The sequence below is a fragment of the Pinus tabuliformis genome, chromosome 4_1 (genome assembly GCF_031772625.1).
Source record: "Pinus tabuliformis cultivar Carrire ecotype Pingquan chromosome 4_1, CPIR1, whole genome shotgun sequence".
Classification (NCBI taxonomy): Eukaryota; Viridiplantae; Streptophyta; class Pinopsida; order Pinales; family Pinaceae; genus Pinus; species Pinus tabuliformis.
In genome coordinates this window covers 89,009,042-89,081,130 of record NC_142303.1, presented here as the reverse complement: position 1 = coordinate 89,081,130, position 72,089 = coordinate 89,009,042, and the positions used below count along the sequence as shown (strand labels likewise).

The 72,089-nt window shown below is 39.8% G+C and overlaps 1 pseudogene; it reads left to right on the top strand.

The window, feature by feature from the left end:
* The first annotated feature begins 22,863 nt into the window (after positions 1 to 22,863).
* LOC149174328 (uncharacterized) lies at positions 22,864 to 65,806 on the top strand (annotated as a pseudogene).
* The last annotated feature ends 6,283 nt before the right edge of the window (positions 65,807 to 72,089 follow it).

Genomic DNA, 72,089 nt, shown 5'->3' with positions numbered 1-72,089 from the left:
GATCATTACTCAGGAAGTATTTGAGGAGATAACGATTGATTTACCAATATATGCAGATACTCAGTGGTTTATTGAGAAGGGAACAACACTAACATGGAAACAGATCAAAGATAATTTTGCAGAGGAATTTAAGGAAGACTTATAGGATCGAAAGATTTATCTTAGCATCCAATGGCCAGGGTTATACAAGGTTGCATGTAGGTATCCCTCCTTCCCATGTGTGGACATCATCAGTTGGATTGTCTCACATACGGATGAACAAACTATGACATTGAGCAGTGCCAGCGGGAGAAAGCTTTCCACCTTCAGGGCATAAGACTTTCAACAAATGTATCACTTGCCCGAGCTGGTGAAGTGCATGGAATCACTCTTCTATGCCACCCATAGCTATGTGAATACAAGAGACATTGTCAAGCATTGGGTGAAAGAGCCATCAAATTTTAGACAAACATCCACCCATGTTTACAAGACAAATTCCCTCGTGAAGTCTGACTAGTTCTTGATAATATTTTCCTGCAAAATATATGGTTAAGAGAGCACAGAGACCTTCCTTGAAGGGTGGGCAGTCTTACTAGACCAGTTGGTAAGTGATGGGAGGCCATTCAACTGGTCGGATCTGTTGGCTCAACAGTTGAAGTCCCATGTAGCTAAGGCTCAGATTTCATCCAAAAATGAGCAAGAAAGGTTTTACATGTCCACATACTTACTTGATGCAATCCGTGCACAGTAGCGGTTCCCTAACATGAGTTGGACATGGACACCAAAAGATAATTTTGTGAACATCTATTGCAAGTTTCTTTCCAATTACAGTTATCGAGGAGTGATGACAAGGCTAACTGACCACTTTATCATCCCGTTATACAGCTTATATTTGAGCAAGGTCCACCTTGCATGTCTTGAGAAGAAATCGAGGCGATAGTAAACATTGAAAATTGGTATGCATCACTAGGGGGCACCTTCATCAAAGTGTTTGGTGAAGAGAAGCCTCTGCATGTATTACCAAGGTATGTGAGTGACAAATTAATCATGCAAGAAGTTTCATACCACCTCCCTACAGGGTTGTCAGTAGGATTGCATAGGAAGAAGAAAGTGCCATGGCCCGATATTCCTTTCCGGATCATATTATATGAGATTACAAACTTGAAAGACAAAGATTCCAAAGCTAAGGACATGATGAAATTCAAGTTCAGTGGCAAGGAATTTAATCTGTATGATCCCCATGGTATTTTCAAAGAACATTGTACGAGAGTTTACTTTATGTGGATCCACGATACATTTCATTGGCCAGAGGAGGATCCGTGGAGGTACTACTACAATGTATCTAGACTCAATGAGCCAATCAGTATAGCAAGAGCTTGGAAGGCTGCTCTACGGAAAGGGGAAACTCTAGAAGCAACATCAACAACAGCAGAAGGCAACAATACAGTGCAGGACACGAGAAATAGGAAGATTTTGATTATCAAGAGGGAGAGTAAAGACACAAAATGATGGCAGATCCTATTATATAAAAGGAAACTTTGGCAGAGGAAGCAAAGAGGGAGCAATGAATAAAGAGAGTAGAGTGGAAGAAGAGAGAAAAGTAGAGGTTGCAGAAAGAAAAACTAAAGCTGGAGGAGACAAAGAAGAAACTGAATGAAGAACAGGAGTTGAGGAGGAGAGAACGTGAAGAGAAGCGAAAGAAAGAAGAATAAAAAAGGAAAGGCACGATGATATAAGAAATAGTGACAATATAGGTTGATGAGCTGGAACAACTAGCAGTTGAGGAGGAAGGTGAATAGATGCAAGATCGGGAGCTTGCTCAACAGATTGATAAATTGATCAAAGTGACAGACATGGAGTTGGAACAAGAGCCACAAAATGAAGACACTAACCTAATGTTGAGAGCACCAAAATTTATCCCTCAGTCTCCACCACCTCTAGTACTAGAGCCAACCTCGAATGAGCATGGAGATGTTGTTCTCCTTGATGATGATTCGGTCATGGATGTGTACAACCTATCATTTGATGAGTTCCAAAAGAGGATTGTACAAGTGTGAGGAAGAACTTTCCGGATGATCACGCATCACCTACATTCATCAAGGAAAGGGTGATAGTGTCGGACACTAGGAAGCATCCAACTGCCATTGCCCAAGTGAGCATGGCCTATGGAGGAGAAACAAGGTCAAAAGTTCAATATCTGATGATCGAGAATGAGGAACTACCAAAGAACTTGTAGGCTACCAGGAAGGAGGCAGAACAAATTCGAGCATCATTAGAGAATGCAGTTTCCGCATTGGATGAAATGAGGATAGCAATATTTGCTGAAGTGCCAACACTTGGTGATACCATGCAGAAGATATATGATGGATTTGTCACCCTGCATAAAGAAGTTTTATGTTTGCATGGCCTACATTATCGAAGCAAATATTTTTCTCAAACTCTTAAAATCATACATGTTTTGATCGCCCATGTACAAGAGTGGAAAATGTGGTACAAAGGGGCTCCATTTGACCTAGTGAAGAAGATGAAGCCACAAGCAGAGTTGGAGAAAGAAAAAGTTTGAATGTTTATTCAGAATAAAAATAATATGGCCTCATTCAGCGGCATCACATAGGCGTCATATGTGTGGTTGTACAATATTTTGGATGTCTTGGTTAGAAAACACCATATCCCATCAATTGGTTCCCTCGCCGATGCTAAATCCAAGAACCAAGTCAGGCTAGAGATCGATGAGTACTTGGACCAGCTAAGATAAGAAGCCACCAGGGAAGACTTGGATTTGAATGCACAAAACATGTAGAAGTACATCAATGGTCCTTTCAAGATGAAGACAATGTTTCTCATGCTTCAGAATGAGTTGGACACAGGTTCCAATGGAGGCTAGAGTACACTTCTAGAAAGACATCGTTAAGAAGTTTGGGGACTCTATCACACAGTACCAATCTTGGCACCAATCTGTGACCGAGAAGCAACAAGTGGAGGTTGTTGAGCTGGACTTCTCCCAAACTCTAGAATCAAAGTGTTGTGTCTTGTTAGGCTGTCTCAACCATATTTTTTCTTATATGGGTACATGTGGAATATGTAATATTATTTGTAATTATGTTGTAAGTGAAATTTCAAGTGTTAATATTGGAATATGAAAATTCACCATGTAATGTAATGTGTCATTTAGTGAAGAAGTTTAAGAGTCACAAGGGTAGTGTAAAGGCCACAAAGAGGAGTTGAAGAGTCACCCCTCTTGTTATAAATAGAACCTCATAACTCATGTAACAGGATTTTGGGAGACAAACTTTTTTCTAGGCTTAGGATTAGAAAGAGCTTGGGAGTATTGTGAGAGCTTTGGCTTCTCCATAACGTAGAGAAAGTGTACTTCTTTGGAGCAACATGTGTTCTTAACTGTAATGTTCCACTATTGGGGCTAGTGGTCATCAATGGTGTATGTATGGATGGAAATTTCACTTATAGTAGTAATATCAAAGTCAACACATTTGCATGCATATATTATTAATATAGTAGGACTATTCTTTTTGTATTGGAAATGTATGTTATTTAACTTACGCATATGCTTATGAACTACTTTGTATTAATTTTCACGAATCCTATTGAATGCATGTTGTTGGATTAACTCATCACTTTAACTTGTGGACTATTCTGCATTTAAGCTTGTGATGCCATTTCGCTCATATGTTCCTTTCAAGCTGTGTACTATTACAGGCTTCCAAGGGGCACACTTCATTTTCCCCTCCATGTGTTAGAACCTTCATGTATCGCATTTGACTCTCCACACCGTCACACACTTTCTCTTACCCAATGTTATCATACTTTCCTCTGTGTGTTCTCGTGGTCAAGGCATTGCATTACCACCCATTGTTGAGACACATACTCCAAACAGTGTGAGGTCTAGATGGGACTTCATATTGGGGAGATTGGCTAAATGTTGACAGGTCCTACACTGTCAACTTTTCTAGCGCTAGAAGGAGGGTGAGATGACAAGTTGATCCCTTGAAGTCTATTTTGAATTTTTGCACACATTTATGACTTCTTCCCAAATCATAACCTCGACATGTTTTTCTAACTCTGCACATTTTGAAGTGTCGACAAGCATTTTAAATGACATGTCTAAAATTAAACGCAATGGCGAGGGTGGGGTAACCTTGATTAGGAATGTAGTTTCTTTTCTCGATTTTTGTAACAAGCATGACATCCCGTCTGAGGATATTGCATGTGGGTTGTTTGCTCTCACATTTGAAGGGCATGCAAAACAATGGTGTCACACATTTCCTGCAGCCTCTATACACTCTTTCATTTAGTTTGTTAGTGAATAATGTTGTTCTTTCATTCTTTATGGTCATAAAGCCCTTAATAGGAAAATTTTAAAATTTTGAAAATCACTCGATGGATCTCTTCAATATTTTCATGATCATTTTCTTCATTAATATTTTGAATTTCCTAAAGATGAAGTTGACTGGTAATTCCTAGATGAAAGATTCAATATCTTGTTCAGGTTTCTGAAAATCCACATGATTTACAATATTTTGAACCCCTCCCAACATACTTTATTGTTAGAGCTTCTAAATCTGAGGTGGACAAGGTTGTTGTCCCAAGTGACCCTCCATCCCCTTCTCATCAAACAACTCTAGCTCCCAAGGTTGTGGTGGGAGAAGTTGATAATCCACCTATTGATCTACCTCCATCTCCTCCTACCCCACTTGTTCAAATTTGGACTGTAAATCTGATGGTTATCATGAGATGCTATCTCCTCATCCTTCATCCTTTGATCCATTTGATCATCTAGATTTTGGTTTCTTTTGTTCATCTGTCTCAGATCCTTCTTGTGATCTTCATGAGGATCAAGTTCTGGATGGAGTTGGTGTTGATAAACCAACTTGTGATATAATTTTTAATGAGTATGTGTGGGAATTTGAACAAGAATCTGCAGTGAAGGATGACCTCCTTTCGTCCGCACCTCGTCCGATTTATCCTGACATCTTCCATGATTTTTTTATTTCTATTCAATATTGTGAAAATTCATTTCAAGATGTTTCTAATTCTGGTCATCCAAAGAATACATGGAATGCCAATTTTTCATTTGAATTCAGAGAGGAAAAAAATACCTTCCCTGATCCTCCCACTCTCTCATCTTATCTTTTTGGAAACATGGAGGGTGAGATTTCTCGTTTTTCATCATCCCCTCTGTATGATTCATGAGATCATGAGGATGCATTTGTTTGTCACATTGAAATTTTTGATCATAGTTGTCGTGATCTTTTCATTCATTCATTTGATCACAATTCTGATTCTCCCACTATTGATCTTTCCAAGCCACCGATCTTTGATTATCCATCTTCTGTTGAATTGGAACCTCCCCAAGTTGTCAAGGCAATTCAAACCAAACTGATGATTATGTTAGCTTCTCATATCCTTAAGGTCAGTTCCATTTCTGATTAGGAATGTGTTGAATCTCACCAGGCTCCTCATCACTCCATTGTTTACATTGAAAATCAATCTATAATACAATTTTTGCATCCTCCATCTGTATCACAAGATCCTATCGATCAATTGTTGGAGGAGTTGTACGTAGGAAGCACTGTTGCAAAACAGAAGTTTTCTTCTTTCTTCATGTTTGCCCGTTTCTCAAGTTCGAAAGAGTGTACATGCTTGTCTTCCACTCGTAATGTGTTAGGACACCATGATACATACACAAAATTCCTTTCATGTGCTTTTCAATTTTACCTTTTTTTGTATGCATTCAATCTTTGAACGTGCTCATTTGCATTGTTTTATCTTTCTTATATGTTGGTTTGCTTGCATATATTTCTTGTCAGTCATGCCCTCGCTTTCATGGGCCAACCAATGCGCTGATGGTTGCATTGGAAGTATCACTTTACGTGAGTTGGCCTATGTTTTGCTTAGGTTAGGAGTAGGAGACGTTTTTATTTTCTTATTTGATTCTTGATTTGTTTACTTTGTCCTGCTTCTCTTCTTTGTTTTTTTTGCATGAGACTATGTTTGGCTTCTTAGACAAGCAGGGTGAATTCCAAGAACAACTTGCACAACTATCAACACTTGGTTATTTTTATATTCCCTCTCTTTATGTGAATCTTACATTTCTTCTAGTTGATGAAACCCTGAAGGAAAATACATTCCTTTCGGAGAGAGTCATGGTGAAATCACGATGCTTGCACTTTTAACTAGTACCGCCTACTCTAATCAATTTTCTTTTTTAGTTAATCGTTGCCAACTTAGTCAAGTAGAGTAAGGATATGGGGAAAACCTTAACAAGTATGTCAACAATATTTATAAATATCCTTCTCTTAAGGGACAACCTCTTCTTCTCTCAATAATTCGGGATCCCTCTTTCGCCTCATGAAATAAATAAGAACCTATGCATAGTTCTTTGAAAAATGAAAAAATTGAAAAAATAAATCAAATAAAGGGCGAAAGAAGAGAAAGGTGTCCTACACAAAGAGGTGAAGGAAGTAATTCCACTGGGGCACTATTGAGGCTCAATGGCAGCAGAGCAATGCTTGTGTTCCTGAGGTAACTCTGCCGAGGTACTGCCCAGGCCTGTTGGCCGCATATCAACACTAGAGATGAAACTAAAACTATGACAATCTATTTTACTTGTGCATATATATACCCAACATTCCCAATTGAAAAAACTCAGTTTAGTTTGGCTTGGCTGCTGATTAAGAGAATGGTAGGGACTGCATATTTAACTCAAGCTAAGTGAAGAAGATATGATAATCTAAAAACTAAACAATACTTCCAGAATATTTAGAGTCGCTTTGCACAAGACAAGGTCCGTACAAAGAGCTAGATTTCTACCAGTGTGTCCCCAATGTTGTAGTGACTACAACCACCCTACAAAATTGTTCCTATGCTTCAATTTTGGAGCCTTCCTTTTAAACCATAGCAACTCATATTTCACTGATCCAGGTATCCATGCTTTGACTGAGACTTATCTTTTCATTTTGTCTTGTGTTTTCTTACTTAGTTGATTTTCCAACCCACAAGCTGATCTCCTAAATTGGTCCCGTAGCAGTTCTGGGCTTGCCCTAGAAAACTGCGCAATTCTTGAGGGAAACTAGCCTTGTTGTTGGGAATTGCATAGTGCTAAATAGCAGTGAGCCTTGAGATATGGAAATTCGTAGTCATGAGGTGGCAACTTAGCACTAAGCCCAGAAATTGCACAACCCTCCTTGAGCTCGGAAGCTACGCAATGCACTAAGCCAAAAAGTTTCCCAATTCTTGGAACTGTGTTGTCTTTCCAAACAATGTACATGGAAAGTTTCCCCAAAAAAATAAAAAATAAAAAATAAAAATAATCCCTAAAAAATAGAGATCAATTTTTAGTATCCCAAAGGAGGCACTTGCATTATTTTAGAAACTTCTGCCAATTATCGCTTTTCCTTGATTTTAGGCATGCACGTCATAAACCCTAATTTGTCCAAATCTATTTAATCGATGCTACTAGAGCTCATTTTCACACTCAATATTGGAGCTCTAGATTTCCCAAGGAGATCAAGGAACCTTCAGTGGGGTCATCACCGCTTTTCCGGGTGAGTTTTGCTTTTGTCGTATTTTCCACTTTTTCTATCACTTTTTGTTATTTGGCTTCTGTGAATGCTATTTCACTTGTTTATCTGCATGGCTGCTGGAATTTTAACTTGTTTTAACCTATAGAAGTGTTGTTTCAAGTTATAGGTTTCCTTTTGCAAGTGTCGTATGAGTTTTCCTATTTTTGCATCAACGGTCACTGTTGCGATGACTCTCCTCACATGCTTTGATTTCATTCAGTTTAATCAATTACTTCACTTGTTTCACATGCATGCATCAACACTTAGTTAGATTTTCACTCAAATTCACACTATCTTTCAGATATTCTTGTTTTTCACACTTTCCTTGGGCAGATTTGGGATCCCTTGCTTGGATCTCACATTGCACAGTTTACACTGTGCAATCTAGAGGCTTAAGCCTTTGGCTTGGCCTTTGGAATTATGCAGAGCATAGCCTGGGATGGCTCCAAATGTGAACTACGCAGTTCTAGGAGCCAGTCTTCCAGCTTGGCCATTGAGACTACGCAATGTGAAGTCTCTCCCAGGCTGAACTACACATTGCACATTTCTTGTCATCAAGGTGACACATTGACTTTTGGGACTGTGCAATGCAGAGTTCCCACAGTCAGTCAATCAAACCTGCGAAGAAAAATTGTGCAATCCTTCACATCAAGTGCCCGACTTGCTACTTGAACTTGCCTTGAAGTTGTTTTGGTTTCTAAACTAATATTTGCTTTCCATGAGTACCCTCTCTGTTGCACAGGTACATCAGTTTTTGAGCATCTCTCTAGTAGTCATAGATAACATGGCATTTGTTATCTCTTAGAGGAAGCTCGGTTACAGGAAAACCTATATGGTAACCTCTAACCTCTTTGAGGTTGAAAGTTGGCCCTTCAACCTTTTGATCAGCAAAAATGTCTGTCGTCAACATTAGGGGAGACCACCTGGTCAGGAACTTAAAGCATCTCCTTTTCCATTGAAGATGGTGGTTCCGAATGGTTATGGGTCCAGTTAGCCTGTCATCTAAGACAAACCTAAAACTAATATAATACTAGTATAACCAAAAGTAATATTTAATCTCTTTACACCTATATTACATCATGTTACATTTCCTTTATATCGATCTTTAAGGGTGTAAGTTAAAGGAATATATTGACACAAAGGTTTGATTGAATTAAAGTGCAATGTTCCCAATTTTTGTGAGTGCAAAATTTGCTAAGAATTTTTTCCAATTTTTGGTGATATTAAATAAAAAGGAGAAAATATTATTTTGTGGGAGAAAAGTGGAAATTATTATTTTAATGAAGAATGACGACAAAGTAATATTTTATTAGTGGAAGGTGGGGACCACCAAGGGAGAGGACTAGCAATTATAAATAGAGCTTGGAGGCCTCCATTTGATATCTTTGATCATTTGACAATTCAACATTAGTTCTCTTGAACTTCTTAGCCAAGACAACTGTGTTGTTCAACACAAGGAATTTCTGAGCAGTAATACCACTCTCATTTCAGAGAACTTCGAGTGTCTCCCTAGTGAGGAAATTTGGGGAGCTCAATTTAGAGTTTCCATTGGGCATATTTATAAGTTATTTTAGCTTGGTTGAGTTGAGAAAATTCTTGAGCCCGAAATTCTACATTTCTGGAAATGCACAGGGGTTGGAGGAATAGAGGTTGAGGAGAGATAAAGGTCAAAGGTTGGAGGTATTCCTTAGGAGATAATTTAGCCAAATTTTGGAGAGATTTCCAGTGGTGTATTTGAACTTAATTCAACAGTATTAATTTTGTGGGGCGTTTTTTGGCCAAATTGGGCAATTTGCACTTATTGGGGGTCACCGGGGATTGGTGGATTCAAACAAAACCCTTTTTGGGTTTTTGTGGGTTTATTGAGAGGAGTCTATAGATAATTTTACAGATTTTTTCAGGTGATATTCGAACCTGAAATCCTTATTCTTATAGCAAGGCGAATTGCTAATTAGCTGGGGAATTTGCACCATTTTGTGGGGTTCGACTTTAGCTTGGAGATAGGCCAAACCCTTTCTGGGTTTTTCTAGGTTTTGGGCAAGGAGAACTTTCTTAATTTTATAGAATTTTATGGGCACTCTAGAGTGGGAAAATCAAGGGGCAAAGTCAAGCAACAATGTAGTTTTCGAGCAACAACGGAGTTTTCTAGAGGAGCTTGCTATTATAGTTGTTGAGCTTTCTTGTAGTCATCACCTAGTGCTTGTAGTTTGCCTTGTGCAAGCCTAGGTGCATTTTCTCCAACTCATTTGTACCAAAACACTATTCTTAATAAAATCTTGGCCAATTTGTGGATTTGGAGATATTTCTAGTTTATGTGTATGCATTTTTGAAAAATTCTATGTTACTATCTTTGTAGGACTTTGTTATTATTGTAAAATTTCCATTAGGCCTATTACATAAAGGCTGATCAAACCAGAATTAAATTATTGATTGGCCTCTTTAAGATAGGACTTGATGCAAACTAAGATGTAAATGAAGAACTAATCTAAAACATTAAAAACCTATCTTGAACTAGAATGGGATATCCCTCTCCTAATCTGAGAGAAAGTTCACTGAAATAGGGGGAAATAACTTATAGAATTCATCATGTGATTTTGTATCAATTAAAGTAAGTACTTCACATTAACTAATACAATTGAAAGTAAAATAATCCTGTAAATGAATAATAAATAGTTATAAGTCACCATAGGAATACTTCAATGAATTAAGTTTGATTTCGATCTCATTCTACCCTGAAAGGATAGCTTTAACAAAGTCTCAAGTGCGAAATTTCAAATAAACATAATATTGTTTAGAATAAATATCATAACCAATAATGAAACTTTAACAGTGAGACAATAACCCTGCATTTCAGTAATAGTACATAAGAATGAGAATTAATTAAAACCATGTCAAAATTTTATTACAAGATTTCCAAGAGTAGCCCTAACCCTTAATGAAAGTGTTCAAAATAGTGCAAAGTCCTTTTATAATAAAGCCATAACTTCTCTACAATCTCTACAATAAAACTCTTTACGCTCTACAATAGTGCGAAAGCAAAAATCGAATTATTACAGATGCCCCTGTCTGGATCGCGACCTCCCCACGATTTCATTGAAGAGAAAGGTATTTATACAGAGCTTCAAAGTTAACAAATCCTTCGGTTTATCAACAAATGAGAAATAAAATGTAAATGAATCTGGAGGTTTTGTATTTTGTTTAATCGCAAGCTAAACATAGAAGATCTTGGAAGATTCATTTGGATCGGATTTGAACAAACTTTGAATGAGAGGAAGGGTAATTTCCAACAAATTCTTTGAATAGCCTTTTTAAACAACCTTTGTCTTTCTTTAGCGCTAAAGTGGTTCAACTATTCAGTTAAAACTGGAAGAGGAAGTTATTTTAGAATCGACCTTGGGATTATCCCTGCGATCAAAATACAATAGAGAAGTGAGCTTTTCATTAAAAAAAATCACTCGAATCTTAACAAATCATAAATAAATCCATAGCAACATGAAAACCTTAAAACAATGATTGTTTAGAATTTATAGTAGTGACCAAACAAAAGCGTGACAAGTGGCGTAAATGAGTGGACATCAAAGGTTTTGAAACGGTCGCAACATGACACACTCTGCAAACTTGCGATATAGCGGACACAACATTATATTAAATAGTCATGATAAAGCACATTGAATCCACAACATGTTGACGATTGGAGATTAGGATTTATCATAGTATCATTTCAAAAGTTCCGATATGGGAGAGGATATGATATTTTTATTAGAATAATGTTAATATGCCTATCGGATCTGGATATCATAGCGAATAGCATGTCAGAGGTTGGAGCAGAGGCCTATCGAAGATCAGAGATTGACAAAGTGATATATCGGCATATCGAAGCGGAGGCCTTTAGTGATATAGATGATTGGAGGGAGATATGATATCAGAGTTTTTAAGAGGTGAAACATAAAAAATACTCTGATATGGGATTCTCTGCTATACTAGAGTAGAGGAGGATTACGTGGTATGTGGGTCCTCTGACATTGATTATAAATTATAACGCCTTTATATAATGTCGGAATTTGGTTGTATGATATGTTTGAATTAACACTCTGAAATCTTATAAAAAGTGTTTGCCACATTCTTATGAATCAAGGTTTTGACATCGGGGAATTCTAAAAGGGTTCCTATGATGTCAAAGCTCCAATATCTCTTATATATAATAGCCACTTGTTTAATGATTAAGGCTTATGCACACTTCTTGATATTGGGGGCTATTTTATTCATTAATCTAAATAATTAAGATGTTTAAAACAAAAATTATTTACAAAGTATATTAACAAACAAACTTAATCAAACTTAAGTAAACTATAGAAATAAAAAAAATGTAAATAAAAAGAAAATTAGAGTTGAAATGATGCAATCACACTCAAAGCCTACATGCAATGCAAAATAGGGTCCCCATGTCTATTATGATAGAATAAAATGGGGGTGTTGTGTTTTCACTACAACAAACCTGGAGAGGGATCTCTCCCTAAAACCTAACTAATCTAGGTCATTATAGTAGTAGGTTTTACTTTAAGATCTATGGCCAGATTTGTCTACAGAATGATGAAATTTGGTTGGGCTGTATAAGAAATAAACCATTGGGAATGGAGTCTAGGCTTATGAGATGATGTTACAGATTTAATGAGAAAGACACAAAAAGCAGGGTAACAATAACTCCTTTGACAATTTGAGAAATTTGGAATAAGAGAACTGAAGAAAACAATATTTTGTCTAACTAAACAATAAGTACCAAAGCCTGAGAAATAACAAAAGGAGCATACAGAATCCTAATTTCAGATACTAAGTTTTCCATACATAAATAAGGTTTTTAAAACAAAGAAAAAACGAATAGGGTACAACAACAAAAGAATTTTCTACAAATGCTCATGAAACACTATATATATATTTAATATTTGCTCAAATAATACACTAGAATGCTATCTTTTCAAGTAAAATCCAACCTCTTCTTCATTACACAGTCCCTATCTTTATAGGAAAGATAAGCTAACTAAAAATTAGTTTCTAGCAAAGCTTTAATTACAAAGTCTAAATAATCACAACGTACATCTCAAATACATGCATATAAAACTTTCCAATCCTATATTCATCTAAATATCATGCTATTCTGGAATCATGGCTGGAGATAAGGATCAAAAAGTTGAATTTGGTGATGTGGCATCCAAATCAATAACTGTCCATGAGCTTTTTCCTTGTGAAATCCTGAAAAATAGGGTCCAGTGATCCCTTCAAAAATACAAAACCGTGATAGTTGTGAAAAACTCGAGAGAAATTTTCTAAATGGGTCTGTTGTGGAAAAAAAATCTCTTTCAGGATTGAAAACTTCATTCTCATTTGTCTGGAAAACGTGCCCGAAATAACTGTGTTGTAGAGGAAAACCAGAGTTTTAATTGGCCATTTTTACAAAAGTGCGCTGCTACTCCCGTTGTCAGTGAATTTTCTTTTTCTTTTTTTTTTTATTTTAATAATGATTATTTTGTTGTAGACATGGAATGTGTCAGCGCATGTTGAAAATCCATATATATATTTTTTACGCTGATATTCCTACATAACCCATTGCTTCATAACACTAACACTTCCGTTGTCAACATATTCTTGTTAATAATTTTTCTGTAGCTAATAAATGTTGATAACCCCATTATCAACCTTCTCTTGTTTATTACAAATCAGAGCTAACACTAAAACTGTCAATGCTTTTAAAAAGTAATAACTAAAATTGTGATAACAACATCCAAGAGCTCTGCATCAAAGGAAACCGTTGAGAGAAGTACTAGGAAGTAGTTGAGAATATATCAATTGATTACCAGTATATGCACATAATCGGTTTTTTATTGATAAGGGAACATCATTTACATGGAAATAGATCAAAGACACTTTTTTAGAGGACTTTAAGGCAGACTTACAGGACCAAAAGGTTTATATTAGCATCCAACGGTCAAGGTTATGCAAAGTTGCATGCAGGTATCCCACCTTCCCGTCTACATACATCATCAACTGGATTGTCTCACATATGGATGAACAGACTATGACATTAAGTAGTGGTAGTGGAAGAAATACTTTTAGCAGATTTATCACTTTCCCAAGCTGGTGAACGCATCAAATCACTATTATATGCCACCCATAGATATGTGAATACAAGAGACATTGTCAAGCATTGGGTGAAAGAGTCGTCAAAGTTTAGATAGATACCCACCAATGTTTAAAAGACAAAGTCCCTCATGAAGGCTTACTAGTTCTTAATCATATTTACCTGTAGAATATATGGTCAAGAGAGCACATAGACCTTCCCTGAAGGGTGGGTAGTCTTACTGGACTAGTTGGTAAGTGATGGGAGGCCATTCAACTGTTCAGAATTTGTTGGTTCAACAGTTGAATTCCCATGTAGCTAAGGCTCATAATCCTCCCAAGAATGAGCAAGAAAGGTTTTACATGTCTGCATACGTACTGGATGCAATTTGTGCACAATAGCAGTTCCCCAGCATGAGTTGGACATGGACACCATAAGGGACTATCATAAACATCTATTGTAAGTTTCTTTCCAACTGCAGCTATCGAGGAGTGACGGAAAGGCCAACTGACCACTTTATAATCTCGTTATACAAGCTTATATTTAAGCAAGATTTACCTTGCATGTCCCGAGAAGCAATGGAGGTGATAGTAAACGTTGCAACAGAAGCGTGGTGGGCTAGTCAATACATATTCTCCCATGGATAGCTTGATATTATGGCACTTTCCAGAGAAATTTATTGTTCCTCCATTTGCAACCATCACTTAACACTCTGGTGCTGGATATAGGAATCAATTCAATTCTTTTGCTACCTTACAATGAATAAAATTGTGGGTACTTCCTGAATCAATCAACACTATTACCTTTTTCTTCTTGATTTGTCCTTATATCTTGATGGTTTGAGGAGTGGTAATTCTCGCCAATGAATTACAAGATATGGTCGGATTCATTTCTTATTTATCTAGGATTTGTTCCTAGAGTATATTCTCTTCTTTTGACCTTTCTTGCTCCTTTTCTTCTTCCTCTTTACAATCTATGTAGAATAATTTCTTCCCAGCACATTTATGATGTTTAGTGTCTTTGCTATCACAACTATAACAAAGCCATTTTTCTCTTTTTTCTTCCAATTGTTGTGGTGTCAACCTTATATTTTATGGAATACTAGGGGCAACAACACTTCCATCTTTATAGTTGTGAGTGGTATGCTTCCTGGTTGCCATAATTTTGCTTTCCATTTTTCTTGGTAACCCGATGCCTTCTTTAATGAATCAGGTTCCCAAAGGCGAACATCATTTTGGATATTATCCTTTAAATTCCCTATGAACACATTGATCCTATGCTCCATTGGAATATATTTTACCCTTATGTTCAATTTTTGGAACTCTTCAATGTGCTCCATTATTGAACCCTTTTGTTTGAGACTTATCAATTGGCTAAAAAAAGTGTTGCTTTTTGTATCCTCATAATGTGCTGTCAATTCTTCCATAAAAATTTCCCAAGTGATAATTTGTTAACGAGAGCAAATCCATTGATACCATACAAACTGATTTGGCTCCAAATATAAAGTTTCAATACATACGTTTTGTGTGTTTTACACATTATTGAGATCAAAAAATTGCTCCATCTATAATATCCATGTTGCGGGATCCTTGCCATCAAACTTCCTCATATCAATTTTTGGAATATGGTGGGTCTTCGATACAACATTAGATTCTATGAAATCATGATTAAAATTTATTTTGTTCATGTCATGAGTTTCCTTTACTACCCTTTCACCATTTGTAAGTATTTCTTGTAGAAAATTTGTCAAATTTGTCTTCAAATCTGCGATGTCTGTCTTCAAATCTGCCATGTCTCTCTTCAAATATGTCTTCAAATCTATCTTCAAATCATCCATCTTAACTTCCACGCCATTCATCTTAGTTTCCACACCCTTTCTCTTAGATTCCACGCCATATATCTTAGCTTCTGTTAGCTTTTGTGAGAGTGACATTTGTTGCACTTGGCCTTGTAATTTTGATATATCATGTTGCATTTCTTCCTCTTCTTCATGAGTCATGCTAGAGCTTTCAGGTTGCTTACTAGGTGTTTTCATTTTCTTTCCTTGGGGCATCAGTTACCGATAATAATTCTCTACTATGCCCTTTGAATTCCTTCAAAATAATTTTTCAAACCAAGCTTAAGCAAAAATTAAAAAAAATCTACACACCTTTTTTCACTTTATAGGATCTCGATATTGCCTTTGATGTATCTCTGTAATTTCAGAGCATCCAGTTCTAAAATTGCGACCTACAGTATCCCTCTGTGTCCTCTTTCCAGTTCCACTAGTGTAATCCAAATTGGATTCTCCAAGGAAGAGTTATGCTAAATCTCCCACAGTAACCTGATTATAGACTAGTTCAGTAGAGCGAACTTGTACGACATGCCATGTGTCCTTGTTTTTACCTTTAGCTCTGAAAAATATATACAAGAAACTAAATTCCATCCTCTTTCTCCACCTTCTTACCAAACTTCAATATGATGCACAGGGAGAAAGTTATGACGATTTTCCCTAGGTCACCTGTTTGGAATGTAATTCAGGAGTCTGCAAAAAGACCAACTTCCTCAGATCATATCTCCGCACATATAGTGTGAAAATATATGAAATTTGGATCCAAGGTTAAGTACGATTTCTTCTCAAATGGGTTTTTTTTTCTCTTCTAAAACGTCGCAGAAACAAAGTTATAGCGAAAATGCCACGATGACCTATTTGGAGCAGCGAAACCCTAGAATCCAAGGCTCTGATACCAAATTTTATGAAACCAGCTCACAAAAAGATAGAAAAGATATATCAACGCCTTATAATTCAGCCTCTTTGAGGGGGCAACCTCCTCTACATTACACAAATGAATGATTCTTTGATGATACAAATGAAAATACCTCCTTTCGATATATAGGAGTCTAAGGGGTCATAATATAATTAGAGCTGACATAACAATAATAATGTAAGGGAATAATAATAACAATAGTGCGCTTCTATGGGGCACAATAGTAATAATATGGGCACTAGATGGGTACAACAATATAATAAGGGAGTTGTACTAATACAATAAGGGGTTACAGTAGTAGTATAGGGGCCTAACAATGCCTCACCAGGTGTCACCTTCATCAGAGTGTTTGGCAGAGAGAAGCCTCCAAATGTCTTACCAAGGTATGTCACTGACAAACTGATCATGCAAGAAGTTCATACCACCTCGCTACAAGGTTGTCAGAAGGACTGCATAGGAAGAATAAAGTGCCATGGCTTGCTCTTCCTTTTTAGATAGGGTTATATGAGGTTAATATATTGAAATATGTATATGTCAAAGCTAAGGACATAATGAAATTCGAGTTTGGCACAAAGGAATTTAATTTGTATTATCCCCACGGTATTTTCAAAGACCACTCTAAGAGAGTTTACTTTCCATGGATCCATGGAAAATTTCATTTTCCAGAGAAGGATCCTTGGAGGTACTGCTACAATGCCTCCAAACTCAATGAGTCAGTCAATATAGAAAGAGCTTGTAAGGCTACTCTATAGACAACAACAACTACGAAAGCAACAAAAACAACCTCAAAAGGCAACAATCTAGTGCAGGACAAGGGAAAGAGGAAGATTGTCGATGATCTAGAGGGATAGGAAATCTAAAAAATGATGGCAGATCTATTTCAAAAAAGACAGCTTTGGAAGTGGAAGGAAAGAGGGAGCAATGGACGAAGAGAGAAAAGCAAAGGTTGTAGGAAGAAAAAGTGAAGTTTCAAGTGATAGAGAAGAAGTTGAAGGAAGAATAGGAGTTTATTAGGAGAGAACGATAAGAGAATTAGAAGTAGGAATAAGAACAAAGGAAAGGAATGATGACATAATCAATAGCGTCGATATAGGTGGATGAGCCGGAATAACCAGCAGCTGAGGAGGAAGGTGAACATATGCATGATCAGAAGCTTTCTCAACAGATTGAGAAAATTATCGAAGTGACAGACATGGAGTTGGAATATGAGCCATATATTGAAGACACTAACCTAATTTCGATAGAACCATAGGTCATCCCTTAGTCTCCATCACCTCCAGTTCAAAAAACAAGCTCGAGTGAGAAAGAAGACATTTTTCTCCTTGATGATGATCCAGCCATGGATGTGTACAATATATCATTCAATGGTTCGTAGAAGAGGATTGTATGAGTGTAGAGGAAGCACTTTCTAGATGATCATGCATCACATGCATTCATCAAGGAAAGGGTTATAGTGGCAGACACCAGGAAGCATCCAACTACCATTGCCCAACCCAGCTTGGTCTATGCAGGAGAAACAAAATCAAATTTTCATTATCTGACGATCGAGAATGAGAAATTGGGAAAGAACTTGTAGGCTTATAGGCAAGAGGTAGAACAACTCTGAGCATCAACACATAATGTAATTTCCACATTGGGGGAAATTGGGATAGCGATACTTGTTGAAGTATCAACACTTGGTGATACCATATGGAAGATCTATGATGGATTTGTCACCATGCATAAAGTAGTTGTCCATTTGCATGGCCTCCAATGGCGAAGCAAAGAGTTTGTTCAAACTCTCAAAAACATACATGCTTCCATCACCCATGTACAAGAGTCGACAATGCAGTACAAAGGGGCCCTACTTGACCTAGTGAAGAAGATGAAGCCAAAGGAAAAGATGGAGAAAGTAAAAGTTTGAATGTTGATTCAAAACAATGAGCATCTCACTTCATTCATCAGCAACACACATGCCTCATGTGTGGTTGTATAGTAGTTTGGATGTCTTGGTGAGAAAACACCAGATCCCATCAATCGGTTCCCTCACCAATGCTAAACCCAAGAACCCAATTAGGCTAGAGATTGATGAGTACTTGGACCAGCTAAGACGAGAAGCCACCAGGGAAGACTTGGAGCTGAATGCACACAACATGTAGAAGTACATCGGTGGTCCTATCAAGATCAAGACAATGTTTCTCATGCTTTAGAACGAGTTGGACACAGGTTCCAAGACAATATACCTTGATGCCATGAAGGCTATAGTATGCTTCCAAAAAGACATCGTTAAGAAATTTGGGGACACTATCAAATAGTACCAAGCTTGCAACCAATATTTGACCGAGAAGAAGCAAGTGGAGGTTATTGAGCTGGAATTACCCCAAACTCCATAATCATAGTGTCGTGTCTTGTTAGGTTGTTTCTACCCTATTTTGTCTTATATGGGTACGTGGAAAATGTAATGTTATTTCTAATTATGTTGTAAGTGAAATTCCAAGTGTCAATATTGGAATATGAAAAGTCACCATGTAATGTAATGTGTCATTTAGTGAATAAGTTTGTCATGAGGGTAGTCTGAAGGCCACAAAGGGGAGTTGAAGAGTCATCCCCTCTTATTATAAATAGAACCTGATAACTCATGTAACATGCTTTTGGGAGCCAATCTTTTGGCTAGGCTTAGGCTTAGAAAGAGCTTGAGAGTAATGTGAAGAGCCTTGGCTTCTCCATAGCATAAAGCGAGTATATTTCTTTTGAGGAGAAGGTATTCTTGACTGTATTGTGCCACTATTGGGGCTAGTGGTCTTCAATGGTGTATGTATGGATGGAACTTTCAATTATAATAATAATATCAGATCAAACACGCTTTCATGCATATATTGTTAATATAGTAGGACTATTATTGTTGTATTAGCAATGTATGTTATTTACCTTATGCATATGCTTATGAACTACTTTGTATGCATTTGTACGAATCTTGTTGAATGTGTGTTGTTGGATTAACTCATCATTTTAAGTTGTGGACTATTCTCCATTTTAGCTTGTGATATCATTTCCCTCATGTGTTCCTTTCAAGCTACGTACTATTACAAGCTTCCAAGGGGAACACTTCTTGTTCCCCTCCATGTGTTAGAACCTTTATGGGTCACACACTTTCTCTTACGCAAAGTTATCATACTTTCCTCTACGTATTTTTGCAGTCAAGGCATTACATTATGACCCACTGTTGGGACTCCTACTCCAAACGATGTGAGGTCTAGTTGGGACTTCATATTGGGCAGATCCCCTAAATTTCGTCGAGTCATGCACCGTCAATATTTCTGGAGCTAGAAGGAGGGATAGATGACAAGCTGATCCCTTGAAGTTTGTTTTTAATTTATGCACATATTTCATGACTGCTTCCCAAATCATAACCCTAAAATGTTTTTCTAACTCTACACATTTTGAAGTGCCAGTGAGAATTTTAAATGACTTGTCTAGAATTAATTTCAATGGCGAGGGTGGGATAACCTTGCTTAGGCACGATGTTTCTTTTCTTAGTTTATGTGACAGGCATGACATTCTGTTTGAGGATATTCCTTGTGGGTTGTTTGCCCTTATGTTCAAAGGGTGCACAAAGGAATGGTGTCACACATTTCCCGCGGCCTCTATAAACTATTTCACTCAGTTTGTTATTGAAGCATGTCATGATTTCGTTCTTTATGATCGTAAAATCCCTTAATAGAAAAATTTTAAAATTGAAAAAATCACCTGACGAATCTCTGCAAGATTTTCATAATCGTTTTCTTCACTACTGTTTTGAATTTCTTGAAGATGAAGTTGACTGGAAATTATTGGATGAAATATTTCAATATCTTGTTCATGTTTCTAAAAATCTACATGAGTTAGAATCTTTCGAACCCCTCCCAACATACCTTGGTGTTAGAGCTTCTAAATATGATACAGACAAGGTTTTTATCCCAAGTGACCCTCTATCCCCTTCTCATCAAATAGCTCTAGCTCCATAGTTCAAGGTGGGAGAAGTTAATAATCCACCTGTTTATCTACCTCCATCTCCTTCTACCTCACCTGCTCAGAATTTCTATGCAGATTTGGAATGTAACTCTGATGGTTATCATGAGATGCTATCTCCTCATCCTCTGTCTTTCAGTCTCTTTCATCCTCCAGATTTTGAATTTTTTTTGTTCATTTGTCTCAAATCCTTCTTGTGATGTTCATGAGGATCAAGTTATGAATGGAGGTGGTGTTGAACAACCAGCCTGCAATATCATTTTTGATGAGCCTGTGTGGGAATCTGAACAAGAATCTACGGTGAAGTATGACCTCCTTCCTTCCACACCTCGTTCTCTTTATCCTGTCATATTCCACGGTTCTATTATTTGTGTTCAATCTTCTAAAAATTCATTTCCATATGTTTCTAGTTTCGATCATTCGCAGAATACGTGGAATGCCAGTTTTTCATTTCAATGTGGAGAGGATAAATATACCTTCCCTTATCCTCTCAATCTCTCATCTTATCTTTCCCAAAAAATAGAGGGTCATATTTCACATTTTTCATCATCCCCTCTGTATGATTTGTTAGATCATGAGGATGCCTCTATTTGTCATCTTGAAATTTTTTATCGTGGTTGTTGTGATCTTTTCATTCATTTGATCAATATTCTAATTCTCCCACTATTGATCTTTCTAAGCCACTGATATTTGATGATCCATCTCCTGATGAATTGGAACATCCCCAAGATGTCGCAGCACTTCATCCTGAGCTAATGGTTATATCAGGTTCTCTTAGCCTTGAGGTGAGTTCCACTTCGGATCAGGAATGTTTTGAATCTATCAAGGCTCTTCGTCACTCTATTGTTCACATTGAAAATCAATCTATAATACCGTTTTCACATCCTCCATAAGTATCACACAATCCTATCACTCAATCATTGGAGAAGTCATACGTAGCAAGTACTGTTGCAAAATGGAAGTTTTATTCTTTCTTCATGTTTGACCATTTCTTAAGTTTGAAAGTGTGTACATGCTTGACTTCCACCCATAATGTGTTAGGACACCATTGTACATCTGCACAATGCCTCTCATGTGCTTTCCATTTTTACTTTTCTGTGGATGCATTCAAGTTTCGAACGTTCTAGTTTGCATTGTTTTATCTTTATTATTTGTTAGTTTTCTTGCATATATTTCTTGTTGGTCTTGCTCTCGCCTTCATGGGCCAACCAATGCGTTGATGGTTCCATTGGAAGTATCATTTTATGTGAGTTGGCCTATGTTATTCTTAAGTTAGGAGTAGGAGTATCTTTTCTTTTACTTTTTTGTTTCTTGATTTGTTTACTTTTTCTTGATTATTTCCTTTATTTGTTTGCTTATGCACTTGTAGGTTAGTTTTTATATGAAACCATGTTTGGCTTCTTAGAAAAGTAGGGTGAATTCCAAGAGGAACTTGTACAACTATCAACACTTATTTATCTGTCTATTCCCTCTCTTTATGTGAATCTTGCATTTCTTTTAGTCGATGACATCTTGATGTAAAATGCGTTCCTTTCAAAGAGAGTCACGGTGAAATCATGATGCTTGAACTTTTAACTACTACCACCTACTGTAATCAGTTTTCTTTCTTCATTTAAGCTTTGTCAACTAAACCAAGTAGAGTAAAAAGAGGGGAAAACCTTGACAAGTATGTCATATATATACATATATATATATATATATAGCCTTCTCTGAAGGGACAACCTCTTTTGCTATCAATAAGTAGGGATCCATCTTCCGCCTCATGAAATAAATAAGTTCCTATGCGCAGTTCTTTGAAAAATGAAAAAAATGAAAAAAAATTGAAATAAAGGGAAAAATAAGAGAATTTTTGTTGTGGAGCTTGATTATCTTCTATATTCAAAGGTATTGCCGCATTGGACCCTAGTTCGAAATGGGGCGGCAATGCCTCCCGTAAAATATTCGCTGCAGGGGGGGTCCCCGAAGCTAAGAATAGATGTAAAATTGCCTTGTAAAATGTTGTAATTTCGTAGTCAATCTAGGTCGTTCATTAGGCGGAGATCTGACGGTAGAAGTTATGTTTAATTTATGGTTTCTTGCGCTAGAAGGAAACCGATCGCTATATATGAGAGAATTGTATTACATCTATGCAGATTGGTATTCTGAGTGAGGAAGAGAGAGGAGATTGAGAGCGAAGAGGGAGTTACAGTAGATCTGCTATAGGTTGTATCTTTTTAGTTTGTTGGATAATATAAAAAGAAGGACTAGCTATTTCTCCATGGACGTAGCCCAAACTGGGTGAACCACATATATCTGTGTCTCTCTTGTTTTATGCATTTTCTATGTTTATATTTCTACAATATTTTATGTGTTCCATTGCTTTGTAATATATAATTTTCTAACAACTGGTATTAGAGCCCAAGGTCTATTTGGCTGATAAACTCGCAGGAGAGAAGGGTTCTTGGTTCGAGTGGAAGCAATGGAAAAAGATGGTAGGTTTAGGGTCAAAAAATTCAACGGCCAAAACTACCAGCTATGGAAGATGCATATGGAAGATTATCTATATCAGAGAGATCTGTACCAACCATTGAGTGGAAAGATAAAGAAGCCGATGACTATGACAAACACAAAATGGGATATCCTCGACAAAAAAGCACTTGGAATAATACGGTTGTGCATAGCGGTGTCGATAGCGTTTAATATTTAAAAAGAAACAACAACAGAGGGTTTAATGTCGACATTGGCCAAAATATATGAAAAACCCTCGGCCTCAAATAAGGTATTTCTTATGAAGCATTTATTTAATATGAATATGTTAGAAGGTGGATCTGTTGCTGATCATTTAAATGAATTTAATACAGTTACTAGTCATTTAAGTTTTGTAGGGGTAAATTTTGATGATGAAGTTAGGGCTCTTTTATTTTTGTGCTCATTGCCAGAAATTTGGAATGGTTTAGTTATGGCCATTAGTAACTCTTTCTCTGGATCTAGTACTTTAAAGTTTGATGATGTTGTCAGTGCAATTCTTAGCAAGGAAATGCGACAGAAAAGCTCTGGTGAGACATTAGGTAATGCTTTGACTACAAAGACTAGGGGAAGAAAAATGGAAAGAGGAAAGAGCCCTAGATATCGAAGTAAGTCAAGAAAAGGAAGATCCAAGTCCATATCAGGGATAGTGTGCTAGAAATGCAGGAAGAAAGGACACCTAAGGAAATACTGCAAGTCTCGAAAGCGAAAAGAAGGAGATGTGCAACAAGAAACTAATCATGAAGCAAATGTAACAGGTGATGTGTTGTAAGATGCTTTGATTCTTTCATTAGAAAATATTATTGATGCCTAGGTGGTATATCCAGGGGCCTCATTCCATGCCACACCTGATAGGAAACATTTTTATGATTATGTTCAAGGAGATTTTGGATAGGTTCGATTGTGTGATGATAAACCCTGTAAAATCATTGGAATGGGTACAGTTTTCATAAAACAGAAAAATGGAAATTAGTGGCTATTGAAGGAGGTAAGGCATGTTCCAGATCTGAAGAAAAATTTGATTTCAACAGGGTATTTTGGAGGTGAAGGTTGCGTAAATACTTTCACAGATAAAACCTGGAAGGTCACTAAAGGATCCCTGGTAATAGCGAAAGGAGGAAAGGTTGGTACATTGTATTTATGAAATGGTATTTCTAATTCTGTTAATGCTTTAACCTCTACAGGAGAAGATACGGCATTGTGGCATCATAGGCTTGGGCACATGAGTGAGAAGGGGATGCAGATGCTTCACTCAAGAAATTCGTTGCCAAGTTTGAAGCATGTTGATTTAAAATTCTGTGAGAATTGTGTTTATGGAAAATAGAAGAGAGTCAGATTCCTTAGAGCTGGGAAAGAAAAGAAGAGCGAAAAAATAGAGCTTGTGCATACAGATGTATGGGGACCTGCTCAGGTGTCATCTCTTGGTGGCTCTCGTTATTATGTTACTTTTATTGATGATGCAACCAGAAAAACCTGGATTTATTGTATTTGAAATAAATCTAATGTATTTGATACTTTCAAGAAATGGAAAGCTTTGGTTGAAAATGAGATAGGAAAAAGGTTGAAGTGTCTCATATCAGAAAATGGAGGTGAATATTGCAGCAAATAGTTTGATAGGTATTGTTCAGAGAATGGAATTCGTAGAGAGAAGACAGTTCCAAGAACACCACAAGAAAATGGTGTGTCAGAAAGGATTAACAAGGCAATCATGGAGTGTGCAAGGTGTATGAGATTGCAAGCAATATTGGCTTTACAATTTTGGGCAGATGCTGTAGATACTGTTGTTTATCTAATAAATAGAGGGCCTTCAAGTTCCTTGGATGGTGGTATCCCAGAGGAGGCATGGACAGATAAAAAGTTAAATTACTCTTTTTTAAAGACTTTTGGTTGTGAAGCCTTTGTCCACATTAATAAAGAAAATATAACAAAGCTTGAGGCAAAATAAAAGAAATGTACCTTTATTGGAATGGTGTTAATGATTTTGGTTATCCCTTTTATGATTATGAAAAACACAAAATCATTAGGAGCAGAGACATCATATTCAATGAAAAGGTTTTGTATAAAGATCAGTTGCAGGAAAAGAAACAGGAAAAGGAAAACAGAGAATACGTAGTGCTTGACAAGATCATAGAAAAAGTGATGGTGCCTGAAAATCATAATGATCAACACCCAGAACAACAACCACAACAACAAAAAGCACCTCAAACACCTGAAAGTGGTGTTAGAAGATCTACCAGGATAAGTAGACCCCGTGAACGATACTCTCCTTCATTATATTATGTATTGTTGACTGATTCTGGTGAACCAGAATGTTATGAAGAAGCAGTGCAGGTAGAAACCAGGAAGAAGTGGGAGCAAGCCATGAAAGAAGAGATGGACTCCTTAGCACATAACTAGACTTGGGACTTAATCAAGTTGCCTGCAGGTAAAACAGCATTGCAGAATAAATGGGTTTACAAGTTGAAGGAAGAAGATGGAGGTAGAAAAAGGTATAAAGCTAGAATTGTGGTGAAAGGGTTTGCACAGAAAAAGGGTATAGACTTTGATGAAATATTTTCTCCTGTTGTTAAAATGACTTCAATCAGAACTATTTTAAGTCTAGTAGCAGTTGAATATTTTCATCTTGAGCAGTTAGACGTAAAGACAACATTTCTCCATGGGGATTTGGAGGAAGAGATATACATGCAGCAGCCACAAGGATATGAGGTAAAAGGGAAGGGAAACTAGTGTGTAGGTTGAAGAAGAGCTTGTATGGTTTAAAACAGGCTCCAAGGCAGTGGTATCTAAAATTTGACAGGTTCAGACAGGTTTATGTTTGAACAAGGTTATACTAGATGTCACTTTGATCATTGTGTTTATCTCAAAGGGAAAAATGATGGTAGCTATATTATTGTTATTTTATGTAGATGACATGCTTGTTACAGGTTCTAACATGCAGAAAATAAATGTGCTCAAAAGAAAATTGGTAAACTCATTTGCAATGAAGGATTTGGGTGCTGCAAAACAAATCCTTGGTATGAGAATAACTAGAGACAGGAAGAATCACAAATTAACATTGTCTCAAAGTGAGTACATAGAAAAGGTGTTGAAAAGGTTTAATATGTCGAATGCAAAACCAGTTAGTATACCTTTGGCTAGCCATTTCAAATTAAGTAAGGAGGAGTGTCCCAAGACTCAGGAAGAAATGGCTCATATGTCTAAAGTTCCATATGTATCAGCAGTTGGAAGCTTAATGTATGCAATGGTCTGCATAAGGCCTGATATTGCACATGCAGTGGGAGTTGTAAGCAAGTACATGAACAATCCAGGAAAAGAACATTGGATGGCAGTGAAGTGGATTCTCAGGTATTTGAGAGGCACCACAAATCAAGAATTATGCTTTAGTGGTTCAAACATTGCTCTATAGGGATATGTTGATGCAGATATGGCGAGTGATAGAGATAACAGGAGGAGCACAACAGGGTATGTGTTTACTGTAGGCGGAACAACTATTAGTTGGGTCTCAAAACTGCAAAGTGCTGTTGCACTCTCAACAACAGATGCAGAGTATGTTGTTGCTATAGAGGCTAGTAAAGAAATGATTTGGTTACAAAGGTTTCTGGATGAATTGGGTAAGAAGCGGGAGTTGGGCAGGTGTGACAGCCAGAATGCCATACATCTTGTAAAGAACTTTGCATTTCATTCCAAGACTAAGAATATACAACTCAAGTACTATTTCATACAGTCAGTGTTGGAAGATGGACAATTGAAGCTGGAAAAGATACACACTAGCCAGAATCCTGCAGATATGTTAACAAAAGTTGTAACTAGGGAGAAAATGAGAATCTGCTCAGTTTCAATTAGTCTTCAAGTATGATAAAGAAGATGAGAAATAGCTAGGTCCAAAGTGGAGTCATTGTCCAGCAAATGAAGCAGCGGTGGAGTTGCTATAACCAGTCTCCAAGTGGGAGATTGTTGGGTGTGGAGCATGATTATCTTCTGTATTCAAATGTATCGCCGCATTGGACCCCAGTTCGAAATGGGGCAGCAACGCCGCCCATAAAATATTCGCTGTAGGGGGGTGGCTGCGACCTTTTGGGAGCCCCCCCCCCCCCCTACTGGGGGGATCGGGGGCAGCGCCCCCGAAGCTAAGAATAGATGTAAATTTGCCTTGTAAAATTTTGTAATTTCGTAGTCAATCTGGGCTATTCATCAGGCGGAGATCTGATGGTAGAAGTTATGTTTAATTTAGGGTTTTTTACCTAGAAGGAAGCCCCTCGCAATGTATGAGGGAATTGTATTACGTCTATGTAGATTGGTATATAGAGTGAGGAAGAGGGAGGAGATTAAGAGTGAAGAGGGAGTTACAACAGATTTGTTGTAGGTTGTATCTCTTCATTTTACTGGATAATATAAACAGAAGGACTGGTTGTTTCTTCGTGGACGTAGCCCAAATTGGGTGAACCACGTATATTTGTGTCTCTCTTGTTTTATGCATTTCCTGTGTTTATATTTCTACAATATTTTATGTGTTTCATTGCTCTGTGATATATAAATTTCTAAAAAAGAAAGGATTCCTGCGCAAAGAGGTGAATAAAGTAACTCTCTCAGGGTACTTTCCATGCTCGCTAGTGATGAGCCTTGGTATTGCAACAAGAATGCTGCAACTCCCAAGGTTACCAACTTTAATTATCAACCCAGGGTTCGTACACACTTAAGAGGCATCAAACCTATATGTGTAGTATACAATTTGTCCTTCCTTTGATGTCATGATGTAATGGAGTGCATATAATGAAATCAAATCCTAAACTAATTGTAGAAAATGAAATGCTCGAAATGGAAACCTTAACCTATTGCAAGAAAGAAAATACAAGGAAAGAAACCTATTCTAATTGCATAAAGTAAATCCCATGAAGTAAATGTCAATCATTACATTTCAAATATTTTAGGTCCATTAATAGAGTTCATTGGATGTGGCAATCATCATTGTATTATCCATTTCATAAATATGTCCATTAGCCAAAATCGTTGAAATGTTTTGCATGGGTAAAGAGGCAAGTCCTAAGTGGTCTTTAGTCTTCCCTAATAATTGATTTAGAGTGTAGGGGTCTTGATTCAACCCTAAGGGACAATAACCAAGCTTCTTGAGCAAATTTGGGCAAGTATATACATGTTGGCAGAGTACTACAGGAAACAACAAATTTATTACATGAAACTTTAATTCACCGAATGACTAAGCAAATCAAATCCAAATTGGATGGGACAAATTTTTTTGTTGACTAGGATGTCTTAGGTAACTATTAAAAGTGGAATCACTCAAAAATACCCCTGTTAACCCATGATAAAAAAATAGCAGAAATTATTAGTCTAAAATTTAGAAATTCGAGAACTAGTGAGCTAGTAAATCTATCAAATGCCTAACGTAATCAAGTGCAAATGCAAGGGGGTAATTTTTGTTATTAACTAGAATGTTTTTTTGATCTAAAAAGTGGAATCAAATTGATTGAATCTCGTTAGCATGCTCTAAAAAATAACATAAATTTATTGTTATTTGCCAAAAGGGACTTCCAGAAATCTAGATTTGGGAATAAACAAACTAATCCAGGTATCTCAATGATTACTATGACCTTCCAAAGCTGTTCCAATGATGAAATGATGCTTGTGATCCTATAAAATAACTTACTTCAACCATTTAACCCAATCCTAAAATATGAAATCATTAATATTAAATGCAGAAATAGAAAACAAGAACACGAGATGCATGTGAATAAGAAGTGAAAGGAAGAAAAATAAATAATACAAAAGGGATCTAAGGCTCCTGGGATGGCCAAGCCCAAGGAAACTAAAATTCCTATGAATGATACCAATATCTATAAGTTGAACATGTCACCAATCTTCATTATTTCCATCAATACGATAACATCCTTGCAAGAAATGAAAGTGGAGCTGCAAAAATATGAGTTCTCTCCACAATAAGACTAAGAAAAATCAACCCCTAGAGGAACATTCGACTTGTTATTTATACAAAATTATTAGGAATCATTCCCCATGAAAGGAGGAATCTTTCTCCACCAAAATCCCTTGATTAGTGGATTTGGTTCCCAACGCTAGAAATCTGCATTAAATGGCAGGGAACAAATTCCTAGATTTTCTCAACTAATGGAGCTCCACAATCTGTGCAATTATTTCATAATATCTTCTTGATTTATTATTTAATAATGATCCTCCTATAGTGGGGAGCAAGTCCCTAAATTATCTCCTCCTCCAAATCTTCATAATTTGTGCAATATTCTCACAATATTCCACAAAAATAAATAATATCAGGCACAAATATGCAATTATCCATAAACCTTCCTAATGAACATATTAATGTTAAACATACATTATCTAATGCAAAAGGAGAGGTTTAATGTGTTGAATGATGGTCACATGGGCCTTAATTTATGTCTAATTTAGAGGCCCATCATACCCCCTACTGAAAGTGTTTCTCATATTTTGAGGAACTTAGTGACCTCATTGTGCCTCATTCATGGCCCTGGTGACCTCCCTCTTGTGCAGAACTCAGTCCTTTCTCTTAAGAATCTTGGTTGTAAGTTTTGCAAGGACAAGCACAAAAATGTAGTTGTTCTTTTCATCATTGTTTGACAGTATTTCAAGCAAAAAAAACATAACTTTCCTCTTTTCAAGTTAACTATATTGGCTTTTAGATCCATTTCATTCATATCCTCTCCCTTGAAACCTCCATTCCATTTTCACTCATTTTTCCAAAAAAAAAACTGCATAGAAAAAATCATAGTGTTTCTTGAGACCATTAGCCTGCCTTCTTTTCCTTATTCAAGAAGGGGTCTTGAATATTTTTTAGTTTGGCAAGGTCTTCCACATCATGTTCCAACCTTTTTCTACCATTTTCCACCATTTGGACACCTATGAAACCTTCAAAATGAATTGACATGATAACTAGGACATCCTATAGTAATTCCTTTACTAAGTATAGGAAACTTTGTAGCAATTCCTATAGTACTACATGAAACCATGTAGCAGTTCCTGTAGTACTACATGAAACCCTCTTTAAACTTGTTTTGAGAATAAATGATAGTCTGAGCCTAGGGTAGGCCCTCAACTTGAATTCCATGCCTTCCCCCCTTTCTATAACATATTTTAGGTCTTCGATAAAATCTAGAATGAGATTAGAGACCTCTTGGAAAGCCTCTTTTCATCACTGCAGTTTGAGTTCTATTTTGATGGCAAATCCCTTCTTGCATTTTGTTGCCTTCTTCTTCTCTTTTTTTCGCCTAGATGATTGCCTAATGGCCTTGGAGTTCTTTGTTTTGATTAGGTTTCTCTTAGGCACTGCCATTTTGGGTTTTAGCACAATTTCTTCCTTTGTTCCTTCTTGTAGCAACATTCTGCATTCTTGTAGTCATCATTCCTTCTCTTTCAGGGTCTTCTAACTATATGGGAGTGATGAAAACTGATGTAGAGGGGTTAGAGGATGATGCTATGGCTCAAAGGGAGTAGTGTAGATTTGTGAAAATGGAGAGGATGTGCTCTGTGTGTTTTTTCAAGAAATATTTAGGGTGAGACAAAGTGTAGGGTTTGTTCTTGAAAAATATTATTTTTTTTCTTATGAAATGGGATGGATGAATGATGGATAGATATTGGATATGAAGTGGATGGAGGGCCTGGAGTGTTGTGGTGACTTGGCCTTTGCAGAAATTTCCTCTTTTAATTGTTTTCCTCATTCCTCAAAATCATCAGCCTTCCTAATTTGGCTTTTCCACATTGCATGAGTGAAGGAGTGAGCTGCAATTAACTAGTTGGAGGTGGTCAAGACTACTGACCCATCCTTAGCTTATAAAACTTCATTGCTCATGCATTGACAACAAATTTCTAACTATAATATGCTCAAGAAAAGAGGTCAATAATATTGCATACTTGTACCTACCTGATGGTTGTTGGAGAGACATGCATGCTGATGTTGAGTTGATGATCGATTCATGGTCCTCTGGAGGTGATAATTTCCTTTGTTTTCTTTTACACAAGTCTTCATATCTTGGTGATTCTAAACCTTTGTCTTCTAGTTACCATGAGAAAGCTATCTTAGTCAAATCCGACCTTCTTGAAATGTTGGGTTTTGCCATGGGTGATGTTCACCTTTCCTATACCTTATTCCACCATTAAGCACCTTTCCCCCACTTTATTTCACCTTCCATACCTTCCTATAGCTTTCAGCCTATATCCTATAGTAAACTAGGACACCTGTAGTACTACAAGAAACCCTGTAGCAAACCTGTTTTGTCCATATCTCCCAAACGATAGAATGGATTGAACTAAAATTATCTAAGCATGTTGTTGTCATCCTTATTCACCTCTCCCTAAAACAAAATTGGCCAATGGATGTATGAATCTCGAGAAATATTAAAAATCGTTGAAGTTGATGGAGTTTGATTTCTTGGAAATAGTGCACTGGAATTTGCTGAAATTGGTTGGGAATGTTACCATCATCCATATGTATCTCCCCATAAAATGGATTTGTAAATGGAGGCATGAATATCGAGAAAATTCAAAAATTGTTGTAGGGGATGGAGGTCGATTTCTCGAAAACTGTGCATTGGAATTTGCTGAAATCACTTGAGCATGTTACCATCATCCATATGCATCTCCACCTGAAACAACTTGGAAAATGGATGCATGGTTTTCAAGATATGACAAAAATAATTTTATGCTCTATGTATTTCTATTTCCTATAGTAAAATAGAGCCTTCTTGTAGTATTTTAGGACAACAAGGAAAATGAATGGGAAAAACTTGGGAATGATGGGTGGATGGTGGAAATAGATGAGGGTGATGGATTGGCATGGCCTTGGTCCTTTTGGAGCATCTGAGAAAAGGAGGATAAATTCCAAGTTTGACTTCCTTTTACTAGAATTTTGACCAATTTTTTTCTTTTTTCGGTGCCAACTTGTTTTTGTTGCTTGCAGATGTTGGAGAGCACCTACATTCATCAAAGAGATACATGGAACAAAGTTTTTTTATTCTTTTCCTCCTTTTTTTCTAGGCCTACTAGACACCTCAATGAGGTTTTCAATTAGTAGGCCTGCCTAAGCACCTCAAAGGAGGTTTCACCTAGGATCTTTTCTTTTTCTCATTTTTTCTTTTTAATCAACCCATTGACCCCTTCGTGGAGGTTTTCAATCAATGAGCCAATCTCAGGTGCCTCAAAGGAGGTTTTCACCTGAGATTTTATTTTTTCTCTTATTTTTCATTTTTTATTTCTTTTCCTATCCTACTCTACTTGAAAAAACAAAATCATTTTCAAGTGTAGGAATACTTCCAATGGAGCCACTTGCATAACTGGATGACAGATAAAATCATGTGTAGGCTCGAAACATATTCTTTGACATGTACCTGAATGTAAGAGACCAAATGCTTTGACTTTGATGATATCAAGCATAGTTGAAGAAGAGAGTATTGTTGCAACTTAGTGACTGTCTGGAACCATATTTCAATATAGTTGTGATGCCCCTGGTCCACTTGCTGATTTGGATCATCTTGGATGTCTTCTTCTTCCATGAAATTCATATCTTCTTATTTTTGCTGATTATTCTCTTGAACACATAGAGGATCCGATGGTAAACATGACGACGCTTTCCCAATCTCTGATTCTGATGTCTGCTCTTCATCAAGTGTAGCCCATGATTCTTTGGTCCACTTATTTGAATCATATTTTTATGCATGTTTTACTTCAATGATATCAAGAGAATCTCTTTCTTGTTATACTTTTCTTGAGCTAAGATGAATACCATTTAGATCAAGAGGAGATGTTTGGAAGTGTTGTACCTCAACATTGTAAGTGGGTTGAGCTACTTCATTGTGTGGGTTCAGAAATGGTGGTATAGGTAGTTGAGTGGGAGTGGATATTTGAGATGGATGTGGTTGGGGTTGTGGTGGAGGTGGAGGTGAATGGTAGGGATAACATAGAGTTGAGTATGGAGGATATTGGGGAAAATATTGAGGATATTGTGGATGGATCCCATAAGTTCCTTGCCAACCTTGTTGCCAAGATTGGTTTTGGGCTTGAGATGGCCAATGTTACCAAGGAAAGAGTGTGTTCCAATTAATTTTAGGTTGGCTAGGCTGCCATGGTCCTCTTGGAGCTACATAACATAACTTCTTTGTTGATTGACTTGCTCCATTGTCCTCTTGGTAAGATTCCTTCAACCTTAGTAATTATGGACAATATTTAACATCATGTGATGCTACATGGACAACACCAATATCCGCATCTTCTTTTCTTCATCTTGCATTCTTAACATTTCTACTTGTTTGGTTAAATTGCTAAGAATTTCTGTTTTAAAGTGATTGCGTAAATTTCTAAGTTTAGCTTGACTTTCCAATTTTGATGTTGATTTACTTACTCTCGCCCTTCCTCTTGATATGTGTTTGCATGTTTCACAAATTTCTTCAAAGGATAATTACTATACATCACCTCTACTCATAATATCAAGGAGATCAATCCTATCATCCCTAATTGTTCTAAGTAAGAGGGTTTTTAGTGTGTCGGATCCTAATTGATGTAGTTTTGCCCTACTAACATTATACACGAACCTTTATATTAGATCCTCAAGGCTCTCATATTCTTTTTTATTCATTCTAAATATTTCTTCTTTAAGATCATGATCTTTATATCTTTCTAGCAATATCTTTTTCATCTCACTCCATGATCTTATTGAATTAGTCCCTAAACTCATGAACCATTTGAGAGCTTTATCCTTCAATGTTGCCTAAAACAATCTCAATTTTTGAGTGTTTACTAAGTAACCATAAGATCTATAAAGGATTTCAAATTCAATGAGAAAGGTTTCCTGATCCTCTTACCTTAGACCATGAAATTTTGGAAGAAAAGATGGAGGGATGTTCTTCATGTGCACACTACCATTAGTACCATGAATGTGAAATCCGAGAGGATATTCCTCATTATCATCATCTCCATCCATTTCTTCTACATTATTTACCATCTCTTCATATTATACCTACAAAAGTTGATGGTGATTTGGATCTTACTGCACCACATGATCAAATGGGGGGGTGGGTTGGTGTTGGAGATTTTTATTTTTATTTTTTTTTTTTTATGATTGAATGAAAACAGTAATGTAATGCACTTTTCTGTTTTTGAAATGAAATATTCCCAATGCAACTAATTTTTTGTTTTTGCAAAAAGTAAAAAGAAATGAATCAACAGGGAATAAAACAATGCATACTTTGACACCTCCCCGACAACAACACCAAAAAGTGATGAGCCTCGGTATTGAAACAATAATGCTGCAACTCCCAAGGCTACCAACTTTAATTATCAACCTGGGGTTCGTAAAAATTAATAGGTATCGGCACTATATGTGCAGTATATAATGTGTCCTTCCTTTGATGGCATGATGTAATGGAGTGTACATAATGAAATCAAATCCTAAACTAATTGCAAAAAATGAAATGCTCGAAATGGAAACCTTAACCTATTGCAAGAAAGAAAATAGAAGGAAATAAACCTATTATAATTTCATAAAGTAAATCTCATGAATTAAATTTCAATCATTACATTTCAAAGAGTTTAAGTCCATTAACAAAGTTCATTGGATGTGGCAATCATCATTGTATTATCCATTTCATAAATCTGTCCATTAGCCAAAATCATTGAAATGTTTTGCATGGGTAAAGAGCAAAGTCCTATGTGATCTTTGGTCTTACCTAATAATTGATTTAGAGCCTATGTGTCTTGATTCAACCCTAAGGGAAAATAACCAAGCTTCTTAAGCAAATTTGAGCAAGAATATACATGTTGGCAGAGTACTACAAGAAACAACAAATTTACTAGAGGAAACTTTAATTCACCGAATGCCAAATAAAATCAAATCCAAATTGGATGGGACATTTTTTTTGTTGACTAGGATTTCTTAGGTCTCCATTCCAAGTGGAATCACTCAAAAATACATCTGTTAACCCATGCTAAAAAATAGCAGAAAATTACTAGTCTAAAATCTAGAAATTCGAGAACTAGTGACCTAGTAAATCTATCAAATGCCTAACCTAATCAAGTGAAAATGCAATGGGGTAATTTTTTTTATTAACTAGAATGATTTTTTTATCTAATAAAATTTTAATAAACTCGATTGAAGCTTGTTAGAATGCTATAAGAAATAACAGAAATTTAGTGTTATTTGCGACAAGGGAATTCCAGAAATCTAGATTTGGGAATAAACAAACTAATCCAAGTAGCTTAATTATTAATATGACCTTCCAAAGTTGTTAAAATGATCAAATGATGCTTGTGATCATACAAAATAACTTACTTCAACCATTTAATCCAATCCTACAACAATAAATAATTAATACTAAATGCAAAAATAGAAAACAAGAACAAGAGATGTATGTGAATAAGAAGTGAAAGGAGGAAAAGTAAATAATCAAAAAGGGCTCTGAGGCTCCTAGGATGGCCAAGCCTAAGGAAACTCAGAGTCCTATGAAGGATACCAAGATCTAGAAGTTGAACATGTCACAAATCTTCATTATTTCCATTAATACATTTACATCCCTTCAAGAAATGAAAGTGGAGTTGCAAAAATATGAGTTCTCTCCACAAGAAGAATAAGAACAATCCATCCCTAGAGGAAAATTCAACTTGGTACTTATAAAAAATCATTAGGAATCATTCCCCATGAAAGGATGAAGCTTTCCCCACCAAAATCACTTGATTAATGGATCTGGTTCCCAATACTAGGAATCTTCATTAAATGGTAGGGAACAGATTCCTATATTTTCTCAATCATTGGAGCTCCACAATCTGTGCAATTATTTCATAATATCTTGTTAATTTATTATTTAATAATGATGCTCTTGTAGTAGGGAGCAAATCCTTAAATTATCTCCTCCTCCAAATCTTCATAATCTGCCTAATATTCTCATAATATTCCACAAAAATAAATAATATTAGGCACAAATATGCAATTATCCATAAGCCTTCATAATGAACATACTAAATTTAAAAATACATTATCTAATGTAAAAAGAGAGGTTTAATGTGCTGAATGATGGCCAGATGGGCCTTAATGTATGTCTAATTTAGAGGCATGGGCCTTAATTTATGTCTAACTTAGAGGCCCATCAGCTGGCAGCGAAGCATGCTTGTGTTCCTGAAATGACTCTGTTGGGGTATTGTCCAGGCCTCATAGTAGTGGAGAAAAACTAGAAATGAAACTAAAACTATGAAAGTCTAATTTACTTGTGCATCTATATACACCTTATCCCCAATCGAAACAAGTCAATTTGGCTTGGCTTGGTATGTGTGTTGCCAATTAAGAGAATGGTAGGGACTACATATTTAAGTCAAGCTAAGTGAATAAGCTATGATAATAAAATAAATGAACAATACTTCCCAAAGAGTTAGACTCACTTTGCACGATACAAGGTCCATATAGAGAGTTGGAGTTCTACCAATGTGTCATCAATTTTGTAGCGACTACAACCACCCTCCAAAATTTTACCTATGTTCGATTTTGGAACCTTCCTTCTTAACCACAACATCTAATATTACACTAATCCAGGTATCCATGCTTCATCTGAGACTTATATTTTCAGTTTGGCTTGTTTTTTCTTAGTTGATTTTTCCAACTCACAAGTTGATCTCCTAACTTGGTCCCACAGCAGGTTTTCTGGGCTTGCCCCAAAGAAATGTGCAATTCTTGAGGGCAACTAGCCTTGCTATTTGGAATTGTGCAGTCTTGTCTGCTAGTGAACCTTGAGCTCTGGAAATTTGCAGTTGTGAGGGGGTAGCCCAACACTGAGCCCAAAAGTTGCGCAACCCTCCTTGAGTTCAGAAACTACACAATGCACTGAGCCGGAAAGTTGTCAGTTCTCAGAACTGCATTGTCTTTCCTAGAAGAATGCATGGAAAGTTTCCTTGGGAATATAAAAAAGGAAAAAAGCAAAAAGCATCCCTAAAAAATAGGGATCTATTTTTAGTATCCCGAAGGAGACACTTGCGTTATTTTAAAAACTTCCTCCAAGTGTCACTTTTTCTGTGATTTTAGGCATGCGCATCATAAACCCTAATTTATCCAAATATATTTAATCAATGATGCTAGATCTCATTTTTACGCTCGATCTTGGATCTCTAGCATTCCCTAGGAGATCAAGCAACCTTTAATGCGATCATCACCGCTTTTCTGGGTGAGTTTTGCTTCTGTCATATTTTGTCTCTTGTTCTGTCACTTTTTGTTGTTTTTCTTTTGTGAGTGTTGTTTCACTTGTTTATCTGCATGGTTGTTGGATTTTTAACTTGTTTTAACCTATATAAGTATTGTTTCATGTTATACATCGCCTTTCCCAAGTGTCGCATGAGTTTTCTTATTTTTTCACCAACGAACGTTGTTCCGGCGAATCTCCTCACATGCTTCGTTTTCCTTCGGTTTAATCAATCATTGCACTTGTTTCACATGCATGCATCAAAACTTAGTCAAATCTACACTCGGATCTACACTATATTTTAGATCTGCCTTCTTTTCACACTCCCCTTGGGTAGATCTATGTTCCCTTGACTAAGTCTCACATTGTACAACTTGCGTTGCACAATATGGAGACTCAAGCCTCTGGCTTGGTCTCTAGAATTGTGTAGAGCATAGCTTGGGTTGGATCCAATTATGCACTGTGCAGTTCTCGGAGCCAGTATCCCAGCCTAGCCATTGGGACTACGTAATGTGCAATCAATCCCAGGCCTTGGCCCAGAATGAACTGTGCATTGCATAGTTCCAATCATCAAGCTTCCACATTAACTGTTGGGACTGCGCAATGTGCAATCAATCCTAGGCCTTGGCCCAAACTAAACTACGCATTTCATAGTTCTAGTCATCAAGATTCCGCATTAACTGTTGGGATTGCACAGTGTGCAGTTCCCATAGTTAGTCAGTCACCCTTGTCAAGAAAAAATACGCAATCCCTCACATCAAGTGCCCGACTTGTTGCTTGAACTTTCCTTAAAGTTCTTTTGGTTTCTAAACTGAAATTTTCTTACAATGAGTGCCCTCTCTGTCCCACAGATACAACAATTGTTGAGAATCTCTAGAACAATCAGATTTAACATGGCATCCAAGAGAGATGCATCAAAGGAAACCATTGAGAGTAGTATTGGGGAAGAAATTGAGCAGATATCAATTGATTTACCGACATATATAGATACTCAACTGTTTATTAAGAAGGGAACAACACTAACATGGAAATATATCAAGGACACTTTTGCAGAGGACTTTAAGGAATACTTACAGGACTCGTAGGTTTATCTTTGCATCCAATGATCAGGGTTATACAAGGTTGCATGCAGGTATCCTAGCTTCCTGTGTGCAGACATCATCAGTTGGATTGTCTCACATACGGAAGAATAGACTATGACATTGAGTAGTGCCAATTGGAGAAAGATTTCCACCTTCAGGGCAGAAAACTTTCACTAGATGTATCAGTTGCCTCAGCAGGTGAAGCACATCGAATCACTCTTGTATTCCACCCATAACTATGTGAATACAATAGACATTTTCAAGCGTTGGGTGAAAGATCCATAAAATTTTAGATAGAAACCCACCCATGTTTACAAGACAAGGTCCCTCAGGATGGCTTACTAGTTCTTTATCATCTTTTCCTCCAGAATACATGGTCAAGAGAGCACAGAGACCTTCCTTGCAGGATGGGCAGTCTTATTAGACCAGTTGGTAAGTGATGGGAAGCCATTCAATTGGTAAATATGTTGTCTCAAAAGTTTAATTCCCATGAAGCTAAGGTTCATAATCCACCCAAGAATGAGAAAGAAAGGTTTTACATGTCCTCATACTTACTGGATATAATTTGTGCACAACAACAGTTCCCTAGCATGAGCTGGATATGGACACCACAAGAGACTATCGTAAACATCTATTGCAAGTTTCTTTCCATCTGCAGCTATCGAGGAGTGATAGAAAAGCTAACTGACCACTTTATCATCCTGTTATATAAGCTTGTATTAGAGCAAGATCCACCTTGCATGTCCTAAGAAGCAATGGATATTACAATAAATATTGCAGATTGGTATGCCTCACAAGGTAGCACCTGCATCAAAGTGTTTTGCAGAGAGAAGCTTCTACATGTCTTACCAAGTTATGTCATTGAAAAAATGATCATGCAAAAAGCTTCATACCATCTCACTACAAGGTTTTCAGCAGGTGTTGGCTTTAGGGGGGCCTGACCCAAGTTTAGTGTTAACTAGCCAAGCAAATCCCTACACTACTACCCCTTTCGGCATCAGCCAGTGGAGCACGAACCGAAGTCTCACCCAAAGCAGTATGGGGGGATGCTAGAACCAAGTTTCCACACCCTAAGATGGTTGTGATGTCGTTTAATTCCATCTATTCCTGCGTTCGCTCTAGGGCTTGTAAGAGAAACCTTCTATTCTGGCCTTCAATACCTCTGCGAAAGTATATGATCGACCTTCGCGCAACCCTAATCTGCTGCTTAGGTACTTTTGCAATGCTAGAGAAGCATGTCGTACAAATTCCCCAATTAATCTAAGTGATTTTCTTATCTTATCAAACAGTTATAGTTGACACCGTGTAACCATATATTCGTAATTGCATTCAATTATTCAATGTAATTGCATTCATTCATGCATCATATAATCATAATAAAGGAAATTCATACATAACATATCAAGATGCAATAACAGAACAAAGACATAGAAATTGCAAAATATCTCCTTTTATTAATATCTTCCAAGAGTTACAACCTTTGTTTTCCCTACACACACAACTGCAGGGGTCTGCGCACTCAGCTGCAAAGTTCTCCCCTAGGCCTCTGCACACTTAGCTGTAGAGCCTCTACCTACACTACTACCCAAGACTTAGACTTCTTGCTTCCAACCTATGACTCCATTTCATCATGTGTCATTCTATTCTTCTATTGTTCTTCTCTCCTTAAACTACTTAGAGCTTAGCTCTTGTCATACAATCCCATGGTCCGCGGACCATGGGTAGATCTCTTACAGCCGACTTTACTTTACAAAACTAAGGGTGGACTACACTTTTTGACACATAACACCTTTGCGCTCCGCAACCACAAAATGCGGAGTCTTTATAATTATATTACAAATATTGACTTAAACATGGGCTTTTAACACCAAAACTGCCCTTGGGGGATCTCGCTCCCAACAGGCCACCAACACAAACATTGTGACTTGTCCTTGAGTAACTCGATAGGTGCAGATATCTTTGCGCAAAGCCCATCCAGCTCAACCCATATGACTACAACCTCGGTCATGCACTGAGCTATTGCCTGCTTTGCATCTTCAACTGTCTTCTTGGTTACTGCTCCTGCGTTGTCATCCTATAGCTTTTGTTGTGTCGCTGGCAGAGTCACAAGCTTGCCTTTGATGTTTCCTGTGACTGTGTAAGCTTCCTCCATCCAGGGCTTTAGTCACACCTTCCACACTTCTTCCTTGTGCAGCGTTGCGTTCACCTTTTCCTTCAGTTGCTTGGCTAACCTTTGTGTCAGCGCACTAGTCGCGTTGTGCCCTGCAGTTCGTCATAGCATTGTTGTAGCTCGCACACTTCTGTCTCTAGCTTTTGGATGTTTGGGTCCTCCTGCAAGCTAGTCGAGACCTCAAATGATTATTCAAATAATTGTATGCAGTCTACTATTGCACTCTCCACCACTGCGACTGCTTCTGTGACAGCGGTTGCCCACTGTTCCTTTACCTCTGGCAGTGTTGAAAGTTGGGCCCTCAACTAGAGCTCTATAATCTGTAGGTTCAACTCCAACTGAACCCGCATTATCTCTATTCGAGTGTCATGCACCCTTGTGGCCAATTTGCAGATGCAGACCTCGACTAGCTCCTCCTTCGAAATGGCCAATTCTAGGACCATTTTGCATGCCTCCTCCAGGACCTACATGATTTTCTTGCTTTGGTTGGTCGCCTTGGCCTCAACGGTGATGGAAGAATTTCTCTATAGGGCCATCTATTCATTGTTTATCCATTGTTCGTTGATCAACTGGAAGGCGCGGTGCTCTCGGGCCCTATGGTGAAGTAAAATTATAAGTGTGGACACGAACGAATTCCTCTAGCCCAATAAGGCATCTAGCCACAGCAGATACATTCTATTGAATATTTCCTTAGGTTAGAATCAATCAAGAGGGCCTACCTCTTGGTCGCTTATCCTACTTGATGATGTCTTCGCTTGCTCGCTTCAAAAATCTCTCGCTTCCTTCTTCAAGCTCCTGAAACAAGTAAACAACAACAACACACAAACATAATAATAGACAAGTTGCAATTCAACCTAATTAATGAGTCAAGAAGCATTAAGACACGAATATGTAATATTACAAAACATGTATGAAATCAATCGATAGTTTCATATACTAATATTCAAAGAGAGATTACAACCATTCATCTTGATGTCGCAGTCCTCCTCTGACAAGACCAAGTTCCCAGACACTTCTGCTAGCACTTCATGATGGTTTCAAACAACAATAGTTTAAAGACTCTTCCCTTTAGGCTTCACTCCAAACTAAACACGCTTCTCCCTCACAGAACTAGATGGCTACAAGTAGTAATAGCTTGCTTGTCTAAAATAGTATATTCACACTTAGGTAAATCTCTAACTCTGATTTTCACAATATTTTGTGCTTGAGAAGAAGGGAGGTTTATATAGGGAATATGGATGGGAGATGGATCCTCTTCTCATGGGAGAAGGACTTGTCCCTTGAGGTAGTTCCATCATTATAGGGGAAAGGAGCCCAAACTATCATCCTTGACCCCATTTGGCCAAACCATTTACCAAACTTCCATTACGGAGCTTCTAGATATGGAAGCTTCAGATCTAATTTTAAAAAAAATCCATAACATGACCGACACAACTAGAACATAGCTCAGTCGTACCAATCAGCACGGGGAATAGTGCTAATCTCTACACATCAGTGTGGGGGAGACAAAGGTCATTGGCACCGGTCTTGTAAACTGGGCAAAAAAGATGTTTTAGGGGAAATGGTGCAAAATGGAAATGATCTTCTCATGAAGAGGGACATAATAGGAGTTTCTCCATGAAGGAAAAGCATGCGGGGTTCACTGTAGAGGTCCTCTAGGATCAAGGAATGGGGAGTATAGGGACAATGAAAAAATGTTTTGTAACAGATGCCCCCTGAAGCATGAAGGCCAAGCCGGAGTGAGGGATGAAATGCTTTATAAATCAGTGCAGGGAACCGGTCTACCATCAGAAAACCTTCAAGAAATTATAGATACATATACATAAACTAAGATCTCTGTCAAATGATACATGAATTGTGGCATGGACGCAGCCATCTAGAGAATGATCATGTGAATGGATCTAGGCATGGGCGCAACCATCCATCAAAGAGGATCATAATGAAACCAAGTTATGGTCGCTGCCATCCAATCATGAGAAGGATCACATATGATAACTCACGGTCTAGTCGCAACCAACCATCTGAAAGAGACATGCATCTAATCATAACCATGTCACATTGCTTCGCAACCTGGACTTTTTGTAATCTGAGTCCAGGGTCTTGCACTCCAACACAACCTGATCAAAGTACAGATTCTAACATGTGAATAGATGTGCTGACGTCGAACATGCTAGAAAGACTTTTTGTAATCTGAGTCCAACGTCTTGCACTCCAACACGACCCGATCAAAGTACAGATTCTAACATGCGAATAGATGTATTGACATTGAACATGCTAGAAATTCGCTTGATTACCTGTGAATAATGTAAACTGTTAACAAGCACGAGAGAAACCACAAATAATGACAATGGCCCTCAAGGTACTATTAGCACAGTTCATGGAATGTGAATACAAGAACTAAAGTCAAACACCCGTGAAATCACTCGATCAAAATCCAATAGTGTGAACTTTTTGTCGAGTGCGAAGAACTTGCCATTAAGGCATGCAAGCTCTAAGGTACTGGAAGGGAATCTCTTGATCAACTTCCTAGATAATGAGTCGATGTCGATGGAAAGTGACCGTGTCAAAGGATGGCCATAATGAATCCCACATCATCAACGCAAGACGAGAGGATGCAAAATTATTTTGGATGATACAGAGAAATAGAGGTAAGTGTAACTGTAGAAGAACAACTCTTGAACATATCAACGACACAACTGGAAGTTTGGCAGCAATTGGATCCGTAGGATCGGTGGTCATGATGATGTGGTAGAGATCAAATGGAAGGAAAAAATCAAAGGTCCAAACCCAGGAAGGTCAATGATACAAAGGAGGATATCCCAACCCGACACGAAGTAAAGAGTGTCATGTTCAAGAGTAAGCTGCGGACACGACTCAATAGATTTCCAATTTTTTCCCCCACCATTTTTGGCGAGTACCCCAATTATTTTTTAATCGCAAGCTTGAAGGGGATAGCATATGCTTGCACTGTAAGTTCATCCTTCATATGAATCTAACCTACTAAATTTAACAAACCCTAGGAAGGAGAACCTCATGTTCGTCATGGTGACGAATCCGATGTCATTTAATAGTTTAACAAGTCCGACAAAGGTGTAACTCAGTATCTTTTTCATGTGTAGAGAGTTTGAAAAAGACACGTAAAAGAAAACTCCACATGGTCTCTTTTCGTACATTTGTGTCTCTTGAGCTCGAAAAGGTAGAAAACAATACTTGAGAGAATCGCTTGACCATTTTAGTCAAGGAGTACCTTTTTCGTAAATAGTGCCTACCAGCCTAAAAAAGGGGTAAACTTATACTGGGTGCATGATGTTTCGTATCCATTAACAAGTTCAAAATGAAAAGGGCTCAGACATATTTTCATTTTTAAAGGGTCGAAAAAGAGATAAAAGCGGACCCCCCATTTTTATTCTCTTTAACAAGTCAAAAAGGGAAAATACTCAGCGATCGTTTCATATGGGTTTAACGAGTTGAGAAACAAGCTGAAATATGACTCGTCGCCATCGTCAAACATCCATCAATTGTCGCTACACAAGTAAGCCCAAGTGTATTATTGTTTTTAGGCTTCTGTGATCAGTGCTTTGTGTGTTGTTTTCTTCTGGAGTTTTCGCATCCATGACGGTGGAGGGCTCGAAACGTCGATATAAACAAATCATGGATGCGAAAACTTCGAAAGAAAACAACACCCAAGTATATTATCGAGTCCTTAAGGAAAAATAGGTCAAAAATATTTACAAAACCTGATATTTTCATAAAAAAAATGAATAAAAGGGGAAAGGTAAACATATTTCTAACATTTACCATTTTACCTTTACTGTGAAGACTTTTTAACCACTTTTTCCCTAGTTTACCTGGAGCGAATTATGGGATATTCGGGAGGTCAATCGAAAAGATATCAGTTGCAGGTAACAGCGAAGCCTTGAGCTCCATTTTCATGCCATTTATTTATGTTTTTAGCCATTATTTTGTACTTTTACGGAGGTTTTTGAGGAAATTTTTTGCCCTCGGTCGTCGCGATTTCCGGGCACAGGATCACGCCGACCGAGTTTTATTTGCACGATCATCTGCACCGACTGGTGCAACCACTTCTAAAACAGGTGTGCCGACACCGTGGATTGGGAATTTTTTTTCTCAAGCATTGACTGTTAAAACTTGAATTTTATGTGTCAAAATTGATGATTGACTCAAATAAATGGATTTTGCAGGAGAGAAATTGTAGAAAATGGTGGATTGGAAGGAAAGAGAACATGAAGATGTGGACACCTAGACAATGAATGATCCAAATTTCTTGGAGGCTTTGAGGGCTTGCAGGCTCCTCAAATTTTTCCTTACACCAGGGATGTGGGCCCAACCCGAATTTCTTTGGTACTTGATAAGCCTTTGGGACATAAATTGTGATATTTTTGTCATTAGGGACCAAGAGCTAGAGTTGACAACTTCAAATATCTACTTCATCACTGGACTATCTCACAGAGGTGAGCTAGTGAACTTGTATGGGTCACGTCCGATCGGGGCAAGCATATCTTCCCTACTTGTCGCGCATTGTCCTGAGGCCCTGAAATCCAAAAGTAGGAAGATCAATATTTCCAGTGTACGTGATTTGACACTGAGGGTGCTTCTATTGACCATCAACAAAGTGGCAGGGTCCCAGGCAGAACATGAGACTAATAAGTCGAAGTTCCTTTACGCTATCGACTGCACAACTCCTATGATATTCAATTGTGTAGTGGCCATGAAGATGAACATCAAGTGCCAGTTGTCTAAGGCCAAGGTGGGAAATAAGACGCAATTTGGCTTTAGATCAGTACTTGTGACCTTTTTCCTAGAACGAGTGCCATTGTTATAGTATCAATTGACTGAGGTTGATCCTCCTATGCCATGTGACCCACGGATGGCCCGTTGGAGTCATTTGATGCCGAGGATCACTAGGGGTTAGAAGATGTCCTACCAACCAGCATTCTTTTCGTGGCTATGACGATAGAAAATCCTCATGGAGGACTAGCCATATAATGACACTGATTTCCGTAGAGGCCTAGATATGCCCTTTCCAGATGGGGAGGATTTTGATGACGAAGGTAAAAACCAAACCAAATTTTTTGATTTTGATGTTTTTTAGATTAATTTTGGCATATGCATGCTTATAACATTTCTCTTGTGTATGTAGATGTTGGACTGGAGCGGCCAACCAGGATATCCCCAATAGCCAGGCGTTATCCCCATCCTACTGTTGTTGTCGCCCCTTATTAAAAAGGGAGTGATAACAAGGAGGAGATTGCGAGGAACCTCGAGGGGTTGACTCATGGTATCCCTGAGTATGCTCGGATAGGAGACATGCTTTGGTGGTACCAGAGGCACACAGTGGGAGTCTCATATTGGATCTACTGATTGCTGAGTCGTGTCGTATGAGCTGTCTCATGCCATCATGACCACCATGCTGAGTAGTTCCTAGGTCCAGTACTTACATATTTTTTGAGGCCTGTGTGCCATGGATGTACGAGGCCTGTGACATGTCGATGTTATTATGGACATACATATTATTTTTTGGGGTTTTGATGTATCAAACATTCTCACGTATATATATATATATATATATATATATATATATATATATATATATATATATATATATATATATATATATATAGATATAGATATATATATATATGTTTTATTTTCTCGTCTTGTTGGCCTGTTGGGGCCTGACCTAGGTTCAAAGGTGATTTAGCCAAATAAATCCCAGTACTACTAGCCCTTTCGGTAAAATTCTGTGAAGTGTGGACTAAGGACTCACTCAAAGTAGTAGGGGAGGGTGCTAGAACCAGGTTTCTGCACCCTAGAGATGTTTGATGGTTTCAAGTGGTCCGCGGTTTGACCCTGCGTGGACGTTGCTACGCGCACTTACCCGTTACTCACAACCTGAGATGCTGCATTCACGCAACCCTACTCGGGGGTTGAACAGTGTTATTACCCAAGTCCTTACCAGTAATCCAATATTAGTTTATTAACTTAGCTTATTTTTAGGTTTTCAGTTATACTTAACAAGATTCACCATTCATACAAGTGTGCGTAGTAAAGAAACAATATATTTGTAAATGATATCAAACATATAATAACTTGAAATAGATACACAAAATTGGTAACAAAACCTTTCTTTATTAATCTCGTCTCCAATTACAAACTCAACTCCACCCTGTGCACTCAGCTGTAGAGCCTTCTCCTACTCTATGACCCAAAGACACACTTCACACTGTGACTCAATCGCTTAGACTTTTCATTCTTCTCTTATATTTTCTATTTCCTCTCTACACTTAGAGCCTTGGTTTATTTATACAATCCCATGGTCCACAGACCATGGGTAGGTCTCTCTAGGCAACATTACATTACAAAACTAGGGCGAACAACCCTATGACTCTATTATACTTTCACGCCCCACGCCCGCAATTCACAGAGATTTACAACAAGATCAACTCAAGACTTGGGCTTTGAGCCCCAAAACATGCCGTGGGGGGGATTCCATGCCCAACAAGCCCTCAACACAAACATCATGACTCGCCCTCGAGTCACTCTGTCGGCACGACGATCTTGGCATGGAGTCCCTCCAGCTGTTCTCGAACGGTACTGATATCTGCAGCGCACTGAGTTGCTACTTGCTAAACCTGTTGCATCCATTCTTCTGAGACCTCTGTGTCCGGCGTGCTTCCCTGTATCTGCGTGTGCATCCCCTGTATTTGTGTGAGCTTTCCTTCAATATGTGTTGTGATTGTGAAGGCCTCATTAATCCATGGTTGAACGCACACTTTGAGTACTACCTCCTTGTGTTGCAACACGTCCACCTGCTCCTTCAGTGCCTTAGCTTGCTGCATCCTTGCAATCCACTGAGTGAGGACGACTGTCTGCGCAGTTCCTTGGATACTATCGTATTGCTGCTGGAGTTCTTGTGCCTCTGTCTCCAGGCACTAGATTTTGGGGTCCTCCTGCAAAGTCGTAAGGACCTCAAGTGCCTGTTCCAACATGCGGGTATAGTCTGGCACTGCACCCCCAATTTCTTCCATCCATACTGTGATAGCGCTAACCCGCTATTCTCTAACTTCCGGGGGAGTGGAAAGCTATGCCTTCAACCACAGCTCGCCGATTTGAAGATTTAGCTCCAGCTGAACCTTTGTCATTTCTTCCCTGGCCTCGTGGACTCCGGTTTCCAACCTGTGGATCCGCACCTCTACCGGTAGATCTGCTGGGATGACCAGCTCTAGGACATGTCGGCAAGCGTCATCTACCACCTGCACCAACTATTGGTTCACTGACACCAATTCGTCACGCTACAGATTGAGTTGTTCCATGTTGATCTTTTGTTCACTGATAACTTAGATCGCACGGCTGTCCCTGGCCTGTAGCTCTACCGTTATCCCATCTTGTAGCTGATACAACATTTCTCGCAGAAGGGAAGTCAAATTAAGGCCAAGGCCTTTCAACATGCAAAAAAAAAACCTATTGGTCACATTTGTTGCAACTAGGGACCTTTCCGATAACATTATCATGTTTTCCATCCATGTGAGCAGCATCTGCTCTACTGCCGAGGATCCTACTGCGAGGTGGCTGGAAAGGGTACCCACCTGAGGGGGTTGCACCTATAACTCTTGCAACTGCACCCTGAGGACCCCCAACACAGTCTGGTGCTCCTGCATAAAATCCTAAAGTGCTTCACATGTGACATCACGGACCATCTCACTGATGTCATGGAGATCACCTTCAGTTAAGATGATCGGGTCAATGGCCAACTTCAAGGCCTTGACCTTATTCCTTGGTCCTACTCGTTCTGCGATGTGTGGCCGGTTCAACTATGTGGACGCGGTCCTTGGGTCCACGCTTCCTTCTACTATTTCTATTTCCTCGGCCTCCTACCCTTGTGGGGACATTTCTTGGCCCTCATCCACCCTCATGGTTGTTTCCTCTGCCACCTGTGCTGCTGCTACTGCTTCTATCACTTCCCGCACTACCTTTTCCTTAGCTGTTGTTGCTTCCTACCACCTTTTTCCGACCAATTGGGTGACGCGTAGCTTCGCATCATCCTTTTTCTTCTATGTTGTTGCCTTCTCTAGTTCTGCCAGATCTAGGGAACGTCATTCTGGAGGCCATGTCTCCAAGACAATGAAGATGGCGTCGTCGGTGGCTGTAAATGGGAGCTTCATCCACTGCTTTGTTGTATCTTTATGCGCCCTGATGTAGACATTATGCATGTCGGCTTTAAAATGTGCAAAATTGTTCAGTCTATTGTGCACCATAGGTGACAGGCATGGCCTTCGATTGATCCACATTCAGATGCTCGCCTCCATGAGCACCCAAAATATTTTGGCGTCGCGTATTCTTTTCGCGTCCTTTGTGGCCCATAGCAGAGAGTACTTTGCGGCCTCTGGTAAATCTCTGTCAATTAAGGGGAATTGATTGTCTTCTGGTAGTTTCCCCTCTACGAGCATAGTGGATAACAACAACCACACATAGTGGAAAGTTTTACCCTACTCCAACGCTTCGCAACAGTTCTCCAAGAATTCCGTGTAGAGGAATTTAGCTCAGTTAAACTGGACTCCTTTTGTGCACTGCTTGGCTAGTGTGATCACCGGTGCAGGTACCTTGTCCATGCGACACTTTCGCATGACTTTGTTGGCCAAGATCTGGGTAGCTACACGTACTGCTTTGTCCATGATATTGGAGATAACGTTGCCCCTCTTCTTCTTCTCTAGCTTGTATTTTGTCTTCATGGCCTTTGCGAGGGCCAAATCACTACCTTTTCCTTCTGATATGGTCGCGGGGTCCTTTTCTTTATAGGGGAGCTAAGAAATGCAGTGGATTAAGTCTGTTGTAATGGGGATAGGCTTCTCTAGCCATATGTACCCATCATGCACCAGGAAAAGTAGCTGTCTAATGATGAAAATGGTTATGGGCGCACAGTGGAAATGCGGCACCCATAATAAGTTCAGTGTCCCGGCCTTTTCCACTCCGCACAGCCAGTTTCACAGCTCTAATGTTGTCACCACCCCAATGTTATTCTACTTCATGAGATTCCAAGTCTCCAGGTGAAGGAACTTCTCGCCATCAGTGAGGTCCCAATTTTTGAACTTCATGGTCGGCACATGGCCCTACTCCGGGCCCTCAAACATTATGCCATCTGAGAGGTGCAGGGTCTGGAGTGAACTCTTGGTTTCATCCAGGTCCTTCAGCACTTTGGTTTTCCCTTTCCGCAGAGGGACATATGTGGACAGTTTTTTCGCAGAGTGTATCGGTTGAATGTCTTCCTCTGTGTCTTCTTCTTCTCTGGTTGTGATGATAAGAACATACAAATCTTCTTCCTCCTCATCTGTGTCGATCGTGACAACTTTCCCATTTTTGGCCATTGATAGCTTACTGCATAGCGCGTTCCTCGGGGACACGCATACGAGAGCCATTGCTTGTTTATATTTCTTAGACCTCAGCGTTCGCGGTGATTTGGGGATCTCTGCCAAAACCTCAGCACCTTCTGGGATGTCCTCCACCATTGGGGTTTGCGCGGCCTTGCCGATGGTTACCTCTTCAATTCCCAAACCATCTTTAGTGGTCTTCATCATATCTAGGTTGTATTTTATCACTCACAAACTTATGGGCTCACTTACCACTCGACTCTCGATGCTCATTGCTCTACTCAAATGCTCAACTCTCAAATGACCAAGTGTTGTTCACTGGCCAGCCCTCTGTGTTTTATAGCGCCTTTTGAATTCAAATTTGACCATTCCCCTAATTTCGGGCCATTAATGCTTTCTTGGTGGCAGATTTTCCCAAATCTTGCCCATAAATCGTGTCTTAAATGCCCATTGCCCACTCCATTTGGCCTCAGATCGCACATCCCATCATGAATAGTGACCTCAACAATCACTTCCCAGCCAACCTAAGCGGCAGCGCAGCCCTCTGTGTGCAGTCATGAACCTTGCGACATTCTGATTCTGCGCACATCTCCCATATCGTGTAGCTCTCAGGCAAAATATTTTGTAGTCCCACGCTCTCTTTCAACTTCCCAGAGCGCTAAGACTGTTCTTCCTATGGTTAGTCAGGTGTTTGCACTACTCGTGTAGGGCTCCATCTCGTCCTCCACCATGGTTCGCAGAGAATCCTCACCTTCCATTTTTGTGATTGGCATCACGCACTTTACTACTTGTAACGTACTACCCTGGTCATTTCATTTGGCAATATGCGGTCCAAGCTAGGGCATGAGACTAACCAATTCACGACAATAGTCCTTCAATTTGTCTATATGACCATATGCACCTTGCTTTACCATCCTCAATTTTTTGGTGAGAAATGCTTCCTTTATTTCGTCTTCCAGCTTCTTGACCTTCGTTTCCATTGAAACGCTTCTCTCCCTTAGCTGTACTAGTATTTTTCAAGTTTGTGAAGCCTAAGGTTGCCCTGTTGGCTTTCTTCTTCAAGTCTTATGTGTTATGTTTCTCGCAGTTGTGTGATTCCTTGATTTTGGGCTTCGCAGACCTTTGTATCTACGATTGTTGCTATATGTGGACTAGGCTTCGCTTGCTCCATAGGGATTACAGCCCCTACTTCGTACTTCAGCTTCAGAAGTGCTTGTGTGGTCAGGGTTTTGCACACGATCCTATAAGCCCATAGAACCCTTGGTATGCATAGGTCCCAGTCAGTGCGTCTCACATGGTGGACCGTGTTCAGCACTTCGCACACCTTGTCAAAGGCTTCCCTGCATATAATCTTCGGTGCACTTGGTCATATCATACTTCATCATTCGCACCTTCGTCGTGCCTGCTCCGACTTCTTGTTCCTATTTTCTATCATGAGGATGGTGTGCGTTCAAGCAAGCCATGTACCATACGCCTGTACCCATTTGGAGAGGTGGATGTGCAGGTTTTTTTTTCCATCATACCCGGCTTCCATCCATAGCTGAGGATTTCCAAATCGTATAAGCATCATCGTTCTGCATTTGCGCCAGTTCTCAAAACCTTTCTGATGCGTACCCCACCACCTTGTAGGCGTAGCGCGTAGTGCCCATTTCAGAGCATCAAAATGTTGTTGTTCTGGCACCTCTCTTTCAAATTTGTTCAGGAATTCATCCACCACTGTTAGCCCATCATACATAGGTAGATCCCTTACCTCTGTTGTCACGCAGCATAATGATCTTACCATCATGTTGCAATTGAGCATGGTTACCTTGTGTAATCAGTTCTGCCATCGTTTTATTTCCTCGTACAAATCCGATGTGAAGGATATTTTGCGTTCCCATGAAATCCTGCCATCCGCAGTTGGATTCACCCAATCCTATTCCCAACTGGTTATCTTGTAGATACAGTCTAGATCATCGTCGCTCTCATCGTCACGCACTAGCTCCGTGTAGCGCGATCCTTCCGTAGGGTTTAATGGTACCACTACGCGCAGTGAATTTTTCTCAAAAATCATTTTGTGCTTCTTTAACTTTATCACTCTGTTCATGTCAATGGCCCAATCTATTCCCATCAGTGCGGGATAGGGATTACTATCATTGAAAATCTCTATCACTTCGAAATATGCAAGCGTGCTCACACCTTTAATATCTACTGTTACTCCTTGCAATCTTTCCATCGATAGGATCTTCTACTAGTTCGCCATTCGTAATTGAATATGGGACCACTGCAACACGGACCTACCCATGTGCTCCCATGTCTACTTTAGTAGGAAATTCGCGTCTGATCCTAGATCCAAAATTACTTGATCCATTTCATACTCCCCGATTTGCGCAGTCAATCTCATTTCTCTTCATGTTTGCGATGTATGCTTTCGAGCTTCCGGACTACTCGTGATTCCCCTGATCCAGCACATTTAGTGATGAGATGTTACAGTCCTTTCACTGCTTTACTGTCACGCAGCAACTTCATGCATGTATCCAGAAAGGCAGTGAGCATTGAAGGATCCATCTCTAGTTCTAGTTGATCCTTACTACCTGAAGTGGAGGCCTCCGTGAAGCTCTTCTTAGCTTCCACGAACGTCTCCTTCACTTGCTCCAAATCAAATTCATGTTCCTTTGTGGGAGCCTTACAAACCGACGCACTTTTTTTAGGTTAATTACCCTTGTCCTCTCCTGTTTTGATACTGCTTCAGAGCATGATGTTTATGTTCAAGTCCTCTTCACGCAACTCAAACCTAAACATTTTTAGGTTCTGAGTCGGGGTAGGCTGGAGTGTTCCTTTATCGCACAACCTCACTATCAATGTAGGGAAGTCCTCCATATCGTGATCAAACTGGGTACAATATAAACATGATGCCCTCGTCGGATTTGTACAATCGCGGGCATAATTCCCTGGCCCTTCGTAATTGTAACAAATAAGTTGTTCGCGACCCCTTCCTGGTACCATGCGGGCTAGACCTCGTCTGCACCCTTGGAATCCAGTACGCGCCATTCCTACATTTTGATCAAGGGCTTGAGTTTTGGTTTGAACTCTGTAGGCAGGCGTTCGATCCATCACTAGTTCGTAACTTGTATAAGTGCATTCGTCATGGCCTACTGATCTACAGAAATTATAGAACAGCTACTAGGACGTCTACGTATACTTCTGTAATAGGTGACAATTATCCATAGTATGTTTTCCTCCTATCTGAAAAATCTTGCACCATAATGTAGGCACCGCGCTCGGCCCTGCTTGTCCTTCTGGTCTTAATGGCATCAGCCCTCCTCCTACCAAGTAGTTCACGAAGATTGGACAATGGTCCTTATCTTGTCCCTATCCCTTGCACTTTATGCACCATACATCCTTGTGTGCCTCTGGGCGATTTGCCCTGTCCTGTTTCAAACTCTGCGTTTCCAGACATAGATTTTTCAGTTGCGCGTGGATCTGTTGGACTCCTAGGCTAGGATCTTGTATCGGGGTCTCGTGAATTCTCATTGCAATCTCCAAAGCTTCGGCTTGGGTGGATAGCTTCTATTATGACAACACAGTCCTTAGATGTGGCGTTAGTGACACTACAAACCATGTGCAGTGTTGTCCATCCATCAAGGTCATGTTGGCTTCGCGAATCATACTCTTCAGTCTCTGATCCAGCTCCTAGGGGGTCTCGCCTGGAAGCATCGTAATTTCCTTAAACCTGATAATCGACTGCGTCTCCAATTTTGGCCTGCTAAATTCCCTATTCAACGTAGCTTGGATATCTGTGATCCCTTTGTTTGGATGGTCATTAGAATTTTTAATGTACCATGTCAGTGTGCGATCCTGCAACGCACTTACCAACGTTGCCTTCTTTATATTATCATCCACAACTCCTTGTGCTTCCCCTACTGCTTTTACTATGAACCAGAATTGGTCCGGATCTTCGTTCCCTACTCCATTGAACACTGGAAATTTTATCGTGCTCACCATATTGAACTATGGTGGTGGTGGAGGTGGTGTGGGTGGAGATGGGGGTGAAGGTGGTGAGACTAGTGGTGGTGTAGGTGGGGGTGGTAGGCGTGGCTGCCTTCTCAGACTGATCGCACTTCTTCATGAAACTTTCGCGAGCTCTTCCTCACTTTCTCCCTAAGGAAAAATCAAGGGGCTATTCTCTATGTCTTTGCTACCTTCGTTTCTATATATCTTCCCACTCTGCGTAGCCCTAAACATCAATTTATTCACATAACCCACTTTTCACACAATAGCGTTTTAATCCAAGTGTTCAAATATTTAATGTACTTACCTCACGGTCCTTTGAGGAAGCATCGTGTCTACCATGAATTCGGTGATAACCCCCCTATAATTTGATCGAGCCAATGGTTGACAGTGCGCGCGATCTTATCTTCCGATGCTTCTAGTCTGCATACCAACTCTGGAGTCCACACAACCGGTTTGTCGAGCCTATACCTTCCTTGATTGTTTGCTAGCTTCGCAATCCACTAATACAACTCAGAGGGGAAGGATGCAAAGAAAATTTCATGGATTTCCATATATAAGCAGTGCTCTAACCACTGTTCCTTTGATACTCACAAATTCCTATTTTCCTGCACTGTGAACTCATGAATCTTTCTGTCCAACCACCCTTCAATTTCTTTCTTCATCAGATTCCAATGACACGACATCAGAGATTCCTCATGTAGATCTCGGTCCCAGCAACAGAACCATTTGTTGTCTTGTTGGGCCCTGACCTAGGTTCAGAGGTGATTTACCCAAACAAATCCCGGTACTACTAGCCCTATGGGCAATAGTCTGTGGAGCGCGGACTGAGGTCTCACCCGAAGTAGTAGGGTAGGGTGTTAGAACTAGGTTTCCACACCTTAGAGATGTCTAATGGTTTCAAGTGGTCCACAGTTCGGCCCTGCGTGGACGTCGTTATGCGCACTTACCCATTCCTTGTAGCCTGAGATGCTGCCTTCGTGCATCCCTACTTTTGTGTTGAACAGTGTTATTACCCAAGTCCTTACTAGTAATCCAATATTAGTTTATTAACTTAGCTTATTTGTAGGTTTTCAGTTATACTTAACAAGATTCACCGTTCATACAAGTGTGCGTAGTAAAGAAACAATATATTTTTAAATGATATCAAACATATAATAACTCGGAACAGATACACAGAATTGGTAACAAAACCTTTCTTTATTAATCTCGTCTCTGATTACAGACTCGACTCCACCCTGCGCACTCATCTACGCAGATCCATGTTGGGTTCTGTTATATTCTTTCCACGTAGTTAATAGGGGGTTTTAAGGGCACCCGTAACCCCACTTTATGGGGTCCGGGGCAGCGCCGCGGAAAATTTGGTTTTGGACCATATGTTAGGTTGGGCGGACCCACCTATGGTTTTGTGCATGATTTTCGCACATGTTTTTTGGACACGATGGTTTTTGGTCCATGGTATTGGACGCGATGGATTTCAGTCCATGGTATTGGATGCTTCGGCATGTATAAATATGTATTGTAACATTGAAAGGAACATAATGAAAAATCAAGCTGGTAGTCCTGATTTTGGGATCCAAGGAAAAATCTCTGTGCATATGTGTTTTATGGGTTATGCTCTCGCATTATTTATTTTCTTTGTTTAAGAATTCGTATGCAGGTAATTTCTGTACAGGGTTAAAACCTACATTTGGTATCAGAGCTATTTTGGCTTCAAGGGGACGCCTTTGTTGTTGAGGGGTTTCGCTCGGGCCTGTGGTAGACCCTGTTCAGTGGGAGATCTGCGAGATCGATTCTGGTGGTGAAAGAAGATGGCGAGCAGTGGAAAGATAGAGATTGAGAAGTTCAATGGTCAGAATTTTGAGTTGTGGAAACTCAAGATGGAGGATCTGTTGTTGGATAAAGATCAGTGGATCGCGGTAGATCCGGGTACTAAACCATCGGGAGTGACCGATGAAGAATGGAAGAAGTTGGATCGGAAGGCAAAGAGCATAATACGATTGTGTGTCTCGGATTCAGTATTGTTGAATGTATCAGGTGAAGCTACGGCAAAGGCTTTTTGGGTCAAGTTAGGGACTTTGTACCAATCTAAGTCTCTGGTGAATAAACTGTTCCTGCGGAAAAAGCTGTATAACCTAAGGATGAAAGATGGAGACTCGGTGACAGAGCATCTGAATTCATTTAATACTGTGGTAAGTCAGTTATTATCTGTTGATATTAAAATTTCAGATGAAGATAAGTGCATCAGTCTGTTGTGTTCTCTACCAGATTCGTGGGATAGTCTGGTTATTGCAATAGGTAGCAATGCAACTGCTTTGCAGTTTGATGAAATAGTCTCAGCCTTGCTGACGGAGGAGATGAGACGGAAAAATATGGACAACCAGAATGGTGATGCCTTGTCTGTACGAGGACGGTCCCAGAACAGAAACAAAAATAATTCAACGAGTGGGAGATCTAAATCTCCAGGAAAACCTACAAAGGTGGTGTGCTGGAAATGCAGAAAGGAAGGGCACTTCAGAAGGGATTGTAAATCTAAAGCTCCTGATAAAGGAAAGGGATCTGATGATGCTCCTTCTGCAGAGGAAAAAACCACCTCAGATGAAGGTGGGGATGTGTACTTGGTTTCTTCAAGTACACATGTAGATCATGAGGCATGGTTGATTGACTCAGGTGCATCCTTTCACTTCACTCCCCATAGAGAGTGGTTCTGCGAGTATGAGAAATACGATGGTGGTGATGTCTTCTTAGGAGATGATAGGAAGGCAAGAATCATTGGTCGGGGAAAAGTAAAGTTGAAGTTGCAAGGTGGAAGGGTTAGAACACTTCCGGGTGTTCTACATATTCCTGCATTGGCCAGAAATCAGATTTCTGTAAGCAAGTTGGATGATGCAGGTGTAAAGACGGTGTTCGAGAAATATACTTGCAAGATGGTTCGAGGAGCACTGATATTAATGCGGGGAGTTCGGATTGGAACTCTGTACAAGCTGCAAGGTAGCACTGTTGTTGATGGGTGCAATAGTTCTATGGTTCCTGAAAATGGCGTAGAGAGTCTAGTGGTCTCTGGATAGAAGACCATGTTGTGGCATCAAAGGCTTGGACATATTGGAGAGAAGGGCCTTTGAATACTTCATGGTAAAGGTGTGGTAGAAGGTATGAATAATAGCTCTCTGGATTTTGATTTCTGTGAAAATTGTGTATATGGGAAGCAGAATCGGGTGAGTTTCCCCTCTGGTGGTAAGAGGACGAAACAGATATTAGAGCTTGTGCACAGTGATGTGTTTGGACCTGTGAAGGTTCCATCACTGGGTAAGTCTGTGTACTATGTATCATTCATGGATGACTTCTCAAGGAATACATGGATATATTTTCTTAAGAAGAAATCTGAAGTCTTTGACAGGTTTAAAGAATTTAAGGCTCTGGTGGAAAATCAGACAGAGAAGAAGATAAAGGTGTTGAGGACAGATAATAGTGGAGAATTTTGCAGCAAGGAATTTGAAGAATTTTGTAAGAAGTGTGGTATAGCACGGCAGAAGACTACTCCATATACACCTGAGCAAAATGGAGTCGCAAAAAGAATGAACAAGACATTGATGGAAAGGGCAAGAAGCATGCTCAGTGGTTCCGGGTTAGGACAGGAATTCTGGGCAGAGGCAGTGGATACTGCATGTTACCTGATCAACAGATCACCTTCATCAGCGTTGGAGGATAAGACTCCACAAGAAGTATGGACTGGTAAGAAACCCTCTCTTTCACATCTAAGCGTATTTGGATGTGATGCATATGTACATGTTCCAAAGGAGAAACGAACCAAGTTGGATAGTAAATCTGAAAAGTGCATCTTTATTGCGTATAAGGATGGTTTAAAGGGTTATAAGCTTTGGAACCCAATCACACGGAAGGTTGTGTACAGCCGAGATGTGTTGTTCAGAGAGGTAAAATATGTTATTCAACATGAAGTCCAACCAAAGGAACCTGAGAAGATAGAGTTTGAGCCAAAGGAGGAAGAATCAGACTCTGCAGCAGAGGAGGAATCAGAAGATGAAGAGCCACAAACTCCGGCTGTGAGAAGATCAGTTCGAGAAAGAAGGCAACCAGAAAGGTATAGTCCATCTGCTTTTTCTTTGTCTGTTACTGATGATGATCCCAGAACTATGAAGGAAGCAATGGATTCAAAGGATGGAAAAGTATGGAAAGAGGCCATGGTTAATGAAATGGCATCTTTGCACAAAATTGAGGCTTGGGATCTGGTGGAGTTGCCGGCTGGAAGGAAACCCATTGGCAGCAAATGGGTGTTCAAGAAGAAGACAAATGCGGAAGGAAAGGTGGAGAAATACAAAGCTCGGTTGGTAGCAAAAGGTTATTCCCAGGTGCCGGGAATTTATTTTGGTGATATTTTTTCTACTGTTGCCAAGGTAACTTCTATTAGATTACTTTTATCTGTTGTTGCTGCTTTTGATTTTGAGGTAGAACAGATGGATGTGAAGACAGCATTTATTCACAGGTATTTGGAAGAGGAAATCTACATGAAGCAACCTGAAGGCTTTGCGGTGAAGGGTAAGAAAGAACTGGTATGCAAGTTAAAGAAGTCTCTGTATGGGTTAAAACAGTCACCAAGGATGTGGTATCAGAAATTTGATACATTTATACGGGGACTTGGCCTCACTAGAAGCAAAGCAGATCATTATGTGTATTTTAAATTAATTGGTGACCGTGTTATTTATCTAGTCTTGTATGTGGATGATATGTTACTGGTTGGAAATGACAAAGAAATTATCCAGGATTTGAAGACCCAATTGTCCTCCAAATTCGACATGAAAGATCTTGGTGCTGCAAACTATATTTTGGGCATGGAAATTAAAAGAGATCGGTCAAAGAGGAAGCTCTGGTTAAACCAGAGGAAGTATGTCGAGACAATACTGCAGAGGTTTAATATGCAGGATAGTAAACCGGTGAAGGTTCCTATTCCTGTAGGTGTGAGGTTATCTGCTGAACAGTGTCCCAAGACACAAGAAGAGGAAGAGGACATGTCTCGTGTTCCATATGCAAGTGCAGTGGGTAGCCTGATGTATGCAATGGTCTGTACTAGACCAGACATTGCACATGGAGTGGGAGTATTGAGCATGTTTATGTCAAAACCTGGGAAGTAGCACTGGACAGTAGTGAAGCGGGTTTTCAGGTATTTGCGTGGCACTAGTGATTATGGTTTGTGCTACCAAGGAAGACCAGGATTGGACAGAGTGTTGGATATTCATGGCTTTGTTGATGCAGATTGGGCTGGAGATCTGGATCAGAGAAGATCTACAAGTGGGTATGTGTTTAACCTATTTGGAGGTGCAGTCAGTTGGATGAGTAAGAAACAATCTGTAGTGGCACTATCAACTACAGAGGCAAAATACATGGCAGCCACTCATGCAAGAAAGGAAGCAGTTTGGTTGCAGAGATTGTGTTCAAGTATGGGGTTAGTACAGGGAGCTATAAGAATAGACTGTGACAGCCAAAGTGCAATTTTCTTGGCAAAGAACCCTGCTTATCATTCAAAGACAAAGCACATTGATGTTCAGTATCACTTTGTGAGGGATATGATAGAAGACAGAAAGGTGTTGTTGGTAAAGGTGGACACTTTGAAGAATACTGTAGATGCATTGACAAAATCTATGAGCTCTGAGAAGTTCTCTTGGTGTAGAGAAGCAATGGGAATCTTAGGGCTGAAAAAAAATGACTAAGCTCTCCTGTGGCCCCCTGTTGAAAGAAAACAACAAGTGGTAGATTGTTGGGTTGTGTTATATTCTTTCCACGTAGTTAATAGGGGGTTTGAAGGGCACCCTTAACCCCACTTTATGGGGTCCGAGGCAGTGCCCCGGAAAATTTTGGTTTTGGAGCATATGTTAGGTTGGGCGGACCCACCTATGGTTTTGTGCATGATTTTCGCACATGTTTTTTGGACGCGATGGTTTTCGGTCCATGGTATTGGACGCGATGGATTTCGGTCCATGGTATTCGATGCTTCGGCATGTATAAATATGTATTGTAACATTGAAAGGAACATAGTGAAAAATCAAGTTGGTAGTCCCGGTTTTGGGATCCAGGGAAAAATCTCTGTGCATATGTGTTTTATGGGTTATGCTCTCGCATTGTTTATTTTCTTTGTTTAAGAATTCATATACAGGTAATTTCTGTACAGGGTTAAAACCTACAATCCACGTACTTAGCTGCAAACTCTACTAGGCCTCTGCACACTCAGCTGCAGAGCGTTCTCCTACTCTTCGACCCAAAGACACACTTCATGCTGTGACTCAATCACTTAGAATTTTCATTCTTCTCTTCTATTGTCTATTTCCTCTCTACACTTGAGCCTCACTCTATTTATACAATCCCATGGTCCACGAACCATGGGTAGGTCTATCTAGCCGACATTACATTACAAAACTAGGGCAGACAACCCTATGAGTCTATTATACTTTCACGCCCTGTGCCTGCAATTCATGGAGCTTTACAACAAGATCAACTCAAGACTTGGGCTTTGAGCCCCAAAACATCCCATGGGGGGGATTCCATGCCCAACATGTCTATTATGGTACAGATGGTTTGTCTTATCTTTTACATGTTTCGCAAATGTCTGTCCAACACGTAAATAGCTAATGCATTTGTTAATGTATTCATGCGTCTAGGAATATGATGATATGTAATATAATCAAAATTTCTTTCCAACAGATGGATACTGAGATACATTCGTAATATTTGAGGGTTCTTGACATAATATTTCTCGTTGAGTTGAAGGACGACAAGCTATGAATCCAGGTTGACAACCAATTCTCTGATGCCCAGAGCGATAGCCTCTAATAATAGTTCGATGACTGCAATGTATTCAGCGATGTTGTTGGTTGTATGACATAGGTAGATACCTTGAAGGTCAATCAACTCACCGTTAGCATTGTAAATAGCCCATGTTGTGGATGATAGGTTCTGGGTACTTCAGCAAGCACCATTGATGAAACTAACGTGAGGAGCTGCAGACATCTGCAAAGCAAGAAAAGCATAGTAAACAGGAGGGTTGTTTGAAAACTTTCACACAAAACCACGATATACAGAAATTAATCACACACTAATTTACATAAGTAACTATGCAAGATGACCTAAGCATGGTACTTTTTGAGGTAAAGCCTGTTTTAGGGCTTATCGAGAGGATTTCCTTCATAATCAATAAGTTCATAGGCCCCTTTCTGCAAAACACGTTTTACAATATAGGGCTCGTGCCACATAGGTTCGAACTTGCCTACCCCAGCTTATCATTAGCTTGGTTGTATAGAAGGACCAAATCACCCTCAGAGAAAGCGCGAGGGGAGACCGACTGGCTGAAATGGGATTTGACTCGTTTCTTTTGTGTTTCGATGACCAAGGCAGTGAGATGGCGAGTCTCATCCAGTCATTCTAAATATAAGAGGTGCTCCTCTTGATGTGATGTTTCAGGGAGGAGTTCAATAGCTAACCTAAGTGAAGTAATCTCACATTCAATTGGTAATGTTACTTCTAGATCAGAGACCAGCTAGAATGGTGTGAAACCACTTGCATCTTTGGTTGAAGGTGGGTAGGCCCATAGAGCTTAAAAAAGCATGAGATGCCAATTTGACTTGTGCATCCAAATAGTATGCTAAAGCATGGTGACCAAGAATTTGTTCATGGCTTCAACTTGGCCATTGGCCTGAGGGTAATATGGGATCGAGCCATCATGGTGAAAGCCTAATGCAGATGTCAGTTTTACCATCATGTAATCTCTAAAATGGGAGCCATGATATGTGACAATGGCTTGGGGTACGCCGAACCTGGAAATAATATGGTTAAAAAGGAATTGAGTTGTCGTCTTACCATTTTCCGAATATGTAGCCATCGCTTCAGCCTATTTGGAGAAGTAATCCACAACAACGATAATGTATCCTTGCCCCCCAGCCGAACGAGGGTTACATGTCATATAATCAATGCCCCATTTGGCAAAGGGACAAACGGTAATGACGGGATGTAGGTGAGTGGGTGGGGCGCGCATCTTGCGTTGTTATATTTGGCATTCGTGACACTTTCAAACAACAAGAATACAGTCTTTGAAGATGGACAGATAGAAATAACCAATGCGAAGGATTTTCTGAGCTGTAGCATAACTAGACATATGACCACCACATGCCCCGGAGTCGTAGTCAATGAGAACTCTTTCAGTTTCCTCAATCGTGAGGCATCGACGAAGAACAGAATTGACACTAACATGGTATAAAGTATCACCAATAATATGGTAGGGTTGAGAATGATGTTGAATCCTTCGATGATCATCTTTTGTCAACACAGACTGAAACGTGGAGGTTTGGAGATACACGATGATATCACTGTACCATGGATCAAGGGTGCTAATCAGGAAAAGGGTCTCATCTAGGAGTTTTTCATCTGCACCAGCAGGGAGAGCTTTGGAGGGAAGGGAAAAAATCAATTCCGCGAAAACAATTGACTTCTTAGATCTGGTCGTAGTGAAGACCAAATCGAATTCTTGTAGGATAAAAATTCATTTAGAATACTTGCCCCCCAGCAACTGACGAGTCAGGATGTCGGTCATAGGGTTGCATTCAAAAATTATTATAGTCATTCGTAAGAGAATATAATGCTAAAAACATTGAACAACCTGGACAGTGGCCAAAGCCAACTTCTCGACATGTACATAACATGTTTCAGTGTCAAGGAGATTCTGACTCAGGTAGTAGATCACGTGCTCACCGCCTTCATCGTCGTCTTGAACCAACACCATAGTTATGGTGCTAGGGGCTGCGGCTAGGTAAAGGAAGTAATCTCGATAATATTTCGGTGGATGAAACAGAGGAGACTTTATGAGGACAAATTTAAAGTCATCAAAAGATTTTTGGGCTATCTCGTCCCATGCAAAGGGTGTTCCTTGTTTAAGCAACCGGGTAAATCTTGTAGCTATCCAAGCGTAGTTGGGTATAAAATGACGAAGAAAATTGGCCTTTCCCTGGAGGCTCTGGAGTTGGTGCAGTAAAGATGGAGGGGGTAAGTTTACAATGGCCTTGACTTTTAGCGGATCCAGGCGAATCCTATTCTTGCAAACGATGAAGCTGAGGAGTCGTCCTGATTCCACGTAGAAAACACATTTGTTTGGATTTAACTAGATGTTATAGTGTCTGTAGCTTAGAAAAATTTTCCAAAGGTGGTTTGGGTGATCTTGTTGCTTACGAGAATGGGCACGAAGGTCATCCAAGTAAGGTTGGACAATGTTATGAATATCATGAAATGCATAGGACATTTCCCGTTGAAATGTGGCCCTAACATTTTTGAGGCTGAAAGGGAGATTCTTGTATGCGAACGTACCCCATGGGCAGATGAAGGTTATCTTCTCTTGGTCAGTCGGTGCGATATTGATCTGGTTGTAACCAGAGAAACTGTCCATAAAGGAAAATATCTCGCTCCCGGCACATTCATTAATGATTTGATCAATGAAGGGAGTAGGATAGTTGTCTTTAGGATAGGCACGATTAAGATCTTGATAATCTACACAAATGTGGATCGTGCCTTGTTTTTTATTTGCCAGGATGATATTGGACACCCAATCTGTAAGGGGAAAGGGATAAATGAACCTAGCTTTGAGAAGCTTTTCAACTTCTCCCTTAATAGCAGCGACCTTTCTAGGGTGCACCGAATGAAGTCATTGGCCAACAGGTTTCACATTCGGATATGTTGGTATTTCATGCACCACAATGCTGGGATTAATTCCAGGGATTTCTTTGTAAGGCCATACAAACACATCACAAAATTCCTGAAAAACATGAGTATATGTATTGATCACATCTGGAGAACAAGATACCCCCATATGAACGTGTTCAACGACACCGGGTTTGATAGAAATGTCAATCGGCATTGTTTGGGTAATATTACCCAAATTTCCTTACGACCATACTTCATGAGTAATAGTCGGTGGTGGAAATGGAGAAGAGGAGTCTTCGAAAGAGGTAGACATGACCGCCGGGCGAGGCAGGAACGAGGAGCGATGATGAGTATCGATCCATGGCGGTTCCTCGAGAGACATGATTTCCATGATACCTTCATCGGTGAGTAAGGTCTCAGCTAAGGGATCAAATGATTCCAAAGTGCCAAGCCAGGGGGATTGAGAATACATATCGAGAGGTCTTTGAGATATTAGAATCAAAGGATGTAGAGTTCGCAGTTGAAACAATTTCCACGTAATTGACTTCAACGGGACTAAGCGGCATGACGTTACCCCAAGCATCGACCAGATCTGGTGCGGGTATGACCCAGGGATCAGATTTGACTGAGATCATGTTGACGGAGGCAACATGAGGAGGTGGGTGAGGAAAAATCCCCATGAAGGCAGAATCTTTGAAGATACCTGCCCCCACACTCTCAAAGGGAGCACTAGAGTGCTTGACATATGGAACGTTGCCATCAGATGAGGAAGAGGAAAAGAAAGATAGCTGATCAATGGTGACAATCCTCCCTTGATGGGGAAAACGAATCACACGAAAGAAAGAGGAGGCCACAGCATGCATGGCATGAATCCAACTTCGGCCAAGTAGAAGATTATAATTGAGATTGGTGTCAAAAATCTCTACTTCGGCTTGCATTGTCTTACCTTCCAGGGTGATGGAAAGTTTGGGTAAGACACCGAAAGGTTGCTAATTGCACCCATCGAAAGCTTCCAATGTGTTCAGAGACTGGTTCAGTGTAGGGGAACCAATAGCCTTCTAGCATGCAGTTGACATGATGAAAGTAGAAGCACCTTCATTGATGACAGTGTGGTGGATGGTCTATTCATTAATGATTACCTGAATAAGAAAGGAAATCTGAGGAGGGAGTCTCCGAACATGGTTCTCTAGATCAAAACAGATCAAATTAGAATCAGTGGGATCAATGCCCCTGATAGCTGATAGAAAATATTTCCGCTGCGATGGGCAGCTTTGGAGTACCTCGAGAGTTGACATAGTTGACGACACTTGAGCCAAATCTTCAACAATATTGTAATGCTGAGTGGCTCAGGCATTGGGATTATACGAGGATTTTCATAGCACACCTTTAGAGGGTGGCCGTGGAGCGGAATTAGGGTTAGGACGCTAGATTTGCAGAGGGCCAAAACTCGGGGTAGAAGAAGAAGGTGGAACTTCTTTTTCTTTCCCTGCTGTGGGAGCTGCAGTTTGATAATCCTTCGATTAGGTAGCGCATTAATGGGCATGCTCATCATGAACACTTGAGATCCAGAGGAAGAAGATCAGGTTTGGTCTACCATTTCAGTCTGCTAAGATAGAAAAGTCTCTTTGAGGACAGCATGGGTCCCCTTGAGCAAACGACTAACTTCGGATCATTGTGGAAAATCCTTAGTATAGTGATCCTCCTCGTAAATGAGGTAGGGATACTTAGGTTTCCATTGCGAAGATTCGCCAGCAGAAAATTTGGGAGGACCCTGTTTCGGGGCATCGGCTTTAGCTTTTCCTTTGCCTTTCTTTTTTCCTTTCGAGGATTTGTCCGTTGCGGTAGATTGGACAGCGTGGACCTCTAAGGTTTTACCAGGGCCTGGAGGGTTTTGAGATGAACTGTTGGGAGAAGTATTCGAGACCGACTTCTGTTTGGAAGAAGTTTTGGTAGGGGCCTGGGATACTGAACCAATAACTCCATCAACAGGAGGAACAGCGGGTGACTTCGATGTCACGGGATTAGATGATGGTTGCAGAGCATTGGGTAATAATTCATATAAGGTGCCAGATTGAGAGTAGACCAGGTCCAAGTACTGGGCACGAGCGATGGATTGCTCTTCAGTGACGCATCCACCCATGGCTATATCGCGAGCAATTGGGGCTACGAATGATTTGGTAAACCATTCAATGAGAAACTGATAAGTTATTTCAAACTTAATCAGTTGATGTCTACATCTCCATTCATGGATATGTTCAGATATGTCCATTGCAGTGTCTTGCTTAAGCGATATGAGCAGATAGGTACCCATTTCGTAACAAACTGGCAATTGAAAATGCATGAGAAAGGCCATGGAAAATGAATTAAAGTCTTGAAAAGTACTTTGAGGTAGCTCTATGTACCCTTTTGCTATGGCACCTGTGAGGGTTCATTAGAAAAGACGAAGACGAATGGAAGACGAGCACCAGAGGTGATATGTCTTCACATGGGCCTGAGGATCTTCTTTAGCTTTTCCACCATACTTTGGGCAATCAATTGGTATCTTGGACGGCACTGGAGGCTAGTATGGTGAATGAAGAATCAGATCATTCATAAGACGTGATACATCCGGCAACTCAAGTGTAGCCAAGAAAGGTAATTGAGTGTTAAAAGGCATGGGAGGTCAATAGTCGGGCCCATAAGGAGGATCCCATCCTTGTTGGTAAGGATTTTTACCCCACAATGTGGGATTTTGGTCATATGGCATCTGAGGCTGCCCCCATTGCAGATTACCTTGACCAAAGGGAGGATTTAGACCTTGAATACCTTGAAATTGTCCATGCACAGGCTACTGATAGGAAAATTATGGGTTAAAAGGCTATTGAGCCTGTTGACCTTGGACATATGGGTATGGGACCTGTTGTCCTGGAACATAAGGCTATTGGGCCTGTTGTCCCTAAACAAGAGGATTCTAAACCTGCAGTCCTTGGGCATAAGGTTGATATGCTTGTTGCCCTTGGACGTAGGGGTTTTGTACCTGGTGCCCTTGGCCAACAAGATTCTAAACCTGTTGGCCCTAGATAAGAGGATTCTTCACCTGTTGTTGCAGGACTTGACCTTGAACCTACCCCTGCAATGGTTGCCCTTGTTGATAGGTATATAAGGGTTATTTCTACCGAGGTTGGCTTTGATGACCTTGCGGTTGCAAAATTTGTCCCTAGGTTTGCATAGGTTGGCCCTGCGAGGGTAGGGTTGAGAGGTATACAGAGCATATTGCATCTGTTGTTGCACGACCTGCTACAACTGTTTAAAGGACTAACCTTGCGGTTGTTGCAGGTGACCTTGCTGCTAGATAATCTGCCCTTGTTATTGTGTGGAAACCCCTTGCTATAGAAAAGTTTTCCCTTGCAGTAACAAAGGCTACCGTGGTTGTTGCAAAAGTTGTCCTTGTTGTTGCAAGGGTACTTGAACAGTGCCCGGGAAATTACCGAACTGAATTTGGCCGTATCCAGGCTAGATGTACTACCCAGATGAGATGGTATAAGGTTGATTAACCAATCCTTGAGAACCATATGGAACGTAATGATTTTGGTACTGGACCTAATCCCCATAGGGCTGCTGATACTGAACATTTCTAGATCTAGACGGACCACCAGGATTTTGGACTTGTTGGTACTGGACATTTCTTGATCCATTAGGGTCAGCAAGGTTGTAAATAATACTAGAAGAGGGATGGTTTATGCCAAGCATGTGAGCCACTCACATTAGTGGCACTTGACACCGTAGATACATTCAGGTTCTGCCCCCCAGGCGGTGGCACAATCTGGCCACTAACTAACGGGACAGAAGAACTGGCAGAGACAATCTTTGAAACCGCTAGTTACGACTAATGTGTAACTGGGATTGATGATACAAGAGTGTTCGGGAAAGTGGGCTGCACCGGAACTGAAGTAACAACTGGTTGGGAAGTCGTGTTTGTGATGAACGGACCTGATGTAGGCCTGATGCTTGGCACCCAAACATAGTTATGGTAGAGTGATGAGGCACTAGGTGTGCCTGAAACTAAGTGCCCTAAAGACACATAGCTAGGTGGCAAGTTGGCGGGAATACCTTCTGAATAAGGGAAACCCTAGGGAGGGAACTGCATCTGCAATTCTTCCCCCTCAACAGTGTGTGGAGTATAGACTTCGGCCTCATCAGGAGAGGTGACTGGAGCATCGCCTTCGGGTTCCATTTCTGGAAACAAACGACGATGAACAACCAAATGTGTACTGGGGGATAGTTCCAAAGGAACACCCGGTTGATTGTATGGAATGTAAGGGCACTATGGTGATATATCAACAATGTCAAATAGAGGGATTAGAGGATAGATATCCAGTCCAAGCTGACCGTTAATGGTTGGCGAGTTCTCTGGAGTTCGAACGGGATTGTTTGGATATTCCGGGTCAAGACCGACAGATGACCCTGAATTGAAAGTAGGCGGAGGACAAGATGATAATGGTTGGACACTCAAAACAATTGCGAGTTCAACATTTTTGTCCTCAAATGGCTCTGATAACTCAGTAAGTGGCTCCTCGGACAATGTTTCAGATGGAGGAGAGGAGGAAATGGGTGAACTAGATGGTTTATCCACAATGAGCTTGTCTTAGTCTACAAAACAAATAAATTCAAGGCTTTCAAATGTCCCTTTAAGGGAACTCACGATTTGGTCAAAAATCTAATAGGATGTTTTGGATTGTGGGAAATCAATTATTTAGGACGTGTAACAGACTGATGTTCTTTCAATTTTTAAGAGTCGAGAAAGAAACAAAGATTACTCTATCGCTTTTGATTGGAAACAAGCTCGAAAGGACAAGTGCTCGAATGATATTTTAAGTTTAATGAGTCAAAAATATCAAATGACTACTCTGGATGATCTAGATAAACAGGATTACCAGGCAACCATGAACTGCAGAATACCTCTTGGAAAACCAAGAAGTACGAGCATGCAATCTCCCCGAATGTTGTGTTCGGTGTATCACATTCGCAAGGTGGCCGACTCGGCTTCCTAAGGATAAAAGGATTGTAGCCTAGTGGGGTCTCCTGTTATATACATGATGGTACATGGAGCACAAATCCGTGCTAGTGTTGTCTAATGCAAATGCTAACGACAGCAGCTAGGTTTATAGACACTGGAACATGTCTCTAGCCTAGACCTTCTAGATGTGATCATTAATGTCAAATGCACCTTAGGTAAATTGAATTCATTTTAGATTTGATCTTGAGTTAAGTTTCAGTTTTCAGGTCTTAGCGATGCTACTCTAAAAACCTAAAATGCAACTAAATGGAACAAGACCCTTTGAATTCGATGAAATGCCTACATTAGAGAGGGTAGAAACTTCTCAATCAAATGCAAACAATCAAGTAACTGAAAACAAAATGATCTTTCACTACTTCACTTTTTCAAAAAATAAACTAATGAAAAATGCATTCCAATTCCTAATTTCCTGACAAGTACTTATCTATTATTCCTTTTGAAATGAAAAAATTTCTCTTCCTTTTCAAATGCTGATGCAATTATAGTTTTTAAGAGATGCGAATCATAATGATGCAACAACCTAGAATTTCACACTTTCTCATGAAACAACGAAACAAACTTTCGCATACAATCATAATAATAGGAAAATTTCAATTCAACCTACTTAATGATACAAAAATCATTAGCAAACGAATATGTAATATTACAAAACATGTAAGAAATCAATGGATAGTTACATATATTAATATTCAAAGAGAGATTACAACCATTCATCTTGACGTCACAGTCTTCCTCTGACAAGACTAGGTTCCCACACACTTCTGCTAGCACTTCATGATGGATTCAAACAATAATAGTTTAAGGACTCTTCCCTTTAGGCTTCACTCCAAACCAAACATACTTCTCCCTCACACAACTAGATGGCTACAACTAGTAATAGCTTACTTGTCTAAAATAGTATATTCACACTTAGCCAAAACTCTAACTCTGATTTTCACACTAGTTTGTGCTTGGGAGGAAGGGAGGTTTATATAGGAAAGATGGATGGGAGATGGATCCTCTTCTCATCAGAGAAGGACTTATCCATTGAGGTAGTTCTATCATTATAGGGGAAAGGATCCCAAACTGTCATTCTCAACCCCATCCGGCCAAACCATTTACCATACTTCCGTTACGAGGCTTCTAGAGATGGAAGCTTTAGCTCTAATTATAAAAAATTCCATAACAAGACCAGCAGGACTGGAACACAACTCAGTCGCACCGATCGGAATGGGGAATAATGCTAATCTCTGCACATCTGCATGGTGGAGACAAATTTCATTAGCCCTGGTCTTGTAAATTGGGCAAAACAGAAGTTCCAGGGGAAATAGTGCAAAAGAGAAATTATCTGCTCATGAAGAGGGACATAATGGGAGTTTCTCCATGAAGGCAAAGCATGTGGGGTTCACTAGAGAGGTCCTCTAGGATCAAGGAATGGGGAGTACAGAGACAGTGACAAAATGTTGTGTAACAAGCCCTTAGCTCTGCAATTACTCCATCTTGCAAGAAGTGGAGTGCTTCACGCAGAAGCACTACTAGGTTCAGCCCAACTCCCTTCAAGGCACTGATAGTGGGCTTGTCAGCCTCATGTTCTGTGGTCAGTGCTCCATCTGGTAGCGCTATCGCACTGGAAGCCTTCATGCGTAGCATATCAGCAACCTCTGACGTGCCAATAGCCAAGTTGGTAGACATTGTACCAGCCTGTGACGTGCGGGTCTACAACTCCTGCAAATTGTTCTGGATATCCCATAGTATGATCTGCTGCTACTTTTCAAATTTTTGTAGGGCCTTTGTGGTGACATCTCTGACTGTGTCACTGATGTCATATAAATCACCCTCCGTCAATGTGATAGAGTCTGACAAGGTCTTGGTCGCCTTGGATTTCTTTCTGGACGCTCCCTTCTCTATCTCTCTTGGGCGCTTAATGTGGGTGGATGTCTCCTGAGGGTCCGCGTTGTGCTTCTTTGTATCCTCCTCTTCAGTCTCAGGTGAAGGCGACCGCACGCCTTTGTTAGAGCTCCGCTCCGTGCCACCTGTTTGTTTTCCTGCTTCCTTTCCTGTCTGCTCTGCCTGGACCTTTTTAGCGGCCTCCTTTTTCCTCTTCTTGACCAGCTGCGCCATATTCAGCTTGGCCTCCTCCTTTTTCTTCTGCGTGATGGACTTGCTTCCACCCACCACCAAGTCTGTGGTAGTGCACCACTCCTCCGGCCATTTATCAAGCACCGCATTGATGGCATCATATGTGGCCAGGTACGATAAGTTGTACCACTTCTGCGTAGGGTCCTTCCACGCCCTGATAGATACTCGATGGAAATCAACTTTGAACTTGACATAGCTCTGCAAGTCAGCATATACCATGGGCGACAATCACGTCTTATGATTGATGGCCATCCTGATATTCATTTTCATCAAGATCTATAAGATCTAGCTATCCCAAACTTGCTTTGCGTTGTTGGTCACCCACAATGAAGCATACTTCGCTGCTTCAGGAAGGTCTGGTGTGATCAAAGGGAACTGGCTCTCCTCTGGTAACTCCCATGGTACCAGCACAATCAACAGCAAGAGCCATGCATAGTGGAATGTATTTCTTTTCTCTTGTTCTTAGCGGTAGTTCGTTAGGAACTCTCAACAAAGGTAATCCAACTAGTTAAACTAGACTCCTTCTGTGCACTACTGTGGGGGCGCTGACATGATCTTTCGTAAGAATTATTGTGTGTCCGTTGGCAAAGTCGTAAATACCCCAGAAAAAATCAGAAGCTTGTATTGCTCACAGTTCATAAGCGCTTGAGAGCTCAATAGCTGAATACTCAAAATGCAAAGTGTTTTTTGCTGGACAACCACTTGTAATTTATAGGGCATTTTGAACTCAAATCTGACCGTTCCCCCAAAAATCGTTTCATTAATGATGGATTGGCAGCAAATTTTCAAGGATATAAGCCATCAATTTCATCTTAAATGCCTGCCACCCGCTCCATTTGGCCTCACATTTGTCGTCTTGTCATGAAAGTGACTGTAATGGTCACTTTCTGGCCAACCTGCAAAATTTCTCCCTGGGTAGTGCAGCTCCCTCCGCACTGCCGCGAACCCAGTGACACGTCCTTGCTTCACATCATATTCCAATCGCGCAGCTCCCCAACTCAAGTAGTGTAGTTTACAGTCCCACACCTCCTTTCAGCTTCCTGGAATGTTAAGACTGTGCTACCTTCATTTAGTCACATGGACGGACCGCCGTTGTATGTCTTCAAGCATCTTCCATTCACCTTTCCTAGGATGGGTTCTCCATTCAATTTGACCAACTGTACCGCTCCTCCATCGTTAATCTCCTTAATAACATAAGGCCCTATCGAGTGCATCCTAAACTTCCCTGGAAATTTATCAAACTTACTATCATATAGCAAATCTAGGTCATTTACCTTAAATGTGCACAACTTGATGTGTCGATCATGCCATGCCTTTTCGTGCTGCTTTTGGACCTACTGGTGAAATACTTCTAAAAATATTTCGTCCTCCAATTCATCTAGCTGTGAAAGCCTCTCCTCTAGGGCTCTGCGATCTCAGGGTGCACAATTATGAATTGTTGAGCCTCAAACCTACACCTTCCTATACACCC